The sequence below is a fragment of the Dioscorea cayenensis genome, chromosome 4 (genome assembly GCF_009730915.1).
Source record: "Dioscorea cayenensis subsp. rotundata cultivar TDr96_F1 chromosome 4, TDr96_F1_v2_PseudoChromosome.rev07_lg8_w22 25.fasta, whole genome shotgun sequence".
Taxonomy (NCBI): domain Eukaryota; kingdom Viridiplantae; phylum Streptophyta; class Magnoliopsida; order Dioscoreales; family Dioscoreaceae; genus Dioscorea; species Dioscorea cayenensis.
In genome coordinates this window covers 9,462,894-9,534,982 of record NC_052474.1, presented here as the reverse complement: position 1 = coordinate 9,534,982, position 72,089 = coordinate 9,462,894, and the positions used below count along the sequence as shown (strand labels likewise).

Genomic DNA, 72,089 nt, shown 5'->3' with positions numbered 1-72,089 from the left:
TCACATACGAGCAACCTTGCTCCCGGCCAGTATGACCGACTAATTTTCTCTCAGCTAGACTAGGGCATCGCTCCAGCAAGAATGGGGCACCATTCAGGCTAGAATCAGGCATCACTCCGATCAAACTCGAGCATGACTCAGCCCAGACTAGGGCATCACTTCAGGATATGATCTTGATTTGTAGGTTTAGAAAAGCTTGTGAGATTGTTTGTAAAGAAGCCGAGATTGTCTCTTTGTATACTTTACTGAAGGAAATGATTGTGAGATTGAAATTAAATTTTGTTTTAAATGAATGCTTACGAGATTGTGAGAAGTTAAATTTACTTCATTTGAATGTTTTATTGAAGGAATATGTATGTATGGATTCCTTTCACAGCCTTAAGTTTCAACCTTAGAAATTTTCCAGTGTTTGTATTAATTATTATTTCTATTGTACAACTTAATTTGAATTGTTATTTTTCATTTGTAACTTCATTTGAATTATTATTTCAACTGTGCAATTTTGTCAATCTTAATTTCAATTATTATTTGCAACCTTCACCTAAGAATTTCTCAGTTTATATATTTTTCAAAATAATTGTACCAATTTCAGTTGTGTAGTTGAATGAAGATCAAATCTACAGAATCTTCAAAATCTACAGATTTGTATGTAATGCTGAAACCTGGAGAAAAAATCTTGGGAAAAACTACACAATACAAAATCATATTTGTTTGCAATGCTGAAACCTAGGAAAAAAATCTGCACAATAGAAATCTGCAGAAATTTGGAAGAGCTGCAAAAAAAAAAGTACCCTATTAATGCACAATACTTGAAACAACACTTGTTGAAATCTGCGGCTTCACATTTAATTAGTGACCATGAAGTAAATAAAACTTAAAAGTAGTACACAATATCTTTTTATAAGCCACATAACTGATAATGCTTACAATAGAATTTTGAGACATTAAACAACACATAACAATAACCAAATTTAAGCTGGAAAATTGATACAATTCCCAACTATTCAAATCCCCAGTTTACATTAAACATAAAAATATCACTACTCTATTTTAAAACCTAAGCAATCTCCAGCTTCACACTTGACTAAGGTTGGCATCAAGATCAACTCTGACTCGGGAAGAAGCCATGTTTGCAGGTGGAGATTAAGTTGCTCTTGTGCAGTAGATGACATTCCCCTAAGTTAGCAACATTGACATTGCTAAACCTACTAACGCTGACATTTAGAATTAGCTCCCTGGATGATAATGTCATTGGGTTACATGGACTGAGACTACTGGGTACCTATGATATCAGGAGGTTGAGTTGGTCCATTCCCAGTTGTAGTATTGCCAATTGAAGCATTTTTTGGTGCAGAAACCTTTCTCCTCTACAAAGAAAACATAGTTGAAAATAATTAATTCATCTTTGCAACTCATCGAAAATGCAAAATATATATATATATATATATAAACAATATAGGAAGTAATTTTCTGTATTTTCAAGCCTAGATTTGAAGGTCTATCCCTATTGCCCTGCAATCATTACAAAAATAATTATAATAGCATAAAATTTTCTTGTGGCTAGTTACATTGGAACTGAAACAAAATAATTTTCATTGCATTGGAATAGAAATAAAATAGAAAACCCTTACTTTATCATGGTGCCTTTTGTTGTGGCCTGTTGCATGGCAGATGCTACATTTTACTGTGCTTAAACCCTTTCTTGCCAATTTTTGTTTGCCTTTGCTAGAAGTGTTGGAATTTGAATTTGATTTCTTCAAGGAATTTTCAATTTACTTGAGCTCTTTTCTCCTTGAGGTTGCTTTTCTTCTCCTTTTTTTCTTTCTCCCCATTGGAGGTGGGATCACTCTTGCCATCATTCACCTCTTACCAAAGTTCTTCATTATTGGTGTGGGTTTATGTAATGATCATAGACCCTGAGATATATGGACACTAGGTATGTAGCATGTACAAATTCCTATGGTTGCTAATTATTGCCATATATGGCACTAATTGAATGAGGGCATGGTAAACCAGTTAATTCCCACCTCCTTTATGTGCAAGTACACTTAATCATATCAACAATGAAGGAATCTCCAATCCCTATGATCTGAATCTTGGGTCCCACCTAAAAAATCTGGTGTGTAGCACTGAGCCTCTTCCTTCATTTGGTCAAGCTTTTTTTTGGATCTTTGGGCATAAAATTCCCTTGTACTTCAAGATCTGGTCCTTCTTCTTCTTCTTCTTCACTCCTTATCAATTTGACCTTGATCATCTCAAGCATTGTGATAATTCCCTTATCCCTTGTATCAAGTATATACCTGTTGAAGCACTCATAAATATTGTTCAAGAGGATGTCACACTTGCATGAAGTTCCAAACATTGCCCCTGGTCCAACTTGCATAGGGTCTATCCTCATAATCAAGCCATCTTCTTGTATCTGGGTTCTCTTTCTCTATTTCTCCAAAACAGTAATTAAATCTCTACACATATATTGCCCTTGTAGCATTCCATAAGTAATCTTTTAGGGCTTTCCATTTGAATTTCTCCTTGAAATTTGTGTAGATATGCCTGACGAAGTTTTTGTGTTCAGCATTTGGAAATATCTATTGAACAACCCTTTTCCAAGCCCTGCAGTAACAATGCATAAATTAAATTACAATTACTAATACTATAATATAGTTTAAGGATAGAAAAACTAACATTTTGTCGATTACTCATTATGGTGACATATCTACTGTTCCAAATCTCTAAATCGTCCATCAATTGCTCTATAAACCAAGTCCATGTTTTTCTATTCTCCACCAAAACTACTACATATGCAATTGAAAATATACAGTCATTTAGGTCAATTCCTACTGCTGATAGCAATTTCCCATCATAGAGACCTTTGAGGAAACAACCATCCAATCCTAGAAATGGCCTACAACCTGACCCAAAAGGCATCCTTTAATGGCTTCAGATGGACATAAAATCCTTTGAAATGCCCTTCACCTCTCCACTAAAATGATCTTTGCTCCCTGGATTATTTTGTTTAAATTCATTTGCATACCAGCACAGCTTTGTATATTGCTCAGATGCATCTCCATTGACCCACTTCATTGCCAAGTTTTTGGTTCTCCAAGCTTTCCTAGCAAAAATTGTGAGACCATGGTCATCCTTGACTTATTTAATTAAACCATTGCAACTCCAATTTGGATCAACCCTGTATTTGTCAAGGTATTTACTAGCTAGCTACCCTGTAGTTGTGATCAAAGTTAGAACTTTTAATCTCATTGATGGATTGTCTTTGTTCATGTGAGCTGCATAGATCTTGAAGGAGCATTGCTTGTTATGGCATACACAAATAACCATTTTCTTGTCATTCTATAGGAACCAAATCTGAAGTCTATGCATGATTCCCCAATTTCTACAAGCTTTCTTCAATTGGTCAAAGTCCCTAAACACCATCCCAATTCTTAATCTTGGGCTGTAGAGATCCATCTCTTCATTAAACTCCAGAAACCCACTTTGACCATCATTATCTGATTCTTGCTCTGTTAACAACTCTTCAGAACTGCAATTTTCTAAGTCACTTTCTTCACCACCAACACCAGATTTTTCTTTTACAATGCTAAATTTTGAATAAGAATAGATGTCAATGTCCCAACGTCTTTATTCATCCATGACCTACTCATAATCATCATCACTATATGGGATATCATAGTCGAGATCTATGAACTCCTCTTCTCCAATTATAGGTTCATCAATCAAACCAGTACTCAAATCCTCTTCCATATCATACTTGCTGCTTGCTAACACTTGGGGATAAAATAGCAAAATCATGATTTAGATTATTAAAATCTACAAATCAGCACATTACCAGCATATATGTTTAATGAAACAAGCATTATAGTTTCTCCAAACCTATCTTTCATAACCAAATTTTGTACATAAAACTCTCATTCACAATAAATCATATGATTATTTTTTATGTTTTCCTCAATAGCCACATAAACCTTTCAAAGCAAAAGAAAGGAGATTTTGTTCAATCCAAAACCAACCAATATAAAAAAATTGGAAATCTGGTAAGAGGTACTTCAAGGAAAATCATTCACTATAAATACTGCACCTTAGTTTTGCTTAAGAACTAATAATAATCCTAATCTTTGCTGGGGATGCGACATTGCACAATTATGTCAAATTTCAAATTGCTTACTTGTGTAATTTTTTTTTAAACTTTATAGGATCACATGAAAAATGAGAATTTGCCAAAAATCCACACCGGATTGCATCAAAGATAGATTATTGGATTGAATAGAAGAAAACCATTAAAAAACCCCAATTTTGAAAGTAAGCATGCGTTAAAAAAAGCTACAATTACTTGGGATTCATCATAGTCTAGAGCATAATGGGACCTCTCTTCATCCATGCCCAAAAAAGCATAAATTATCAAATCTAATAACAATTAATTAAGTTCATTGAGAGACTAACCACCAAATTACTTCTCTAAAGAGTTGAGACCTCTCTTCTTTCCAAATCCAACAACTAAAACAAAAAATCAGATAAAAACCAGTAGCTTTACTTGTAATTCCTTTCAGTCCAAATACGAGTAAAATAGCCACATTACCTATTGGATCAAAGCTTCAGCTTTGTTTATGACACACAGTAAGTGGCTATCCTTTTCTGATTCTTCAAAGCTTTATGAGCTACCCATCAAACACTCACAATATGAGCTACCTGTAAGAATGTTGTTCAATTGAGCTACATGCAAGAAAGAACTTTAATACATAACTACACTGTCGATTAACTTAAACAAAACCAAAATAGAAGCATACCGGGGGGTGAGTGGGTGGGATTTTCAGAGGAGTAAATCGTACAACAAGCCTGGCAAGTTTGAACAGTAAATGTGGTTGAGATCGATGGAAGGGAAGAGATGGTCGGGTGGAAAAGCAAGCTCACTGTGTGATACGGGACTGGCTTCGGAGAGAAAATGGGGGTGCTTAGACAAGAAGAGCCCTAGTTTGGACATTGGAGTGACCTTAGGATGCCCTAATCTAGGAACTTGACCCTATGGATTGCCATGTGGGATGACGACGTGGAACGGACATGAGCACTTGCCCAAAAGTTGCCTGAGCTGGACTGCCACGTGGGATAGGGTTATGAATTTAATAAGACCCGCTGGCAGCGACATCATCCCAATCACCGGAAATGGCCTGGAAACAGCCCATTGTGGCCTCCCTATGTGACCATAGTGAACATAAATGGATACAACGTTATAAAAAAAATTGTCGCCATAGCATTATAATGATGAAATTTTTGTGGCCACTAGTGAAATGAACCCAATTAATGATAGAAGTCCAACCAAGCCTTATTTGAGAAACATCCTCTATTCTAATTAATATGCCAACCAGTGATTTCTTCCAACCTTCACCAAATCTCTTGCACTTTGTGACATAAATTGAAAAGCTCTTCAGTATTTCCTGAACATGCTACAGAAAACACATTTTCCATACGGGCCCATATCTAGAGTGTGCAAAAGTTCAAATGTCTTAATCTTTCTATGTAAATCTATCATGGGCTTCCCATGCTACACTCAATCAAAGTCCTTCAATTATTATTGTTGGTATTTTAAGTTAGCAAAGACTATCCACCTTTCCTCTATTCTAATGTGCTAATTAATGATAAAAGTCCAATCAAGCCTTATTTGAGAAACATTCTTTTATTCTAATTAATATGCCAACTAGTGATTTCTTCCAACCTTCACCAAATCTCTTGCACTTTGTGACATAAATTAAAAAGGTCTTCAGTATTTCCTGAACATGCTACAGAAAACACATTTTGCATATGGGCCCATGTTACACCCAGAGCCTGAGACATCGACAAATAGTCGTACACCTACAAGGCCGTGACCAAGTAGCATGCAAGGCCTCAGCAACTGTCTCAACTATAAAAAAACATCTAACAAAAGTACTAATTCACAAAAAAACAAAAATATTTAAAGGAATACAATAACCAGGATTACAACTATGGTCCATGGAAACTAAAAGTGCAAGATTCAAAGTTTTAAACAAATAACAAGTTCTAAGTTCACAACATAAGAGCTATTTACATGCTTACCAACTAGTGTTTGCTCTACTATTTTAAGCTATCCACCACACACTTACTCTTGATTTGAAAAGGATAAAACAACTATTAATGAGCTTGATAGCCCAGTAAGAAACCACTAAAAATAAGAAAATATAGGGATCACAAAAACTCAATAATTTAAAAAACATGCTTAAGTGTGATATTGTACAATAAAATCATAAATAAAACTCAGAAGTCAGAGTATTTCAAACAAACATAATTTTCCAAATGAACGAGTATATATGTCCCCCAAATAACTAATGCTAAAACCAAAACCACAAAATTCATATATTTAAACTCGTGACCCGAGTTAGATTGTCAGAGTTCATTTATTTACCCTCAGTGACCCAAGCCAGATTATCAGAGTTCGTTATTGTCCACAGACGGAATGGTGTGAAACTATAGTTTTTCTTATTAGAGTCAGAGGTTCATGTCGACATGGTTAGTGTTTAACCTCCCGATGAAAAGGGTTATTGCAAAATTAATTTGGGGACTACAAGTTACTATACTAAAATGTGTCGGGGTCCAAAATTTATTGTCAATGCAGATATACTAAAATTTGGTGATTCCTTTTTCTAATAAAATAATCATTATTCTAAACAATAATACCTTAAACAAATCGATAATTAAATCACAATATTTTCATAATCTAACCCGTAAGACAAATAATGAATAAAAATTAAGTAAACATAGTTAACAACCCAAGAATTAATCTGGTAAATGATTAAGTATATAAGAAATCCATACTGAGTTTATAATTAAAAATTTAAATAATAAATCTCAAAACAATTCAGTAATTCACAAGTAATAAATGTTTCTATAATTTCACAATGAAAACAAAATAAGTAAATCATATAATATTTAAATGAACAGTTGCTGACAAAACATGTGATCTTTAATTAAGTAAATTATTAGAAATTAATCGATTAAATAAACGAATAAATACATGAAAATTTATAAATTATGACAATAAAGGCATGCACAACAGTCAAAACTAAAAAAACTATTTAATTAATATATAATTCTTTTAACTGTAAAACCCAAATTATTTAATTAATTATGTAAATCATTGTTGGTAACCAAAAATTTAATATATGCATATATAGGTTTATATGTGGTTTACTTACCTTGATGTTTGCTAAATTTCCAAAATCCAAATCTTATATCAAATCAAACTTGCTAAACACACCCTATATTTGAAAATAAATTTCAAAGACATCAAAATCTCCCCGAAACATAAGCAACAGAATATAAAAGATGCTAATGTAACATGTCTCTAATTAACCTTAAAAGACACTTCCCTAAACCATAAATTCCTACTATGTTGTAAACCCAATTGTTGCCTAGGCAATGCTTAAAAGTCAGAGAAAAGGCAATGAAATATCATACTACTACATGCCCAAGTAGGACACAAACTTGAAACCTAAGCCTATTACAAAGAGATAAAAGAAAAATAAATAAGATATTATAAAGGTCTGTGCAAGCATGAAAAAAACCAAGGATTTTGTTTTTCACAACTTTAAACAACAAGAAACAAATTTGAAAAGGTTCTGCACTTGAGAATATAATGAAATTGTCTTTGTAGTGCATTAGAAATATGTCATCAATGGAAAAATTTGATGTTCCAAGTGGGACACTAACATTAAATGTCAATTAAAGAAATGAATTCTTAACATTTGTAAGACATGGAAAACAAAACTAATACATTCTTGAATGATGGTTTATTTACACATACATACATACATACATACATATATATATTACTAGCAACTCACCTAAAATAGAGGTCAAAGTGGCGGCTTAAAAGAAGAATTATGGAATTATTCACTAACTACATAAAATAAATGACACAAGTCATGATTGTTCTTTCTCATCTCTACTTTTCCAAACTCCAGAACACAAACCCAATTTAACTCTAAGAATATATCAAAGTATACAAATTCCTAAGAAAAGGGGAAAATACCTATCGACTTTTTCAAGGATAAAACCAGATACTCTCCTAACTATTCTTTAAAACCCTAGAACAGATTAAAACAAAAAGAAGAAACCCTAAACATTAAGAAGTCAAAAGAATAAATAATAAAAGATAAACAAATCAAAGAATGGAAAGAGGAACCTACCATAAGTACTCCTAGACGAGCACTTGACAAGGTTGATTCTCTCGTCCTTGGCACACACCCCCAAAGCTGATCAACAAGAGAGAGAGAGGCTATGAAGTTCTCTGCTTTCTATTTTTTTAATTAAAATCACGTAACCACATGAGGTTATAAGGAATGTGGGGGCTCACGATCTTTGGAAAGATAAGGTTGGATTTAAAACTTTAAAAAAAGTTTTTAAAACTCATAAAAATAATTTAAACAAAGGTGGGGTCCACATCCCATATCTAGAGTGTGTAAAAGTTCAAATGTCATAATCCTTCTATGTAATCTGTCATGGGCTTCCCATGCGACACTTAATCAAAGTCCTTCTTGATTGAGTCAGCTTTCTAATTGAAAGCGAGACATGCTTCTAGCAAGAAACCAAGAACTTTGAAAGAAAGAAAAGGAAAAATGGAAAACTTATAAAACTTTACTCAAACTCTTATTTATATTCTAAGTCCTGGATTTATAGCATTCTCCTAATTAATGGATAGCTAGGATCCCTTTTATCTATAGGCTTGCATTGATTGTCAACTAACTCCCAACTAATTACTAACTATCTCGTCTTCCTTATCCAAGTCCACAACAAACTCCATCACTCTCCTAACTAGGGATGACAAAACCTAGGCCAATCCGTGGTTTCCAATCCGGTCAAACCCAAAATGGGCATTTATTCTATTGGAGAGTAGGGCAACGGGGTAGGGTGAGGCTGAGATTTTTTGTGAGGGATGCTAGGCAAGGCGGTTTTGGTTTTAGTTTGCCCCATCCCACCTCGATAAGCATTTATTTATATTTATATGCCATTAATATATATATATATAGGTTTTCTTAATTTGTAAATTAAAATATCCACTTAATTATAATTATTGCATGTTTTTATTACACTTTTGTATTTTAATGATTTAGCTTAAAAATCATTCAATAAAAATAATCATATCTTGTAATTTTAATTTATTGATAAATATTATATATTATAGGGGATTGACAAAAACAAAATTTCTTAATTTCTTTTCAATTTTAGTTGGTTATTTTTACCTATGTAGTCATAATTATACAATGTAAAAAAAATTATAAAAATAATGGTAGGGTGGGATGGGGCATGAAGGAAAACTGTGGTAGCGGTTGTGATATTTACAATACCACTATTTGAGTGGGGCTGCCATAGAGATGGTTCAAGCGCGGCAGTGGTGGTAGAAGCCCGCCCCACCTCCGCCCCACCCATTGCCATCCCTACTCCTAACCACCATAAGAAAATGGTCAGTTTCCACCTTTAATTGATGGAGAATGTGCTGGGTGTGACATTGTCCCCTGCCTAATTTGTTAATTTCGTCATTGCCTCAGTCTTGTAAGCTTCAATCTTGGCTTTACTGTTGCACAGTAGGAGCTCATGCTCCCAACTTGCCTCACTATCTAGCTGTCCTTTCCATCGCATGGAATAATCTGTGTAACTTGGATGCATCTCTCTCATTGGGATGACTCGATGCATGAGTATTTCCTTTACTTGATTCATGCCCAAGTATGGTGGTGACAGAAGTTGGAGCTCAGTTGGATTTCTCTTACTTGGGTCTTTCTTGTCTTCATGATGGGGCTTAAGTAAGTTTACATGAAAGATTGAGTGGGTCTCCAAGTGGAGAGGCAATGTTAAGAATTGTCGCCTCTCAATTGGAAAAGGACCCTTGTAGCTCCTAAATAAACCCTCATGTCATTTGGCAAACTTTCAGGTTTTAAAAGGAAGGTGTTTCACCATGACTAAGTCCCTTTCCTTAAACTCCAGGTACCTCCTCTTCTTAGCGGCCTTTGTTAGATAAGCATGCACCATGTCCTTTTGTTTCCAGTCCTTAGCAAACTTATAAAGCTATTGGGCATGTACCTTTTTATCCAATGTCAAGGGTGTGCAAAGTCAGCAACTGTTGTTACTAGTAATCTCAAATGGACCACCCTGAGCTGATTCAATCTTCTAAAAATTATAGGAGATTAGCAGTATCTAGTAGCTTAGGCTAATCCATTGATTGGCACTTAAATAATTTCTAGGATACAACTCCGGTAAGGCATTCTAATAATATCTAATTAGGTTTGAGCAATAGAGATTAGATGGGCTACACCATCTCCAAATTTGCTTTATATAAATATTTTGGTTCTATATCTATATGAACAACTGCTATTATTATTATTATTATTATTATTATTATTATTATTATTATTATTATTATTATTATTATTTATTTATTTATTTATTTCCTCGATTTATTTACCTCTAGGAAAAGGCTAGTGGAAAAATCGAAAGAATAACCAATGAGGGGCCTAATCAGATCTAAATCTAGGATAAATCGCAGATGAATTGGTAATGGTTCATTTTCTCAATTATTGATTTATCAAATACATGTTTTAGTCAATATCTTACTAACAATTTATTATGAATTATTCCTATATAAATTACACCAAATTCTCAGTTTTAATTTTTAGTATTTATATGTACTAGTGACTGAGTGTGGTTACCAATGTGTTGTGACTGGAAGCTTTTTGAAAATATTTTTATGTAGTTAATCAATGGGGTTATTAGTGGTCTAAGTTAGGTATACACCTTCTCAAGATACACCGAGTTACTGCAGGGCTCGGTGTATTAGCCTATTAGGTATTTGGGTTGGCATTTAGTTTCACATTTGGGAAGGGAGATGTTTAAAACCCAGCTTTCTCCGAAACCCCTACTAATACTCTTTGGGAGAATAGTACCAGGTGTCTTAGCCTTTGGAGATGAGCATGCACATGTGTCATAGTTATCAATTTATAGACATCAGTTTATCAGTTGGTCAGTTTACATCTATCAAATTTAATATTATCAATTACTTTGGTATGACTAGAGGTGTTGAGATTAGTTATATATGAGACTTAATTGATTGATGTGTACCGTGCTTGAAATGGTAGTTACACTGGTTACCAAGATTATTCATTTATATCTTTTTTTAGTACTATTCATCATGTTTTTATTTCAGATTTGCAAAAAAGATTCTTCATATTATTTAAATTTTATTTATATTTGGTGACCACTACCAATCAACTAAAATTTCTTGTTTCAGATGCAAAGACAAAAGCTCCCTAGTTCACCTATAAGATTGTTATAAGTTGAGAGTAGTTGGCTTCGAGTACTAGTCAAGTTGTTTGTTGTCCTAAGTTTGTATTACAGTAGTGTTCCAACAGGCACTGCAAGAGTTAAGATTTTTAGTGACAACTTTTTTTGTGTCACTCGGTTATTTTGCCACAAATATTAGGTTTTTTGTATCAAAAAGATAACAAACACTATTGTTTAACTTAATTGTGATAACTTAGGTTTTTATCACTATTTTAGTGATAATTGTGATAATTTAGTATATGTCACAATTAAATTTTCACTATTAATATATTAACAATGGCAAAATTTCTTTTATGTCCAATGTTTGTTACTAAAAGCATACAAGATTTTATGTCAAAAATATTTTTATGAGAATGATGTGTAATTTTACCATGAAATATTGTCGTCACTATAATTTTTTTATTTATTATGATAAAAGTGTTCTCGATCACTCAACATATATTTTTTATTACAATAATTTTGTCACAAAAACTTCAACCATTTAGTGTCCACTAAATATTGTCACATAACTAACACAATATTTTGGATTAGTTATGACATCTAATTATTTTGTCACTATTACAATTTCAATTGTGACAATTTAGTATCCATCACAATTATACATCTTACTTTTTGTGTAGATAATTTTGAATGCAAAAAAAATTCAAATACATAGTATATATAGTTGTAAAATTATATTGTTAATAAAATATTAAAAACTCTATTTTTTTTCTACCCAATCTCAAAGTTTATTTATAGATTTTTTTCAAGTAATTATAGATAAAATTTAAAAAGTTTTGAAAATTAAAATATAAATGATTTTATCAAACAAAATTATTATTTTTTAATACTTCAAAATAACCTATTGGATATTAAAAATTTTTGTTCTATTAAGCCAAAATATTAGCCTATTAAAACATTTAAAAGCAACTATGCCAAATACTAAATCATCATCATAGTATTGGTGTAGCCCCTGTATGTACAATGCCAAGAAGAATATTCCATATATATATATATATATATTCATCAATCATTTAACAAATAAACAACTATTTTTCACATAAAAAATATCAAAAGTAACCAACAAGAATATTAAAAAAAAGTATAAATATAGGCCTGACTTTCTCAATCTAGTTTTAATATACCAAGTAAATTATGCTTGTACTACAATAATTATGACATTGTGATTTTTTTGTAACTATCAATCATTGTCACAAATATGAAGTTTTATGTGATAAAAAAATTAATTAACACTATTGTTTAAGTTAATTTGTGATGATTATTTTTGTCACTAAAAACTATTATAATTGTAACGATTTAGATATCTCACAATTACATTGTCACTATTAATATTCCTATAGTGTCATAAATAATATTTTCATTTGTTGTGACGAAAGTGTTCTTCGCCATTTGTCATTTTATTTTTTTGTGATCACATTTTTTGTCACAAAAAATTCAACTATGAATATCTATTAAATATTGTCACAAAAAACCCTAAAGTATATTTAACATATTTTAGGATCAAATTCTACATGTGTATGTCTAAATATAAATGTAAACATTTTTTAAAAGAAAAACTATTGAACTTTTAAAAATATTTGTAAAAATATCATATAAAAATCGATATAAAAAAATATTCTCCAAATTCATTGTTTTGCTTGTAATTGTTTACCCAATCCTCAAAATTGATATTTTAAGGGATAGAAAACAAGTTTTTAATTTAGATTATAAACTAGGATTTATAGTATTAGAGAAAGATTTTAAAAATTAAAATTAAATAGATATTTACAAAATCTTAGAAAACAAAATGTAGATAATATAAATTTTTTTAAAATAATAAAATCTAAAAAGATATATATCCTCAATGAATTTAACATATAAAAAGAGTGATACCTTAAGTAATTATGTGTCTATGGAGATCAATGGCAAAGGTTCGGCTTCATTTTGATTTTTAGAATCAAAGCAACTCAACTAGCTCTTGATGTAAAGGTACATGTTATTGATGGCCACAAAATTTGCTTATTTTTCTTTTTTTAAATTCTTTTGCTTAGTTTATGCAATAGATAAGATATAATTATTTTTTTGCTTTATCTTTTTTATCTTCAAAATTAGGTTTATTGATATTTTTTCAATGATGATTGTTTATTAGCGTTTTCTTTTTCGATACTTTGAATCTTAGATTTAGGTACATCATAGGAATATATTATTTAGATTTTGATTATGTGATTTTTCTTTTTTTTAATGATATTTTATCTATTGAAAATCACAAAAGCCAAATGTAACATAGAATTTGTCTCTATTGAGAAGAAATAATGATATAAAAGTTATAATTAAATTAGAATTTTTAAAATTTCAAAATTATTTTATTAAATTCTTTTTTCCCCCCTAAATGTGCAGAATAAGCATCAAGGAAAGGAAATAACATTAAAATCCCAACAACGGAGTCAAATTGTAGTAGAAGTTGAGGCTGAAAAGTTAAAAAAGAAGATTCAAATGCATAAAGGAGTACTTCATCTCTAAATTTAGGATAATTTTAAAATCTTTTTTCTTTTTTTAAAAGAATAATTTTATAATTTTATTTTGGATATTAAAATTTCCAATTTTATATATTCAAAATTTGAATTTTGTATATTTTGATGATATTTAATTATTTATTTTCATATAATATTAAATCCTTTATTTGCTCATGTGACAATATTTTTTCTACTAAAAATTTGTCTTGATAAATGTATCTAAAATATAATTTTATATTTGTCACAAATAATTTATTATATTAGTGACAAAATCAACGTAACATAATTTTTATTTTAGTGACAACATTATTTTTAAATTAATAATTTTCTTTGTGACACTATAAGAACATAACAATATCTCAAAGTAACATTAGTGACGAAGTATTTGGTCACCAATAAAAATATTACTATTAACAAAATCGTTTTGTCACTATTGTATTTAATCCGAGTCAACAATATTGTCACAAAAAATAGATTATTGGGACGGCTTCTTCGTTACAATTTAGCATTTTTCTTATGTCAACAAAATTGACACAACTAAACAAATTATTGTAAGCACTTTATTCGTCACAATTAAAATTTTTTTGTTTCAACAAAATTGACTTAAACAAATAAAGTTATCATAGCCACATCACTTTGTCACAAATATTAAATTTGTTAGTGTCATGAAATTGGTCACAAAAATATGGAGTAATTGTGACTATTTGTCTAAAATGATCACTATTGTATTAGCATCGGAGGTAATTGTGACGGGACTTGACGACTTCTAAAATTTGTTACTATTACTAATTGTTACTAAAATTATTGCTTTTAGTGATAACTTTTGTTATCGCTAAAAATACATTTTGTTCTAGTGAGGTGTGAAGTTGAGTTCTTTCTTTCCACGTATAAATAAGAAAAACGATTATATTATGTGAATCTTTAAGTATGTGTGTGCATGTTAACATTTTGGTTACCAAAGTGTTATTCAATGTAGATATTATTATTTGTGAACAATTAACTAGATGTTCTGAGGTCAACATCTTTGATTGGGTACCACATCCATCATAGGCAAGGATGAATTGCAGGATGAATTGTAATGAGAAATTTCCAAGCAACCATATCTAAAGCCCTTCTCAAAGTCACTCTTCATAAGGGCCCCATTAGCTTTGTTGTTCCTAACTTCAGATGTTGTGAGGTCAACGCCTTTTTTTTATTTTATTTTATTTATTTATTTTTATTTGTTTCCTTGCCCATGCTAACTATATTGACTCCAAAGCGCTTGCCTCTTCTCCTTCTTGGATTATAGGCGTCTCTCTTTGCTTGTGATGGCCCCTCTGGGGCCACTAATGGATCCTCATCCTTCCCCATCACCCAGGAACAAAGGCTGGCATCTCATTGGCAAATATTGTCAGTGCAGGAGCTCCCCCTAGTGCCCTATAAATCCCTCCACATCTCCAAAAAGCACACTTTGACAAAATTAAATTCTCCTTTTTCTCCTTGGTTACTATTGACCAAAGAACTTTGGATCTTGGCATGAGATGGTATGCAATCGTCTCTCTATGTCAAATTTTCTGGGAAAAGCTCTACCCCTTGACCAGGCGAAACTTGCTCTAGTGGACGTTTGGAGGGCCTGGGTGCATTCACGGTTGTCGATCTCCTGAATAGCTTTTATTACATCCACTGTGAATCCCAGAAATGCATAACCATCTTTTCTAGGATGGTCCTTGGTCCTTTACAAGGTATATCCTTCAGCTTTCCTCTTGGAAAGAAAGTTTCCAGCCAACCTTTGAATGCCTCTCAAGTATGGCAGTCTAGCTCTAGATTTATCACCTGCCTATGGAATTATGGGGTTGTGAGATCTAAGAAATGGTGGCCTCTCAGTTTGGTAGTGTGCTCAAAGTTGACAATCATACCATTGATAGATCCTGGGTAAAATTCAGCATCATTTATATTGAGCTAGATCTAAACCAACCCCTTCAATAAGGGACATGGGTAAAGTATAGAGAGCATTGCATTTTTATTCTTGTTTTATATGAAACAAATTCCAATTTACTATTTCAGATGTGGGAGGATGGGTCACGGCGAGGCAAATTGAATCTTCATCGGTAATCACCAGTGCTCTAGCCAGTTTGTGCCCTTTGCTAGAGTGGAAGTAAGGTTGGCGCAACCTGAACTTGGGATATAGGTTGACGCGGTTGATGAGGAGATGGAGAAGATTGTTGTAGACCCAGTTGTATCTCCAAAATGCCTTAACGATAATAAAGAGTTTGAACCTTGGCTGAAACTGTGATCCTGTTGTGATCTGGCTAGAGGACGAGGAGATGGTTGTGGTGGCAACTGATACCCTACCGCCGACGAAATATAGGCAAATGTTGGCCAAGATGCTGACACATGGCTACCTGCATGGTATGCTGCTTCACACGTGACCGGGTCCTCTTGCATGCATGTGGTGCGTGGCGGGCATGCAGGGAGAGGAGGGCATAATTGTCTTTCCCACCCTCTCTCGAATCCTCCAATCACGGGTCTTGAGAGTGACTTTCCAGTTGGACAAAACCCTTCACTGAATGCTTTTCCCTTCTTTCAAAGCATCACTGCCCATACCCTGCTCTAATAACTGCCACAATGTCACTTAGCCTCATTTTTCGCGTGCTTCCAAAAATCTCCTTGTCTCTAGAAAATCGCAAAGCTACTCTTTAGACTTCCCAACGGGTGGCTCTGTGCCTATATCCAAGATAGAGGACCCCGCTGAAAACCCTATCCTCATATTCTCTCTTTGCATTCATGCTCCAAATGAGGATGAGGACGTTGGTGCTCATCACCTAATGGTTGTTGATGAGATTATCAATGCTCTTTCAAAGCCTCAGCCTTTTGATCATACTATGCATGGCTTTCTATTAGATATCTCTAAATCATCGAAGGAGCCAGATGATAGCATGGTCCTTAGCCACTTTTAAAATGAAACCAAACTAGAAGCTATGGAATGGAGGGCCCTAGAAGAGTGGCACACGAAAAAAGAAAGGGAGGTAGTCTCTCATTTCCTAACATTTTCTTTGTTTTCTCTTTCTTCTTATCTGTTCTTCTCTCTTATGGTTATTATGAAATTAAAAATATTTACTTGGAACTGCTAGGACATCTCTAATCCTCCGATGATTACCGATATCCATAACACTATTGCTCGTATGAAGCCATATTTTCTCTGTTTGGTTGAAACCAAAGCCAATATCCCCAGAATCCTTTGTTTATGTGCTAAGTTTATGCACTAGTGGGATTGGGCTACTGTACCCTCTAACGGGCTTTCAAAGGGAATACTCGTCCTCTGGAAGAGATATGTTAGCAAGGTTACCCTAGTGGTGACTTCTCATCTAGCCCTCCATGTCATTATTACTTCACAAGATATGACTTGGATTCTCCCCACAATCTACAAGTCATAGGTGTTTTATGATAAAAAAAATGGCTATGGCTCTCCCTTATCAATATTTCCTCTCTTAACTCTACCTCGCTCCTCACTGGAGATTTCAACGGTATCACCAATAACGAGGAACACAGCGGAGGTTTCTCTCACTATGCATCTAAGTCTTCCTTTTTCTTTGATTTTATTTTTTATGATCGCCTTCTTGATCTTGGGTTTTATAGCTCCAAATTCACTTGGTGTAATGGCCAAACAGGTCATGCTCGCTACTAGGCAAGACTTGGCCATTTTCTGGCCAACTCCAATTGGATTTTAAATTTTAAAATGTTTTCAAATAATCACTTGCTTCGCGACGTTTCATATCACTCTCCCTTATTTCTAATAGCTCATAACTCTACTCCTAATTTCAAAAAGATTTTCCATTTTGATAATTTCTGATTAGGTTATGAAGGTTGTCATAATAGTGTTATCAAAGCTTGGTCTGCTTATTCTATTGCTTCCCACATACACTCTTTCACTCATGCGATTTCTAGTACTATATATTACATTCTCAAGTGGTGGAAATCTAGCTGATGCCATATTGTAGAAGAGATTAATAACTTAGAGAAAGAGATAGCTGAGTTGGAAGATACTAGTTCCTTTGCTGATAATGCCTAGCATAAAACTTGGTTGAAAGCTCTTCATAATAGACATAATGCCCTTATGTACCTAAATGCTATTTACTAGAATCAAAGGGCCCATGCCCAATGGCTGAATAAAGGTGACCGGAACATGAGTTACTTCCACAATTTAGTTAAAATCTAGCATCATAAAAACAAAGGTCAGTAGCATCAAAGATGTTTTGTGTAACACCTTCCTTACTCAACCTGAGATTAAAAATTGCTTTTCTAATTTCTATGAAATCTTTGGTCCTCTTCTTCCTCCCATTCCTTAGAGTCTTTGTTTTATGCTATGCCTGATAATCTTTGTTGTTCTCTGTGAGGAGGATAGAGATGATTTTATTAGGCCTATCTCCAAGTAGGAAGTCCATCAAACACTCTTATCCATGCCTTGTGGCAAGAGCCCTTACCTGGATGGTTTGAATGTTGAATTTTACATTTTCTACTAGAATCTTTTTGGTGATCATCTTTTTAATGCTATTGTTCATTTTTTTTTAAACCGCTTCAATTTCTCTTTCTTGGGGTCAAACCTATGTTGTTCTAATTCCAAAAAAGAAAATCCTATTTATGTAACCAATTTTCATCTGATTTCCTTCTGCAATGTTTGCTGCAAAGTTATCACAAAAATTCTTGCTAATCACCTCAATTCTATGATTCATAAACTTGTTGGTACGAAACAAAATGGGTTTATTCTTTAGGTCATGGAACTTTTGATACTATTATTGTAGTCCAGGAAATAGCCAATAGTTTGGAATTGATTTCCCTGCCCCAAGGATGATTTTAAAAATTGATATAGAAAAGGTTTTGATATTGCAGAATGGCTAGCTATTCTTGCCACTCTCGGAGAATGGATTTTTCGTGCGATTTTGATTAATTGGATTCATTCATGTCTATCCTCTGCCTCTTTCTCTATCATCCTTAATGGTCATCAAACTTCCTGGATTAGCAATAGTAGAGGGGTAAGATAGGGAGACCCAATCTCTCCCCTTCTCTTCTTCCTAATCCCCCAAAATCTCTTTGTAATTCTCAACAAAGCCCTCACCCTCAACTTAGTCCTTGTCTTAAATACCAACTTGTATAGAAACTTTAACCAGCTGATGTTTCGCTGATGACCTTATTTTAATCACCATTGTCTCCATAAGAAATGCTAGGAATTTTTACTTTGACTTAGCCTTTACTAAAATCTCACTGGCCAAAAACCTGATCTTAGAAAATTAGAGTTCTTCCTCCCTTCCTGGTGCAACCGCACAATAGCCAAGTCCATCTCCAAGATCCTAGTTATCTTATAGGGTAGTTTTCGCTTTACTTAATTATCTCAGAGCTCCTATCTCTCCTAAAAGAATGCCAGTCAATCACTTCAATTCCATTACTAATAAAGTTAGAACAACCATTCAATCTTGGAATCACTCCTCTATCTCCACTGCTGCCAAGCTATTTTCCTAAATATTATAATTTTTGCTATTCCCAATTACCTTCCCTCTGTCATGCACCTTCGCATTTCTACTTTGGATGACATTTCCAAACTTGCTCGTAACTTTCTCTAGGGGAAATTGCCAATTGTAGTAGCTTCCTTTCAATTGGGTGGACTATTACTACTCTTAACAGAGCTGAGGGCTGGTTGGGAATTCGGGACCTTAGACAATGGTTTCCATTCAAGTTAGTGGACTGTTAAGGAATTTGGGACCTCAAACATGTGAAGCATTCTATTATGGCCAAAAATATTTTTGTTGTTATTAATTCGGAGAGCAAGATCTGGGTGGATATTTTTAAAACCAAATACAAGGGTTGGCACCCTTGTGACATCCCTACTCTTCCTCAGCTCTTCCTGGTATGACAAATCAATTTCAAACTCTGCCTCCTTACTTAAAGCTAATTTCAAAAATTTTATCTCGTAATTCCTTTGTTTTGGATTTGTGGAGAGACCATTGCATTTTAGATCTTTCGATTATTCATAAGCCTACTTTCTTGAACATGAGTCTCCCTTTGGATAATGTCTCCTTTGTTGACATACTTGATAATAACTCTTTCAATACCAATATCCCTTGAAAATATTTTTGGAAACGATCTTAATTGGGATTGGGTTAGAAAAATCAAAATTGATTCCTTGACTGATAAATTCTGGGTTTGGGGACCCCAGAATATCCACACTTCTATTGCTTCTTCTATCTATACTTTTCTGAAGTGTGACTATGCAAATCAAACTCTTTTGATGGGCTGGCACTCCATCTGAAATCTCATTGTTATGCCTCGCATTAAAACTTTTGTTTGGAAGCTAGCCCATGGTAAACTTGTCACCGACGTCTGTCTCTATATCCTTAATAGTGGTTCTTATGCCTAGTGTACTTTTTGGTCCTTAACTGATGAGACGGTAGATAATGTAATCTAAAGTTGCGCCAAGTTTTATCATCAATGGCATACCTTGCTTGTTAATCTTAGTTTGTACCCTGACACATTGGAAATTGGCTAACTTCCAAACACAACTCCTGGTTAGGTGATCCCTAGGTGAAAACCATAATTGCCACTATGGCTTGGCTTATTTGGAAGGAAAGTTGCAACAAGATTTTTAAAAATTGGAATCCTAAACTCAACACTGTCTTTTCTCAGTTTTGGTCTCGTTGCACTGATTACTTCAAATTCTATGGGAAAAATTATATCAAGTTTTCTAAACCTTCTTCTCCTTGAATTCCATTACTATCTTCTCGGATGCCTCTTGGTTTGAGGCCACGAATGAAGTAGGTTTAGTTATTTCTAATCCTGGTGTTATTTTCCTTGCAGGAAGCTTAGGAACCACAATGAATTCACCCATCCAAGCAAAATATTGCTAATGTTAATCTAGCCTTGCAGACCTATGTCACCTATGGATGGAGCCCAGACAAGATTAGTTGCGATTGCCCGGGAGTTGCCTAGATGTTAAAGAACTTCACTCCATGCATTGCTTGGAACATAAATTAAGAATTCCTAAAGATGCAGAACAATCTAAAGATCTTCCCCAACACCAGTATTATAACCATAGCAAGAGAAGATAATAACATTGCTAATGCTTTGGCGGATCATGGAAGACAACATCCTTGCCTCTCCCTTTTCTTCCAAGGAATGAATTGCCCCAATTGGCTTGAAGACCTCTTTCTTAGAGGTACATTTCTTTCTGTCTGGTTTTCTTCTTTTTACTTTTTTAGCTCTTTTGTTCAAAAAAAAAAAATGATCTCTCCCAATGCTATAATGTTGTTAATAGTTTTCACCATTGTCTATTTTTGTTTAATGCACTTTCTAATTCTAAGTGACCAAAGCTCTAAGATAATTATAAGATGCCAACTTTCCTAATGTCCCTTAATTTCTCCTAATTTTGTTATGACTAAACCATATAATCATTTTTTATAGTATTTCTCTGTTTTGTTTTTCTTTTAATGAATGTGTATTTTACTAAAGAATTAATAAAAGAGAACAAACTACATACATTTAAAGGAGACAAAGTACTAACAAAAAAGACTATTTTACTCCAAGTAGTTGCATAAAGGCAGAAATAAAAAAGAAGAGACAACAAATAAGAAAACATCAAAATAAAATGGAGTGGCAGGAAAGAATGGTCATACGAGGAATTATTCTACTCAATATTTAAGGAAAACACATCTTGCTCATTGCATAAATACAGAAATTTTACATATTCAAGAAATCCTTCTTAGCAGTCCAAATCAACTTAATAACAAACTTAAGAAAGCACTCCTCGCTCAAAAGTACATATTTAAACATCTCCAATTATTTATAACCTTTACGAAAAAAGGTTCCTCCAATTAAGACCAAACCAGAAAACAGAGAGATGAGCAATTCAAGGAATGACAATCTTCATGAGCAGTTCACTCCAAGTGTCAATCGGACCGGGCACACACCAATGGATGCAGTCGTTCTCAACATTCTTCTTACCACCATCAAATGGATGGTAATTCCTGTAGGCACCTGGATGCCCATCAGGCCTCAACAGTGAAAGATGATAAGTATCAAGAAGCTCGATTCTCACCCCATTCTTTTCTCCAGTGGCTGCAGCCTTCTCAAACTCCTCAACCTCAACGCTCCTCATTAAAAGGTCTGCAGGATCCCCATTGATTTCCCCTTCTTTAAATGGCTCAGTCCTGTTGCAAATTCTTGAGCCAGGGAACTCTCCATCCTCAAAGTGATTTGGTGACCATGTCCTAAGGACAACAAAGGGCTTGTGCTCAGACGTGGTGATGAATTTGAAAGTCAACTCGAGTGCCTTCCTATAAGACACATCAGTCTCTATCTTGTTGAGATCCAAGTCAGGGCAGTAATGGCAGCCAATGACTTTGTTGTTCTCATATATGACTGCTCTTCTGTAGAACCAGTGGCTACCAGACATAAGCATATAGTCATACTTGTCATAATTCTTGGTCCATTGGCTATCCAGCACATCAAGATAAAGTTCCAAGTCTGGCAGATTTTTTTCAAGCTTATAAGTAACAAGAAATGGCGACCAGATATCATAGATTGTAAAGTTGTACTCTTTGTAGTAAAATATGCCGGAGTTGGTTCTGTCGTGATATATCTCGTCAGCCTTGGCTACCTGGATTAGACAAGTATGTATTTAAATATGCTTGTTTTAATCTTAGTTCTAGCCTGATTTTCTGGAGATTGTATTATTACCACAGATAATAGACAGAGCAATGAACGAGCATGGTTACGGAAGACAGAATCGCCAATCAGTGCAAATGATTTATTGCGCATTGCGTTCAGAAATTTGAGTGGATCGAAAGGAGGTAAGTCACAGCCATTTGGTTGCCATTTCCAGTGAAGAAAACCTCTATCAGGCCTCCCATTCTTCAAACAATTTGTATAACTTGCCATGTAATCACAGGTTTCGTCTGTGTACGATGGTCCTTCAGCTTTTGGAATCCACTTCCCAACAGAAAGATCGCATACTTCTGCATCAGTTCAAATATAAGAAATATGGTAGTTAAAAGTTTCAATTATTCTTTATCTAACAAAAAAAAAAAGTTTCAATTATTTCTGGAAAGAAATTACCTTCCTTCAAATATTGCTGCTCTATGACTCCCAAATCCTTTCATTAAAGGCCAGATATGAACCATTTCTTGTTCGTTCACTGTTAAAGAGTTAAAGAGGCAAAAACAAATAATAATAGAACTCATATTAAACATCAGAAAAATCAATTCGAGAACAAGCATGGAGAAGCTAAGATGATGATACCTGTTTCAATCTCCCTTATCCATGAACTGAAGTTGCTGACAAAGAGATAGCAAGCTGCGACAGACAAAAGAACAACACAGATGAACCTGAAGAACATCAGGCTAATGTTCTTCCTCTTCTCATGAGCTAGCAATGGCTCAGAGGCCACAACCTCTGTATTATTCGCCATTGGTGTCCCTCTGCACTCAAAGCAAAAGAGAGCAATGTGTAAGAAGCAACAATGTTTCTCAAAGTGAAATTTTTATGCCCATGCAAAATTATCACTGTGCTGACAACTATTATTAATTTTCCATGGTTATTGTATTATTTGGATTTATTTGCTACAAAAGCAAGTATTGGTAAATGTCATATGACGACGAGTTATACATTATTGCCATTGATCGGATCTGGTGGTTGTGTTTTGCTCTATATGAAGAGCCACCAGAAGTGTGGCAATTATAGCTACCTGCCAAAAACATCAAGAGATATACCACAAGTTTGCTGGGAGGAGCAGATATTTTCAACGTTTCTCTACCACATAGTTTTCACAAAGATTGAAGAATAATGATAAACCACCCATGCAACAGATCATTGCTGATTTTTTGTTGTCTCCCTCCAAACTCAAAGGTTGAGGATTTGAATCCTTTCCATTCCTTGTCCATGGTTAAATAAAAAACTAATTGTAGAATTGTTGCAGTTAATTAGGTTATTATACAAGAGGGGGTCAAATACCCTAAATAGTCCTTGTATTTTTATAAATGTGCCCACTTAGTCCTTTACTTTAATTAGGACTTTGTCGGTCTCTTTCTTTTTTAATTTAGGGAAATTTAGTCATGTGGCTGACGTCCATTCAATTTGCCATCCAAAACTACTGTCGTGGCTCGGATTAAAGTATTAAATATTAATAAAAAATTATTTTTTTGGGAATATTATATTTTATGTAAATCGGACTCAGGTCCAAATTGGATTCAGATCTAATACCTAAAACAAGGGCGAGGGTGTTCCTTGGCCCTCATTCCATTCCGTCTTCACCATTGCCCCTTCCTTCCTCACAGTCCCACTTTCGGCCAGGGATGGCAAAACCTGAGAGTTGCATGATCCATGATTTTTCGACCCGATCCGCACTGAATGAGGGTGGTTTTTTTCATTGGAGAGCGGCGCACTAGGTGGGGCGGGACGATTTTGGTTTTTTTCATTGGTTGTTTGTACCTTTACTTTCATAATTATACAATGTAAAAGGAAAAAAAATTGGCATGGTGGGCCAGGGCAGGGCTTGAAGAAAAACCTCGGTAGCGGTTGTGGTAATATGAATACCACTTTTTGAGCGGGCGGAGCTAGGGCGGGGCATGGAGATGGTTCAGGTGGGGATGGTGGTGGTAAAGGCCTATCCCGCCTCCTACCCCGCCCTATAAGCTATCCCTACTTCTATCCGCCTGATTCCAAGTTGCCTCCCATCGAACACAGCCTATAGCCGAGACACCACTACAACACCGCCTCTCGCTGAGACACTTGTTTCAGTACCACCTATGTCCAAAACACCCACTTTAGCTACTTGACGCTAAGCGGCAGCCACTACCCAAGCCACAAACACTACCAGCTAGCCGAGCCATGAACACCACCCACCATCGTCACGCTACTAACACTACCATCAATGAGCCCAGCTGAACTACTCAATTGTATTTTTTTTATCAGGCGTCAGTTGTAGTTTATATCATGAATGTTTGTATCAACTGCGATTTGAATCATGGAATTTGTGTCAGTTGCAATTTATAATAATAATAATAATAATAATGCAATATTTCAGTGATTTTCATGGAATGAGAATGTTGTGACTAAAAATTTAACCCTTCAAGACACAACATTTTCTTTTACGATCTATCAGGCTGATTTTAGTCAATTGAATTGTGTAATCAATCTTAATAGAAAATTCATACCTGGAGTTATAGCTTAACCATTTGCAGCATATGTAATACCAAAAAAAGCATAGTAATAGGGAAAAATGTATAATCAACTTGTAATTTTCATCCAAACAATGAGATTGTATACATTGTTGTTTGATACTATCATTTTTGCATTTTGCATTATGGTGCTTAGAATGGAAAATTGATATATTTGCATCTAAACTATGAGATTTTTCATCCAAATTAATTTTCATTCAAACTATTATCAAAATTCCATAGAAACAACCTTCTATTCTTAACTTTCCACATATTAAAAGAACAAAATTGCCCCTGAGATTGTGACCTAAAGACATACAATGAAATTAAAGCCTATAACCATAAGAAATCTAAAACAAGATATATAATAACCAACTGCAATAAAAAAAAGATCCCAAATTGTTGTTTCGAAGCTACAATGTTAAGCATTCTTCTTTGTTGCAGTTGTCGTTGTACGTTTGCTATGTAGAAAATTCTAGAAACCTCTAATGCTATAGTTGTAGGTTGGCTTACTTCCTCATTCTGCTTTCACTTTACAGCAACCCTTGCAGTTTTTTTCTTTTCAGGTCATCAAAAACACCAAATAACCTATATTAATAGCCCAAGAGGTCAACAACTATGAAAATAAATGAGAACAAATATTTCAAGGTTTGCAGCAGTAACAAATGAAGAAGACTGAGGGATATTCCTTTCCAATAATGAGTCCTCCACTGTTAGCACCCTACATCATATAAGAATATAGTTTGTAGAAGAATATTATTTTATTAAGCTTTGAAAGTAGCACATTTCATCAAAATCTTGCAAAGAATATTATTTTATCATCATGGTGACATTGTTTCAACCATTTATTACTCTCAAAATTTTAAATGAACCATGGCTTACAGCAGGTGGATTTCTTCTCCCTTTAGTTGCAACATATGTCTCCTTCTGTTGCCTTGTTGTATTTTCCATGTTGTTTTCCTTTGGTGTTTGTGTAGCAACAACTTTTCTTTGGTGGCTTCTCTACCCAAATGAATTAGTACTAGCAAGACATGTTACTAATGCAGCCTCTACCTGAGGATTATGAGGTGCAACCTACATCAACATATAAGTTTAAATAACGGCCAAGAAATTAACATAAGGAAGAAGAATTTGTAACCACAAAAGCATAAGAGAGCTTACAAATATGTTAGATATTGTTGGACGTGTGCTATTGTTGTGACCTTCAATATGTCAACAACTACACTTTGAAGGCCTTGCTTTTTCTGGACAACTTTGTTTGGCTCTTACTTTTAGCTTACAAAGGCTCTCTCTTCCTTTTCTTAGCTAACCTGCTAGGCATTCTCTTTACCAAAGTTGTTGGCCAAAATGCCCTACCCTTTATTGGATTGATAAATAATCGCTAGGCCTTTGAATTGTGTCTTTACTCAACCGATGAGCCACATAATTAACTAGATCATTCCCTTGAAAAGCAATAGCAACAATTGCATGGTGTCAAGGGATACCTATCTTATCACACTTTCCACATGAGCATGTTTGTTATGATAAGATTACATCATAAGCCTCCCTTAAAAAAAGCATTATATTATCCTAATAAACCTCATGTTTGGAACCCCCATTCCACTCAACTTTCCACTTTGCACTTCTCTGCCTTTCCTTTTTCAATCTTGGTAGCAATATTGGGTCTAAAATTCCCTCTCCAATTACTAGAATAATACATATTCACTGCAATTTTAATTATCACATATTGTCTTAATATCTTCACTCATTAAAATCACAGGCTTATTCCTAACTTTCAAGACTATTCCATTGAAAGTTTCAAACATGTTGTTATCTATTACTTAACATTTCAAAATGTTAGAGGAAAAAGCCTAAAACTAACCTTGAAATAGACCAGTTCTCCAATAACTCCTGCACATCCATGTTCCCTCCTTTCGTTTTACTCATTTGGTCTAAATGTTTTATTATCTCAGGGTGGCTTGTTGACCTTGCAATGTTCATAAATTGAAGTTGCAGATCCTTCTCATGATGCTTTTTGCCCCATATTGCAAAGACATGCCTTTAACACATTCTATGCTTGATAAAAGTCAGAAGACAGTTACTGTAAGATTAGACCTTGCAATGAAGACATTGAGAAACTTAAAATGCAGTGGGTTGAAGAATAAATTTTTACTACATTGTTTTTACATATCTTTTGCATATCACTAACTAGAGACCATCCCAAGCCTTCTCACATGCACAGATTTGTCTTCAAGTGGTCAATAAACCATGACCATGTCTCATTTTCTTCTGTACCACTGCCCATGCTATAGGGAACATTTGAATGCTCCCATATCTTCCTACAACCATATGCAGCTGGCCCTTGAGTAATCCTTAAAGAAAACATCAATCTAAGCCAATGATCCTCCTATGACCAACTAGAAACCCTTCTCTAACAACATCAAGGCAAATTTAAATCTTTAAGAACATAGTTGCTTCATTTGGGTTAGCCCTTTCAGCCATAACGGTAACATTGCTCCCAAGATTTGTTGCCTTCAACTCAAGAGCATAGTTGTTTAGCACCTTGAAATCTTCATTAACCTACTCCTCAATTTTTTTGTTTGCACTAATCTCTTGGTATTTTGCAGATTTTATTGGTGATGACGATACCTAATTGTGCCTTAACCATTACCCTTAATTGCCTAGTCCTAATAAAAATCATGGCACTTATTAGCTCTTCAAATTTTTTTGACAATTAGAGGAGTTGTCACCCATTTGTTTTTAATAGCCCTTAGAAGGAGCTGTCATCCTTCACTAACATCCACCGGCACTTCCTCATCATCTTTGTTTGAGTCACTATCATTTTCACTCTCATTATCATCCTCATTGCTACTCTCTTTACTACTCTGATTATCCTGCATCACATCCAACTTTATAGTATTTTGTTGTCTGATATCCAACTTTCTGACCTTGTTAGAATTAGACAGTAACTCTTTCTGCAAATCTTGTCTTGTTTACCACCTAAAGATTCCACAAAAATATCACGGTCCCAAATTTAGTTAACTGATTAACTACTCTTAAAATCTCTCCATCATCACATAATTTTTGTAATGCTCCCTCATCATCCTTATAAAACATATCCACAGCTTTCTCAATGTTATAAACTAAATCCTTGATATCTCCCGATCAATCCCAATAATATATTTGTTTGGGTCAATAGCAAATTCATCAACCTTACCATTGATATATCTAAATCCTCCTCTCACCAATGACCCTCCATGATGATATTTAATAGTGTACTCCTCAAAAGTGGTTGTAGAATACTGCACAACAAAGAAATATAAACTAAGGTCTAGAAAATAAATTGAATTCAACTACTGGTTGAATATAGTAATACATCAATTTAATAGTGTACTCCATAAACATAGCTATACAATATTGTATAAGCAAACGATGTTAAAACTAAAGACTAGAAAAGAAATTAAGTGCAAACTCATTTATATTCAGCTGTCCTTTCTTCATTAAAATCGCAAAACATCAAGGTAGATGCATACTTAAAAGAGCATAAATCCAACACAAAACATCAATATAAAATCATATTTATAATTAAAAGAAGCATACACACAATGCTGCAGACAATGGGTCATGGTAGAAGCATTACTCTAATATTAATCTAGTCAGATGGCATCATTGAAACCAAATTTAACACCACAATAACAGAAACATTAATCTAATAATTGGCCATTCTCATTGCCAGCCTAAATTGAAACTAAGACATCAATGAAATTAAATTCATACTTAAAAATAAGCATAAACAAGTTAAGGCAGAAAATTATTTAAGATTAATCTATTCACAAGGCATCATTGAAAGCAAATTCATACCATAAGGGCAAAAACTTTAATCTAATCAATCTCAGTCATTCTTATTGCCAGCCTCTAATGAAACCAAGACATGAATCAAATCAAATCCAAACTTAAAGATCATGCATATAATGCTAAATAAATGGGGCAAATTCAAACAAAAATTTTCAAGACATAGTGGAAATCAAATTAAAACCTACCGCGTAATGTTCATGGCTCAACAATGGTGGACCCTGCTTGGTGCTAGTGTTCGCGGTTCAGCGATGCTTGGCCTTGCTTGCTAGTAGTGCTCGTGGCTTGGCTCGATGATGGTAGTGTTCGCGACTTGATAATGGTGGGCACTGTTCACGGCTTGGCTTGTTGGTAGTGTTCACGGCTCAGAGATGGTAGTGTTCACGACTTGCCAATAGGGGTGGACATGGGTCGAGGCTCGGGTCCGGGTCTGCAGTAGACTCAAAAAAAATATAACCCATATATTCGGTTTGGGTCAGGGCCATGTTCGGGCCAAATTATTTTGATCCAAACCCGACCCATTTGATTGTCATTAGGCCCAGGCCCAGCCCAACCCGACCCAAAAAATAAATAATTTTTTTATGAAATAATTGAAATAACTAAATAAAACTACTACTACAACCCCTAAAAATTTTTTTCAAACATTTAAAAATACAATACAAGTATTATAAATGGTTCAAATAAATTCTATATAAATAAGTAGTAATATTATCAACAAATATTATATATATAATTATATATATTATAAATAATATATGATATATATATATATATATATATTATTTATTTATTCGAGTGTCGGGTCGGGCCTCGGGTCAAAATTCATCCGACCCAAACCCACTGAAATTCAATCGAGCTAAAACATTTGAGCCCAACCCGCTAGGGCCAACTTTCTAAACCCGAGCCTCATATTTTTAAGTGGGTTCGGGCCAAACTTTCATAGGTCACCCGGCCCATGTCCACCCCTACTTGCCAATGGTGGGTAGTGTTCATGGCTTGGCTTGCCACTAGTGTTTGCTAGTTGGGTTGTGATCTCTGTTTTGCTATATGCCATGTTATAAAGGTGTCTCGCCAGTAGGCAATATAGCACCAGTGTCTCGATCGGAGGCGACTTGGAATCGGCTGCAAGGAGTGGAACTATGAGGAGGGAAAGGCCAATGATGAAGATTGGAATGGAAGGAGGGTCAAAGAATGCCCTAGCCCTTGTTTTAGGTATTGGATCTGGGACCAATTTGGACCTGAGTACGATTTAGATAAAATATAATATTCTCTACAAAAAATGATTTTTTATTAATATTTAATACTTTAATCATGACACATCTGCATTTTTGGATGGCAAATTGAATGGACATTAGCACCAAGATAAAAAATTTGCCTAAATTAAAAAATAAAAGGATTGACAAAGTCCAAATTAAAATAAAGGGACTAAATGGGCACATTTGTAAAAAACATGGACTATTTAGGGTATTTGGCCTACAATAGGAGAAATCTTCACTATCTAAATATTTTAAGAAAATGGCCACTAAATAATATAATTATAAAAAATAATAAACAAATTAAAAGAATAAATTTTTTTTTTTTACAAATGAGACAAGCATTGTTCTACAATGGGGTGTTAAAAGACAGAAAGGTACAGTAATACACCAGCTACGGTGGCTTAGGAACCCCCTAGTGATATTAGTAAATAAATAGTACTGCTACAATATTTATACAATACTCTACAGTGTTTTGACAGTACTATAATAGTATTGTCGGCCTAGGGATTCGACCTTAAATTTATCGATTCATCATTCTCATAATATTCTACTATACCAAGTAGTGGTTGTTAAAAATAACTTAGTACAGTGTTTCTTTTTATTTTTTATTTTTAATTAAACACAATTTGCTTTGAATCCTTGACTTTTAATTGTAGAGATGGTTTAAAAAGGAACCATATCACATGATATTGTAACATATCCAACCTAGCTACATCTCAACTCAAAGTGGCTCAATCATGATGACTTAAACACACAAAAAGATTGTTTAATAATGGTTAAATTTAAATATCCATGAGGTGTAGGAAGCCAGCACAATATTAATTGAGTATACGTGGGCAACACTGTGGTAGAAAACATTGCAATTATATATGGGCAGACAAGTTTGAACAAGAAAACTGTCTACTTTGACTTTTTTAACTTGTTTTTTTTTTTTTACTTTACTTTCATGGCTTGACTCACAATCCAAACACTATATATATATATATATAAAAGGAAAACATCATTTAGGGACGTCCCTAAATTTTAAATCTAGGGATGTTTTTAAATCTAAGCCGTTGGATCATCATCCGATGGCTACTATGGACATCCCTAAATGATGGGTTCTCATATATATATATATATATTAATCTGTTAATTATATCAATTTAATTATTTTGAACCCTAATATTTTATCAACTCATAAAAATACGGCATTTAACAAATTTAACTATCCACTACCATATTTGGTAAAAGGTAAGGAATATTTGCATATTTAAAAACAAAATAAACAATATATATTATACAAAACCTAGCAGATAGGTGATGCCTAGATACAATTATATATAATATTTGTTGATTTTTCAAAAATAGATAAACCAAGAATTATCCCAAACATAAGTACAAAAAATATTCTTATATATAAATATGTAAAATAATATCCAAATATATAAATAACACAATAATGTTTTTCTAGTATCCAACAAGTTCTTCTCTTCACGAGACACTTCACTTTCTTGAAATTTCTATCGAAATGAATTAATTTTGTATGTTCTGTGATTCTAATTTATACCGTAGAGATTTCGAGCAAGCGGTGATCAACATGAAATTGACTTTGAAATGAAAACAAAATGGAAAGTGGAATTTTGCGCTGAGTCAAATTCATAGATGTACATTTTGAGTTGGCAATGAATAATTGAGACATTATAGATAAAAATAAAATTATTTAATATCTTTTTTTTTTTAATAATAGACGACAAGTGTTCTTTTTTATATGAATATAAACAGTACCGAATTGTACTGGAGCCCAGATGTACAGTGTATGTATAGTATGAGAATAATATAAAAATATTTGGTGAACAATATATAAACAGTACGGTGAACAGTACTATCGGGGAGAAATTTGAACACATGACCTTTCTTTATATTTTGGTGTCATACTATTGGTCTATCCAATAATTGACATCATCTAATATCTTTAATGTCACGAGTTTCTGTAATAAACATTAGTGAGATGTAGAAAAGTTACTATACAGTTTTCATAGAGTTACATAATAAATAACACAGCAGTAATGAGGCTGTGTAAATCATAATAAAATAATGTCTTGTGATATTTTGTAAAGAATTTTCTTTGGGTTGTTTGGAGTCCAAGTACACGGTCAAAATACTGCTGTGTTCAGCTTTTATTTAACCTTGGTTTCTCCAACTATAAAAGGCCTAGTTGCAATTTTTGACCAACTTTTACGAATGTTTCAATGTTCATTTTTGGAGGAGCTCAAGAGTCAATAGTGGTGAGTATCAAGTCCAACAAAATTAATCCTGTTCAATTAACATAAATAAATTATGTATAATAGTAAAAAGGGTCAAACCAGCAGGGATTTCTAAAGCTTATTTATTTATAAAATTAACAAATGAGGGAAGGGGGGATGAAATTGAAATTTAAATAAGACAAAACAAGGAAAAAATTAAGGAAATTTAGTAATAATGCATATTCTACCCAAGGTATATTTTCAATTTTGATTCATTAATTGATCGTTGATATAATGATAAACTATTTTATTCTTTAATAAATATTAGTTATGGTTATTAACCAGCTCTAACAATCTATCTCTCCTTATCTAGATAATCAAAACAAGCTCTTTGATTGTTTCCTTTGTTAGTAAACTACACAAAACAAGCTATTAGAATTTAATTTGTTTATAGCATTAATTTATTTATTAGTAAACTACACTAAACAAGCTATTATTAATTTGATTATTTTCTTTATAAAGAATAAAATAGTCTATCTCCAAAACAGCTAAGTAAAATTGCATATCCACAAATTTGTCTTCCCCTTTTGTGGCATAATACATGCCAAAGCTGTAGATTCCACCAACAAACTATGGATAAAAAAAAAATGCTATTCTCCCCTTTCCTAATGGAACAGATGTTTTGCACATGCATGGAGCCAACAAGATCTATGTGAAGTAACATAAGAATTAGAGTTATGAGTGTATGGTGTAATACATGATTCTAAATCAGGAAATCTACTTACTCTTTCTTTTATTTAAGCCGATTAGAAGCCAACTTAAATCATTTGTGGAGAGCTATTTGTGCACACCTTGTTTCCCATTGGATAATTTTCATGAGACCTAGAAGTAGAGGATTGTGCTCACTGCTTTCTCCTATGCCATTTGCCTTTCTTCCTGGACTCTTTGTTCTCACTGACTGGCTTGAATTGGAAACCACTCGTTGATTGAGTGGTCCTTCTACCTTGCGGCAACTCTGAAGCCTGCTTGATAATCTAGAGAGGATATGCACTTCCAAATTATGTTGCAAGTGAATTTGTAGCATGAGTTGTAATATTTTCTCCTTCAGTTAGTGGTGTTGCAATATGGTTTATAACATCTTTTCCTTCAATAGATAGTGTTTCAACATGATTTGATGGAGTTGATGCATAAATAGTATCATCTATGAAATTTTCTCAACTATGTGAGGTACATTTTGAATTACAACAATTGCAATAGCTAAGCATCATGAGCATTATAGTCACGCCCAGAACCCAGCTTGCCGAGCCCAGCACACTGACAAATGATTGCATACCCACAAGACTAAGACCAAGTAAGCATGCAAGGCCTCAGAACCTATCTCAAAATAGCAGATACATCTAATAAAAGTACCAATTTAAAGCAAAACTACAACATTTGGACACCAAACAAAATGAAATTAACAAGGTTCACTAAAACAATAGAAAAAAAACAATGCTAGTGTTTAGGTCTACTAGAAGACAAAACAATATTAACTTGAAAGAAAGCTAGATATGCTTCACTCAACACCACCGCTAAGCTATTCACCAACAGACCCTACGCTTGATCTGAAAAATGATGAAAACACATTTATGAGCTTAAAAGCCCAGTAAGCAACCACTAAAAATATTGGGATTACAACAATTCTAAAAAAAAAAAACTCAGAATATTAAAACAAAAACTAAGAAAGGTATACTTAGTAATATTTATACACAAGCACTTATCACCCATGCACTTGCAGGTGTCACACCAGTTCGTCACTAAAAGCATATAAGATTTGGTGTCAAAAATTTCATGATGAGAATGATGTGCAATTGTGACAAGGCATATTGTCGTCACTATAATTCTCCAATTGTTGTAGTGAAAGTGTTTTCTAACGCTCAACATCTATTTTTTATTAAGATAATTTTGTCACAAAAAATTCAACCATTTAGTGTATACTAATATTGTCACAAAAAATAAAATTTTCAACCATGTTATTGGGTTTTTTTTTATAAAAAAAATTTAATTTTCACTAAAATTTGGATTATTTGTGATATCTAATTATTTTTTCACTATTACAATTTTAATTGTGACCATTTACTAGCTATCGCAATTATGGATATTACCTTTTGTGTCAATAATTTTTGGATACATTAAACATGTAGCATCTAGTGAATGTCATCATAAAAATATGAATGAACATTTATAGTCTTTTATAAATTAGTATATGTGGCTGAAAAAAAAATTATATTCTTAATAAAATATTAAAAAGTCTATTTTGCCTACCCAATCTCAAGTTTTATGTATAGATTTTTTTAAAAAAATATATTAGGTTTTTTAAGTAATTACAGATAAAATGTAAAGTTTTTTTAAAATTATAATTTACCCAATACTTAAAATATATATTATAAGGCTTAGAAAATAGGTCTTTAATTTAGATCCTACCTAGGATTTATAGTATTAGAGAAAAATTTTAAAAGAATTAAACTTAAAACAATATATATTTACTGAATCTCACAAAACAAAATTTGGAAAATGTAATTTAAAAAAAAATAAAATTTAAAAAGATATATATCGGTGGCAACGGTTTGGCTTTATTTGATTTGGAAAAACAAACTGGCTCAACTAGCTCAAGCTATAGAGATGTATATATCATTGATTGTGTTGTTTTACTTTATCTTTTTCAACTGCAAAGTTAAGTTCATTGGATGGTGCAATAATGGTTGTTTGTTAGTGTTTTCTTTTTTGGCACTTTGAACCTTTCATAGTAGGATTATGTTGTTTAGATTTTGATTGTGTTGTTTTCCTTCTTTTTTTTATATGAATGTTTATCTATTTAAAATAACAAAAGTTAAGTGCAACATGAAATTTGTTTCTTTACAATTGAGAGAAAATTATGGCATGAAAATTGTTATCAAATTAGAATTTTTTGACAATTTTAAAATTATTTTATTAAATTCCTAATTTTTTTTCTAAATATGCAAAATAAGTATCAAGAAGAGGGAATAACATTTAAGTCTAAAAATAATAATAAATTCTAATGGAAGTTAAGGCCGAAAAGCAAAAAGGAAGATTCAAATGCATAGAGAAAACTTCATCTCCAAAATGAAATAACTTTATATTTATCACAAATAAGTTTATTCATGGCAACACTTATTGACAAAATTAGTGTAACATAACACTATCTCTAAACAACATTAGTGACGAAATATTGGTCACCAATAAAAATTTTACTTTTGACAAAAAAACTTTTGTTACAATGGTGGCACAATAAAATGAACTATTGTGACAACTTTATTCGTCTCTATTTTGTATTCTTTGTGCTAACAAAATTATCACAAATAGTAAATTTTTTGTCACTATAGTTTTATGATGAATAATAATGTTTTTAGTGACAACAATTTAGCGACAAAATTTTGAATATTTGTGACCACATAGTTTTATTATGAATATTGAAGTTTTTAGTAACAATAATTTGGCCACAATTTTTTTTGTGTAATTGTGGCCATTTTTTTTAAATGGTCGGCGACTTCAAAATTGAGCACTATTAATAATAGTGACAATATTATTGCTTTTAGTAACATTTGTTATTACAAAAAGTATAATTTCTTGTAGTGGCGATGTTGACGAAATAATAATGCCCTAAATTTCTAAATTTGTCTACCGAGGTAAAATAAATAAATTATGCTATTTCTGACTCTGGCCACCAAGTTAAAATGAATGGGTTCTGATATTTCTAACTTGGGTGCTACCGAGATAAAATTAATAACCATAGTAAATTGGAGACACCTAAATGTTAGAAAACTAATTTGCTTTAATTATGTATTTTACTAAATGTTTATGGATGCCAGAATTTGATTTTTGATGTTTTTAACTTAATATTCAATTATGCTATATTCATTGCACATATATGTACCCTAGAACAAGCTTTTGCAAAGTGATGTTGTTTTAAATCTCTCAACTTTGTTGATTAGTATTTTGTTTTTAGTAGATTACTTATTGGGCCTTCTGTAGCTCCTCAAGTTGGTGTTACCTCTTATAAGTTAAGAGTAAAGTTTTGTAAGGGGTAGCCTAGCTAGGTCATCGAGTAGCACATGTTCCTTTTTGGTTGTGGATATCTTTAGCACTTATTGTTGTAATTCTTCATGTACTAAACCCTCACTTTATATCCAAATCTTAAACTCCTAGCTAGCAAGACTTTATGGTTTTTCTATCAGTATGTTCTATATATATTGTGTTTTCTGCTCTATTTAGGTTGTGAGGGCTTGCTTGTTGCTATGTAGCCATTTGTCTACATTCCAAGCTCACCGCACCGGATTTGGAGCATGACATCTATTGCTTTCCTTTTGTGATTTTGTTATAATTAGGACCATATAGTTTGTTTTATTAGAGTGCCTCATTAATCATTGCTATTGTGATCCTTATTGAGGTTTTATAATGAATATGATTTATAGATTTTTATGGAAAATAAATAACATATAATCAACATGGTCATTGTTTAACCCACACTAGGCCTAATTAATTGGAGACTAAACGTATTTATGTTAAAATAACTTTGTTATTTGAAAACTAAACAGAATATCATAATATCAGATAGATTTTCAGACTGGTCAGGATTTGCAGAATAATTCATCTAGAAAATATACAAACAAACGCATGATCCCATTTCTTTATTGTAAAAAAAAATAATTCAGTTATATTCAAAATAATTTACATAAATAATAGTTCAAAGATTAACAAATATGACCAAAATGTGGGAATTAAAGTTTCAATGAAAGAAAAGTAATTCAAAATTTTAATAAAGTATATAATAACAGAAACCGAATCAAAGCCCAACAAACATTTTAATATTATATAAGCAAACTTTTAAAGAATCTAAATAAATTCAAAATTGTTGACAATAAGAAATTATATATATATACACACACACATATTTATATATTGTGTTACTTACCTGATTAATGTGAGAACCTCCAATCCTTAATCCAAATCAAGGCTTTTGGCATGTCCTATATTTGGGAAGAAAATCCCTATTAATTTCAGTAATAATATCTACTTTACAATATTCTTGAAAACGTATGTAAAAAGAAAAGGATTTGAAGAGACAGATAATGCTACAAAGGTTAAGGGGCTAATAAGCAATGGTATTATAAAATGAGATTTTCAGAAGGATGCAAATGCAAAAAGTTAAAGGTATTATTGCACACTCCCCAAATATTGATTCTTGTGAAGGGTACAATAACAATTACCCACTCTAAAGGTCTTATGAATAATTCCATCATGACCATTGAGGATTAAATCACTCATAACTTTACATAAACTTTTTCCAAATCATAAAATTCAAGATTCTAAAAGAGCAAAACATCTAAGACTATAACATATCCAAAATTCACATTGTTTAGAGTGCTAGTCAATTTATAACATTTATTTGAATCTACAGCTATTACTATAGACTTGTAATTCAGACGTATCCCTTTCAAACATATAAATCTCTCAATCTGCAACTTCTAAAAGTAATGATATTTTACTGACAATTAAATATCTTAATAAGAAACAACTTTTCTATTTTTCATATTGCCCGATTCAATCTCCATGACCATCAAACATACCCATCAATCTTCATGTTCTGTACAAACATCCCATCCGAGATAATTTATTAATAGAATTATATCTCATAAACTACAGAGTGTATAAAATCTAAAATTCTACAGGTGCTTATCCAACGTCAAACTCTACAAATTTTTATTTTACCTTCCTCCAAATTTTGCCTCTATAACCCCTAAAAGTGTAGAGGGGTTTTTGTTATTACCAAAAACAAAGTCTGAAACCTATCAAATGGAATCAACAAATAATTCCTCTCTCTATAAGGCAATTTTACAACCACCATAATCATAGTTTTGATGGAATAGACAGAGATAAGAGGTTGCGAGTTATAATATCAAGATTCAAATTAAACATAAATAAGCATACTAACAAAATGAACTAGAAAAAGAACATGATTCAAAGCTATAGCATGGCCCACAAAAGATCAAAATGGCATCATTCAGAGATACAAAATTACATGAAATAGAACTTACCTAAAAACTCTGCATAAACGTAACACGAGATGGGAATCTCTTGATCTCACCACCCAACTTTGCAAAGGTTGTAATGAGAAGAGTCAAGATGAAGGTTTCGTCCTTGATTGCCTACAAGCGATAAGGACTCAAGTGTATGTGCCATTCGTGTAATAAAGTGCTAAAGAGCGGGATGTTGGTCCATAAGCAAGAAAGAGATTACTAGTACTTACCCTAAATCGAAAGTTAGCCTAACCAAAAGTAGTGATGTGTGTGAACAAAAGAACTAGAAAACAAAAACAAGAAATATGAAACAAGGAGTAAAGAAATCAGGAGAAAAAACGATGTCCAGGCATAGCATCCTTCTATGGTTTTGTTAAGTGTAGGACAAAAGTTGTCTAAACATACAATCCTATTTGAATTGAGAAATATTCTAAATTAAACTAAACCCCTATTTCAAGGGTGAGAAGTAACTAAATCGGTAGAGTGTTGATATCAGTCACCATACAATCGCATTATGCTCTATGAGATCTCAATGCGAGTTTAACAAAAATTTCTTAATTAGGTAATCCTTCTTGCAAAGAGATTACCCCTAATTTGAATACATAATAGAGATGTGATTTCTCCTAAAATCTATTCTACATAATTGCAAAAAGTGCAGAAATATATATTCATTAACTCACTAGAGAGGATTGAGGGAGAAGAATTCTCCAAAGTACCCGATTGCTAGGCTTACTTATGATTTCCTCTAATAGTTGTATGTTTATGCTAGGTGGGTATTTCTACTCATCACAAAACACATTGAGTATGATAACTAGGGTTTTTGCCATGATAGCAATTAAGCAATACAAACAAGCAATTAGATTCAAATAACATAGATTGCAATTAAAAAACAAATAAATCCCAAAGATCTACAACCAATGTCAAAAAAGATAAAACCCTAGAGTTCAACTATGCCCAAACATCTACAAAATTAGCCCTCCATTAAAGGATGGCAAGCATTCAAATCATAAGACACGAAGAGAATGTACATAAACATGAAAACCCCATCTCAATCATATCGAAGGTTGATCATCAGAAAACTCCCAATAACCTTTCACAAACGCCGCCAAAGTGAGCTTGACGGCTACGATCTTCCTCCTTTTGATGATGGATTCAAATCTCCTTTAAAAGTTGACTCTAAAGCCTTGGAGATTCGCTTCTTTTGATTCCTAGCCTTGCCTCTAAGAAAAGAATTAAAGATTGCCCTAAAAATCCTCATAAGATTTATTTATATTGTGCCACTTACGGGCTACATACGAGCGTAAGCCCATGGTTGTAAGGAGTTGGAGATGATATATAGGTCATGAGCCTTACGGGAACACTTATGGCCGTAGTCCCATCCGTAAGATTTTCTATCTTGTATTACAGTCCAGCTTACAGTCGTAAACGTTGGGCTATAAGCCTCTTTGTGTTGCCCTTGTGACAGCCCTTACTGGCGTAAACTTTGCTCATAAACTCCTTTGGATGATTCTTACGGGCCTCCTTACCAGTGTATGTCCTGCCCGTAAGGTCCTCTGGTTTAGCTTTATACTCTTTCTTACCGGCATAAACATGCCCTGAAGGTTCTCTAGAATAGGCTTATGGTCATAAGTTAAGTTGTATGCTGGTTGTAAGCCATCCTATTTGCTTTATTCTTATCCAATTGATACCGAGTAAGTTCCGTCTTCTCCGTTTAGTGTCTAGAATGCTTCATTGACTCTCTCTCATTTGTAAATGTTGCCTAAAGCCTGAGAATATAAAATACACTATATTTAGCATTGAATTTCATAATATACTTCTAATACATGCCTAATGAGTGTATAAAATGATATAAAATAATATGACATTGTACACTTATCAACAAGTTTAAGATAAGCTAACATAGAAGGAAGTTAGCGGCGATCATGGTCTCGAGGTGCGGATGAGGTAAAACCGATAGGGTTTTGTTGATATGATCTAACATAAAAAGACAAGTTTAAACAAATAGGGGAAAGATAAACATAAGTATTTCAAATTTGAATTTTATGTTTAAATGTAGCGGCTAGGACTTAATCAAGAAGTGGGATCCACATTCATATTTCTAATAAAAAAAGAAAAAATCTATACGCAGAGTTGAAAGTGTCACCATTGTAATATATAGCCGAGAGATTAATTAAGGCATTTGACTTTTCATGCAAGAAGCAAAGAATTCAGCTCCTCCTAATGCATATATATTTGAAGCTTAATAATAAAATTAAATGTGGATGGGATGGCTTGCGCTCATTATCCCAAAAGAAACAAAGAAAGAAAAGGTTGAGAGTTGAAGATAGTTGAGATGTGGTTGAAAATTTTGCACATTATCACAAGAAGAAGCAAGGTCGAAAAATCTGCTCCTCTCCTCATAAATGTGGGAGCCTCTTCTTGAGTTTGGACATTTCCTACAATTTGCTACAGGCTAAATCTTCAATACATTTTGTCTTTTATCTTGAAGAAAGCACCGCCACTAGGTTTTATCAGCAGCATTAGACAAAGCACTTGTCATTAAGTAAAATGATTGACGAAATAACCATATGGGAGTGCAATCAAATCAATACAGGAACACATTGAAAACCAAGTTAGAGGGGAAGCAGTATCAGGCTGTTCTCTTATGCTTTCTTTGAGTGTGCATAGATTGCAATGGCAGATGAGGATGTCGTAGGGGACCGTGAACCACTGCTTACACAGGAGGGTTTGAGGAGTAGATTTAGCTTGGTATTCCTCAAGTTCATTGGTGTCTTCTTATTGGCCAGTGCAGTTTTCTACCTCCTCATCGACAACTTAGATGCAGGTCCAGAGACCGAAAATGATAAAATATTTGATTCTCATAGCATTGTTTCATTCTGACATGATGAATTACATTCATTTTTCCACATCTTTTTGCCATTTTCAGACTCCCTGTCATCGGAGGAACAAGATGCATTAAGTATCAGGCCTTTGATGAAGGAATCAAGTGTTCAAGAACACCTGTTAGATAAAGGTATGTAGCAAATCCATAGTCTTTTCTTCCTGAAAACAAAAGGAATTGTGGGAGCCAACCGCCACGCGATAGCTTTTGGTGTGTCATCTCTCTCCAAAGTGTCAACTTAAAAAATTGAGAATTTGAATTTAGTTTTTCTAGAAAGTTCATTTAAATTTTCTGAGTACATTTTGAAAGTAATATTTTATAATTTAATTTGCAATTATATGTCAAAAAAATTATATATTTAGTTTTTATTAAAAATATTGTAATTATCTTTAGAAAAACACAATTTTTCATGAAATTTGACTTTAGAAACAGAATTCAATGCCATTTTCAAATTTTAAAATCAAAACAGTAATCAGTTTATAAATTAGAAATGAAATTAATTATTTTTTAAATTTAGAAACTAAAATCTAGCCCTTCTACAAATCAAAAACAAATTTTTAGAAATGGGTGCGAATTTATTTTTGAATCAGAAGCAAGCCCGTTGAAAACCTCCCTTTGTTTTTCTGTCATTTAATTGAGAAATAAATTTTCATATATTTTCTTATCAATAGGTTCATTATTTCTAAATTCATTAATTGATTTTTTTTATTACAGTGCAATTCTGTGGTTATACGGAATGTATCTTTTTTCTAAATTTCAATTTCTAACTCGGCTTATTCTTGCAAAAGTATGTGATCTTTCCATTGGAGAGTGGGTACCAAATTCCGCAGGACCTGCATACACAAATAAAACATGCAATCGAATACCACAACATAATAACTGCCTGAAGAATGGGAGACCTGATAGAGATTACCTTTACTGGAGATGGAAACCAAGATTCTGTGACCTACCTCCCTTTGATCCGGTGACATTTATGCATGCAATGGGCAATAAATCATGGGCATTCATTGGCGATTCCATTTACCAAAACCATGTGCACTCCTTACTCTGCCAACTCTCTCAGGTAATATATATAATATATTCCAATTTCCACATTCCACACTACTCTAATTTCTGAACCATGGCATTTATTAGATACTTTAAACTTCTATAGACTCAGCGATCTTGTAATGTTAAATGATAAACCATTCCATATTCTCTTTTCTAATTTTCTTGATAGTACTAAACAATGGATTATGATCAACTTTTTTATCGCAGGTAGAAGCACCTCATGTTATCTATCAAGACCCATCCTTCAACATAATATGGCACTTTCCATCTTACAACATCAAAATCTATGAGATTTGGTCTCCCCTTCTGATACAATATGAGACTATCCATAACGATGTGGATTTTTCAAGAATCATGATACGCCTTCATCTGGACATCCTGGATAGCAGCTGGACCAGATTTTATAACCTGTATGACTATGTGGTGATTAGTGGCAGCAGGTGGTTTGACAAGCCAAGCATTATATATGAGAAAAACAAAGCCATTGGCTGCCATTACTGTCATGATTTGAAACTCAAAGAATATGGGGCTGCTAAGGCTTATGCAAAGGCACTTCAATTGAGTCTCAACTTCATTGCTACATCTGAGCACAAGCCGTTTGTTATTGTTAGGACATGGTCACCAATGCACTATGAAGATGGAGAGTTGCCTAATGAAAGAGTATGCAATAGGACTTGGCCATTTAGAGAAGGGGAAATAAGTGGTGCTCCTGCAGACCTTAAAAAGAGGGAAGTCGAGGTTGAGGAGTATGAGAAGGCTGCACCCATTGGAGCAAGGAATGGGGTGAGAATCGAGCTTTTTGATTTTTACCATCTTTTCCTCTTGCGACCTGATGGGCATCCAGGTCCGTACGGTACTTACCATCCATTTGATGGTGATAATAAGAAGAATGTTGAAAATGACTGCAATCATTGGTGCTTGCCAGGTCCTATTGACACTGTGAATGACATGCTAATGAAGATGGTCATGAATGGAGATGCTCATGACCCCGATTCTGCTATCCTCTAGAATGCTGGACCTTTCCAATTATTATATTTTCAGTTTCTAGATAAGTGGTGTTTATGTTCAAGATTCTACTTCCGTTCACTTTCAGTCTTTATACTCATTTTTGTCCTCGTATATTTGAAGGACAACTCCAACAATTTATAATGCTCCATATTTGTTTTTTATTTTTTATTTGGACTGACTGCTAAAGGAGCTACTAAACTGAAATTTATTAGAAAAAAAAATAACAAAAGTGTTAGTTCTAATGTGTGTATTACGGCTTAGAATTTACTAATTTTTTATGTAAATAATTACATAACCACACACAAACTTAAAAAACCACACACCAAAAATTAATATTCCAATTCCGCACCATTCAATTTACAGACCCACCCTACTATATCCATAGCCAGCTAGTGGGTTCCCCGTGTCTCTGAGATGTGTAATGAACCACGTGTTCCATTACCTCTAAAAATTGATGTGACATTGTAGGTTGTATCATTGGATGCCTTTGGCACCCCTACATTATATATATATATATACACGGGCCACACCACATAAAGAAAATCTGAAATTATTAGATACCCTTTTTGTTCGTATTGTCTCAATTATTAATGCCCAGCTCAGAATGTTCATGTCTCTGTTTCAATCAGCTGAAACTTTCACGTTTCCTTTTTGTTTTACTTCAAACTTACTTTCATTTTTGTGTGTCCTTGCTTGAAATCTCAACTTACTTTCATTTATTAGATTTCAAGCAAGGACACAGAGATTTCAAGCAAGGACACAAAACCCAGTGTAGCTGAGATGGTGATCCTGGCCCCCAAAGTTGGAAGTAGATAGCATGAGAGTGGTCCCAGCGATCATTGCCACGAAGCCTCTTAAAGGTAGAAAGAAACTCAAGAGTTAATTCTCGATACACTGGCTCAAAGATGGTGAGGACCTGACGCCAGGCTCCAACATTCAGTAATTGCTCTACACCTCCCTATAGCCCAGACATGTACAACGCTTCCCAATCAATAGTGCGTAGGGTTCCAAATTCATATTGAGAAAGCTGAGAATAGCGTTCTTGATGAACTTGCTATATGTGGATAGCTTGCCTCAGGCAGTGTCTTGACCTAGATGGTGTGTTCGAGTTTGGCATAATCTATAAAAGAAGATGAATACAATCAGTTCGAGGATGCAGAGAAAACGGATGGAGCATGGTCGTGCAAGGAGTGCGCTGACCGTGCTCGACCCAGAAAGAGGAATGTGCATTCTAGAGAATTCAGTCAAAACAGGCCCAAGGAACATGATTGTGCTCAAGGTGGCAGTCGTTCTCATGAAGCTCTCACTCTTCATGCAAGAATCCCAAAGAAAATCAAAGTGAAACAACAAAAACCGGCCATAAAAAGGGACATAACAAACCTCGGATCAAGAAGGTAAATAGCAGAATCCGTAAAGATAAAGAAGTAGAGAGTTGATGAGTTCGGAGGCTTAGAGGTAGAGGGGGAAGAGTAGTAGCACCTAAAGCTAGGGAAGACTGGGAGAATTGGCGAGAATTTAAAGATGGAGAGGAAAAGGTGAAGGGTCTGGGCAGGAAGGTGAAAGGTCAGGAACGGAGAGAAGTAGCGCGACCGGAGCAGTGTGATTTCTGAGAAAAAATGGGTGGAAGACGAGCGGGTGATTGCGACTGAGCATGCACAGAGCACGTGCGTGCCACAGGCATCAAGATTAGGGTATGTGAACCGTGGAGAAGCATGATTGTGCTCAAGGCGTGTCCCTTCCCCTGATTATCTCAGGAGAATTCCCCAAAGTCTCAAGGGGTAAGACACAATCTTGTAAAGCGCACGATGACCATGCTAACCCTCCTAGCATACCCGTGCTCACCCTGTTCTTGACCTAGGATGCTAAAAAAACTAGAACAGTGAAAATCTGCAGGGCAAGCAGGAGTGTGCTCTACTTGTGCTTTGCTTGAAAAATTCCCAAATCAAAGGTTTTCCTACTCGTAAACTAGGGGTTTGAACACATGAGAATGAGCAAAATCAATCTAACTCAATGAAAGAAAGCAAAGACACACTGAAAAACTCAAGTTAAGGCAAATCACAACAAAAGAAAATGACAAAAATAAAAACAAAAAGAACAACGGTTAATACAAGGTAACATGACAAAACAAATCACGATGACTTGGGTTGCCTCCCAAGAAGCCCTTGTTTAATGTCACTAGCTTGACGTACCTGTTTAACCGGGGGGTTCATGTAGCAACACTGCACCACAATTTGTAGAGTGAGGAACTCCCTCTCTAATTTCATAATGCTTCAACCGATGACCGCTGACCTTAAACTTTCCTTTAGTGGGATGGAAGATTTCGATAGCACCATGAGGAAATGTCTGTGTGACCGTGTAGGGACTTAACCAACAAGATTTGAGTTTTCCAGAAAAAAGCTTCAATCTTGAGTTGAAGAGGAGAACTTGTTCTCCAATTTGAAATTGTTTCTCTTTCCTGAGATGGTCATCATGCATCCTTCTCATTTTCTCTTTGTATAAGAGTGTATTCTCATATGCATTCAATCTGTACTTCTCCAATTCATTTAACTGGTACTTCCGCTTTTTCTGTGCTTCCTTCATATCTAGATTCAACAATTTAACTGCCCAATATGCTTGATGCTCAAGCTCGACCGGTAGATGACACACTTTTCCATAAACCAAATGATATGGTGTATGCCCTGTGGAAGTTTTATATACTATTTTGTAAGCCCAAAGAGCATCATCCAATCATTCTAACCAATCACGCCGGTTATGGTGAACTGCCTTTTCATGAATTCTCTTTAGTTCACGGTTTGTAACTTCAACCTGACCACTTGTTAGAGAGTGATAAGTAATGGAAACACGATGGGTTACCCCATATTTCTTCATTACTTTTTCAAACTGAGTGTTGAAAACGTGAGTGCCCCTGTTACTAATGATTGCTTCGGGAGTGCCAAACCGAGAGAACAACTTTTTCAAGAATTTAACTGCCACCCTTGCATCATTTGTGGGAAGAGCTTGTGCTTCAACCCATTTAGACACATAATCAACTGCCACTAACACGTATCTGTTTCCGTTTTAATTTGAAAAAGGTCCCATAAAATCAATTCCCCAAACATCAAAAACATCACATTGTTGGATAGGAGTCTATCTCATTTCATCTAACTTGGATAGGTTCCCACTTCGTTGACATTGATCACAAGTTTCAACAAACCTTCAAGAATCCCCAAAGAGTGGTGGCCAGAAGAAACCAGCTTCTAATACTTTCTTGGCAATATGATTCGCACTAAAATAACCACCAATTGTTTTAGAATAACAATGCTCCAAAATTTTTCACCCTTCAGCATGTGAAACACAATGTCTCACCACCAGATCAGCGCAAAGCTTATACAAGAAAGGATCCTCCCAAAAGTAGTGCTTAACATCAGATAAAAAATTCTTTCGCTGCTGGTAAGAGAAATTCAAGGAGATTACCTGCCCCGCCATATAATTTGCCAGATAGGCAAACCAGGGCATTCACTATCTTGGTTGAACCACTTCTGTACCCAATAAAGATGTTCTTCCGGAAAAGGCATCATTAATCCTTTGGGGTTTTCTACTATTTTCTTTAGTGTGCACCATACGTGACAAGTGATCAGCACGACATTTTTTGATCCCTCCTTGTCCTGAATTTCAAGATTGAACTCTTGTAGGAAAAGGACCCACCTTATTAATCATGGCTTTGCATCAATTTTTTTGGGGGGACCCGATTGCTTCGTGATCAATGTACACGATGACTTTAGATAAAATCAAGTAAGATATGAATTTATCAAAAGCATAGACGATCGCCAATAGTTTTTTTCTATGGTGGTGTAATTCCCTTTAGCCGGAGTTAAAGTTTTACTCGCATAATAGATTGGGTGGAATTGTTTATTATATCTTTGTCCCAACACTGCTCCAACTTCCCAATCACTTGCATCGCACATGAGTTCAAAAGGGAGATCACATGTGGGGCCTTTGATAGACCCCTTGCGTGTGTGTATTGTAAGTGTACGAGTCATCGAAGTAATAAAATACCCCGGTGAGAGTGTAGTCGAATCCATAGGGAATAGTTGCTCGAAACACAAGTGTTGTTATTTAACTATAGTGAAAACCAAGTTATGATGTTGATTCAAAATATTAGTGCCAATAAAAGTGAAGAGAAAAGAGAACAAGCAAGAGTAAGAAAAAGAAGTAATCGATGGTAGAATGGGGTACTCGGACAATGCTCACCAAAGGACCATTATTTCAAGTGCAAGACTAATATTATATCTCCTAATTGAAGTTTAATAAGTTGTGGCAATCCAAAGACACATAGTCCCAAATCTAAGGTCAACTATGACTAGCCCTCTACACTATGCCCCGCTGAAAGGAATACTCTCAACACCTCACACTGTGTCGGACTGCTTGAAGATCTAGGGATTCCAAGTGATAAACCCTATTCCCTAATATAGATCTAACCCTTTGGTCCAGGCAAAAGATCCCTAGTCACAATTAAGCCCCAACACTGAGGATTACTTCAACACTTCATTCTATCGCTTGCACAACTAAGCCCCAGTGGAGTTTTTCTCTTAGCACTTCACTCTATCATGACCGCAAAGAATTTTTGGAATGTGGAGGTAGGATAAATCAAGTTAGAAGGGAAAGGGGATATTCCGCTATCTCTCGACTCATCCTCTCAGCCCTCTTCAATCTCGCTAAGTCTAACCCCAATGAAGTTGTCACCCCTTTATAGGGTTACCTAGATAGATTCTCAATCCTAGTGTCACCCTAAGGGAAAATCAAATCAAGAAGCACACAAGATTGAAACTCAATTAGAACATCAATTAAAGGAAACATAATAAGAGTCACTGAAATAAAATCATCCTATGGTTTACAAGTCCAAGCACCCACTAGTGGTTTAGCTCTCTATGGAGCAATACAAAATCAAAATTGAACTCGAAAGTAAGTGCAAGCAATCCATAAACAAATCCCCTTGTTGTCCGTATCGATAGTCTTAAGGAGTCACCTCATCTTTTCCAAAGGCTTTCCTTGTCAAACCTAGGGCTCACATCACCGAATCAATGCCGACGAAAGCTCCCCCAATAGTTCTCCTCCAAAGGAACTTGATGTCAAACGCTGTAGAACCACTTTTCCTAAAACCCAGTGAAAGCCTCTACAAACCCTAGCCATACTCACCCCAAAAGATAGGCAAAAGATAAGAAGAAGATCCCCCAAATAAAACTCTCAAAGCGGTATTTATAGGGCTGAAATCGAGCATCCACACAGTCGTGTGGATTTCCAGGTTACATTTTTCTGCGCATTGTGAACAGTAATTGCTACATTGATTTTGCTACAGTATTTTCTACATTACTTTGCCAAAACACTGCTGAATTCACTTTATTCATCAAGGCCACATGTTGGGCACATATCCATATGGTAGATCATGTCGCATCTTCCATTAAACCACATTGATGAAGCTCTTGAAAATGTTACACAAGTTAGAACACATGAGTGTGACTGCCTTTGTGCTCCTCCAATTTGTATATTCACTTGACCATTTTGGAGGTTGGTACACTCCCACATATCTATGATCACAACTTATGCCTTGACCCTTGTTCGATACAAGAATTTCATCAACAATCGAGTCCACGAACTACTTTTGCTTTTTTTCTTCCAAACTTGTCTCCACAACCCTAAATTCACAAAAGAATACAAATACACATGAATAAGCTATAAAATCTGATAAAAGCAATGATTAATATAAGAAAAGTATACTTCATATTACTTATACACAAGCACTTATCAGGCTTTCACAATCGATGCTTGGACTAACTTTCACTTTAATGTCTGGAAAGCCATGAGACAATCCTGATCGAATTCAAAGGATGTGTCCTTTTCTAGTAACCTCATCATGGGCTTAGAAATTTTTGAGAAGTCTTAAATAAATCTTCTATGGAAACCGACATGCACTAGGAAACTTCGAACATCTTTTGTAGAAGTGGGTGGAGGAAGTTTCTCAATTGTGTCTAGCTTAGCCTTGCCAATTTCAATCCCATTACCGGAAATTTTGTGGCCCAGCACAATCCCTTCAATTACCATGAAATGACACTTCTCCCAGTTTAGAACTAAAATTTTCTCTTCACACCTCAAAAGAACTTTTTCAAATTTTCCAAGCACACATCAAATGAGTCCCCAAAAACTGAGAAGTCATCCATGAACACTTCCATAAAATCTTCAATAAACTTGTCAAAGATTGACATCATGCACCTTTGGAAAGTTGTTGTGGCATTACAATTCACCGGTAGAGCATTCAAAAGAATCCGACTCAGTACTCAGCCCCTCTTCTGGTCAGGACACGTTGCAACATCTCCATCGACCTCAATGTCTCAAGAGTCATAAATACAATGCCGCCAACTATCCTCTTCCTATTGGTCCCTTCCAGAATACCTAGGCGTCTTACCAGACTCATGATGTAGGGGCCAACAAAAAGAGTGCCAATGCGGGGGTCAATCCCTTGATAAGAGATGGAGACTATGACCTCGTAACCCAAATGTAGTTGAAACCCATCTACCATGCTCAGCAGAAAGTTAAAGTCACAGCGACTGATGACTCCAGTATTATCACCGATCCTGTCAAAGTGTGGATGAAGACGAAATGGATATACTAGAGCACAGGGGTGCGGAGGGTGGTGGCCTTGTCCAACGAGGGTGATCAGCACGAGCAATGCATAATCGTCTCCAAGCATCCTTAAGCGATTCCCCAGTCGGGCGAGAGATCAATCTGCTTCCTAGCGCTCCTGGTGCACCTGAGTATGGAAAGTAGGCACATAGTCAGCAGCTAGGAGTAGGTGACTCAGTTCTGGTCCTCTTGGAGATAATCTGCTTCCTAGGCATGAACTGCAAAGTACAATACACTCAATCAGTACAAAGAGGCCAAGGAAACAGGGGGAACATGATTGTCCAAGTTGCACTCAAACCGTGCTCAATTCGAGGTGCATGATCGTGCATCGGCGACCATCTTCCCCGATGAACCCTCACTCATCTCACATGAAAACTCAATGATTTTGAAGAAAATAACACCCATGAGGGGTTGGAAACAAGAATTAAATCAAGATGATGGACAATGGAAACCCCATATCAAAACAACAAAATCAAATGGCGGCTTACTAAGATCGACGGAGAATGAGTAAAAAACAGTTAGGTTTTGAAATGAAAAGGTGGAGGCCGAACGGTCACTACTGAGCACGTGCTTGCCATAGACATCAGGGTTAGGGTATATGAATCGGGGGTAAGCACGATCATGCTCAGGGTGCGTCCCTCCCCCTGATTATCTTAGGAGAATTCCCCAAAGTCTCAAGAGGTAAGACACAATTGTGTAAAGCGCGCCATGTCCATGCTATCCCTCCTGGCATGCTCGTGCTAGCCTCGAGTTGGACCTGGAAAACATCAAAAATTGGAACCAGGTAAAAATTAGTAAGACAAGTAGGGGTGTGCTCTGCCTGTGCTTGGCCTGAAAAATTCCCAGGTTAAGTGTTTTCATTCTCTAAATCAAGCGATACAAATACACGAGACAAACAAGATAGAACAAACTCACCGAAGGAGTTCAGAGATACACCGAAAAACCCAAGTTAAAACACCCCACATCAATATAAGATGACAAAGAGAAAAATGACTAAGACAATATAACACAAAAAAAATACAAAACACAATGACTTTGGTTGCCTCCCAAGAAGCACTTGTTTAACGTCACTAGCTTGACGTACATGTTCTGTGCTCAAGGAGGTTTGTGAAATCGAGACCTCTCAGAACCACCTGAAAAAAAACTGCAAGAATAGGTCAATAAATAATTAATTAGATTTATCTCACCAAAAATCCCCAAATTAGAATAGTTGGAAAGTGTCTGGAAAAGGTGGTGAGATGGGCGTTTTTTTCTCTTTGGTGGTCACCTTTCTCCACTATTTATTTGCACGGAAGAGTTTTGTCTTTGGAGGTTCCGGTGGTGCAAAAACTTTGACGGACGCCAACTCTAGACAATAAGATTCTTCCATCACTTCTTCCCCGCTTCATCATCAAAAGGATCATCTTCTAATAGCTCGTAGAGCTAATCTTTTAAGAAGGTATCCTCGCACGAATTCAAAAACAACTCCATCAATAACATCTACATAATAACAAGTGTCATCAAAATCCATAGTATGCCTCATAGATTACCCGGAGTTTGAAAACAACTTCCTCTTCTCCAACTCGGAGTGTTATTTGACCATCCTTAACATCAATGAGAGCTAGATGTACACTTGTAATGCCCAAAATTTGACTACTCAAGAGTGGCTTTCACTCTTCTAAGGCGATAGCTCTTTCTACCATCTTTTTAAACACAAAAGTTTAAAATTGATTTGTAGGGCATCCCAATTAAGGAATCTGACTTCTAATACATTTTTTTTTATCTAAAAGAGAACTCAGAAAACTAAGCTTCATCCTAAGCGAAAAGGTTATCATCCTAGAATAGGTGGCTCCACAATTAGGGCAAAAGTGATGAGGTCTTAGCTCTTTAAAGTAAAAGATAGTCTACATTTTTGGTCCGATTAAGTCACTAACACACATGTTCCCCTAAGTTTAAGAATTTCCAACAAAGTAATCATAGATCATCATTAGCAAAGCACTCAACCATAAAAGCAAGCATGCAACCCTCCCCCCACACTTGAATGCTACATTGTCCTTAATGTAGAATTATATGTCATGTATATAATAATTTGAGAACAACACAATAAAACGGAATTGAAATAACTTTCTTGAACAAGGAGCGTGATGATGCCACTCACAACGTGTGTGATATCCAACTCCAAGCAACCACACAATCCCTTGAGATGGGTGGAGAGACATAAGTGAAACCCAGGGAAATCAAAATAACATATAATAAACTAAAGATAACAAAACATCAAATATGTAAAAGCAAAGCAAAAGTAGGCAAACCAAAATGTAGCAGGGGACTCCCCTTGCTAACTGACTACAAAAGATGGAAATAATAATAGAAGAATAGAAACAGGAGAAAGGACTTGTGTTGTGGCAGTCAGAAAGGTGCGCTCTCGGGCTGAGAATCATCGCTAGAAGAAGTAGTGCTGCCCTAAGAATCCAAATCATATGTATTAACTCCAATATAACGCGTGGGTCACACAGGAGAAGCCGGCTTAGGAGATAGCCACACACCTTTATGCTCAGCAATACGTGCCACGCTCCTCTGCACCCAAATGAATGTTGCTAAGGAACAGGTAGCCTAGTCTGGGTGACTAGAGGAGGTGCGGGGTGGCTAACGTGATCTCTGATGTGTAGTGATAGTGTGCGGTGAAGAGGAAGGAACAACTTCACTAGCAGGAGGAATATCAACAGCATCAGCCGAGGACAGATCATATTCTCCTGTAAGGGAGCGTCAAATACAAGCATGTAAAAGTGGTCTTTCCTAATCTTCAGGAGTAACAAAGATCTGCAAGCATCTGGACATCCCATCAAGGAAACAATAATACTTGTGCCCTGACAGATGTTCCAGAATTTGATCAATGAATGGCGGAGGAAAATGGTCCATGCGAGTAGCATCATTCAACTTCCTGTAATCTATGGATACATGCCATCTGGTTACTTTACGAGTGGGGATCAATTCATTTTGCTCATTTGTAATCACTGTTATTCCCCCTTCTTCGGTACAACCTAGACTGGTTTCACCTAAGGGCTGTCAGAAATTAGGTAAATTATTCCAAAATCTAGAAGTTTCTTCACCTCCTTCTTTACCACCTATATCATGTTAAGATTCAATCTTCATTGTGGTTGAACCTTGGGCCGAATGTTATCTTCCATTAAAATTTTATATGTGCAAAAAGATGGATTAATCCCCTTGATATCTGAAATACTCCATGCTATGGCCTTTTTATGTATCAGTAGCATCTCTACAAATTTCTCCTTCTGACCTGCATCAAGTTTGGATGAAATAATAATAGGCATTTGAGGTTTCCATCCAAGAATGGATATTCCAAATGTGAAGGTAGCTCCTTGAGCTCCAATGTCAGATGGCTAGAAGGTATTAGGCCTGTACTTGTGTCAGTCATATCCTCAGTTTCTATATCGATGATTGCAGATGAAGTTTTCTCTTCAATTATTGCAATGTGGTCGATCCATCCTCCATGAACTTACAATCATAATTCCTCCTTTTTGTGTATGCTTGGTAAGATCCCCCGAAACGGATAATGTCTAGCTCACACTAAACTCTTGTTCTTGGTCATTAGGGAAGTACCTGTCTCAGTGCTCATGAACTGATTCCACTGAGATGTTTGCTCACAGAAGTTTGAAATAAGCTCTGCCAACCTTTGCACATCATTAGGGTAGCTGGTATCCTCATTGTTGTCATTGAGAGTGAACGGGTGACATCTCAATATACCTAATAGTTCCTCCATAATGACAAGTAAAAAAAAAAAATGAATCAGTGAAGGCTCAAGTAAGTAAAATTATTAAAACCAAAAAATAAAGTCAAAATAATGAATGGAATTAAAAGGAAACAAATATTCACAAATATGAACAATATTAACAAACTAAATAACCTGAATCCTAATTTTCCTAAAAGTTGCCAGTCCCTGACAACGGCACCAAAAACTTGATGCACTCTTCGCAAGTATACGGGTCATCCAGAAGTAATACAGTGGTACCCCGTGAGGGGTAGGGTTGTCAAACCACAGGATTGGACTTAAATTACTCACTCTTCTTCCGATGTCTAGTTAAGCAAGAATTGGATTGGTTTTAAGAAAAGAAACAATTAAACATGGGTGAGAATAGGTGGAGATAAAGGATGGATTAGGAACAAAGTTTTCAACAATAAGAGAGCAATGCTCAAGGATGATCCCTATGAGCTATAGCATGCCGACTTGCTTCTAAAGCCTACCAGGTACTTTTTAAAGTTCAAGTGTGTGCTCACAAGCAATGTTGCATCTATAGTCCTCAAGTACACCAAGTTTTGCCAAGATAACTATGCATTTCAAACACATCAAGTTTTGCAATCACACAAGCAATCATAACTATTGTAATCCATACATCAAGTTTCAACAAGACAAATGTGCACAATCCAACATATCAAGTTATGCAACACAAGATTAAACACATAAATCTAAAAGAATGTCATAGACATTAAAAACAAGTAGTGCAAAGCATACAGAGTATCATAGTTCACATCCCAAGGCACCATGGATGGGTACAACCAAGAAGAGAAAGATAAAGAGCTAGAGGAAGAAGACATGACTTCCTCCTTTTCAAAATGATCTTCATTATTGAGCTCTGATATGCTAACCCCACTTCTCTAGTGCCTCCAACTAGTCCTTGATCCCCTTAGAAGATGTGGTAAAGCTTGATCTTCGCTCTCATCAAAGTCCTCCCGGTGGAGAGAAGAATCCCCGAACAAAGATGCAGAGTGAAACCCTAGAATATGGAGTTAAAAAGGATAGTTTTGGGCTCGACATGGGCTAAACACGGTCTTGCTTCGATCGTGCTTCTTCGGTTGGGCTTTTGAGTGAATCGGCTGAGTGCTCACCTGGATTTTCTAGTGGGATGGAGCATGATCATGCATGGACCGTGTTTTATTTGAGTATGATTGTGCTAGGAGCAAAGTGAAGCGTGCTTCCCCTATTATGCAAAAAATGCCCCAGACCTGAATTATTCAGTGGGAGGAACACGCTCATGCCCTGACTATGTTCAGCCCGAGAGCATCCTCCTGCTTGAGTTTTTCACTGGGCACTCCTCTAGGCAGAAATAATCAGTGGGACAGAGCAAGATCGTGCTCTGCCCATGTTCAGCTTGAGCACTTAGTAAATATCTTCGTTCTTCACTCGTTTCATCCCCAAATTCACTCCAAATTGCTTCAAACCCCAAAATCCTGCACATGGAACAATTATACCAAGTATAGCACCAAATATACACAAAATTATGATAAAGAATGAGTAAAATAATGAATTGAGGGTAAATAAATATGATATGAAATGCATTCATCACTTAACGCATGCATAGACATAACAAGGCATGGGTGCTCTATTGAGTATGAATCTCTTCCTCACAACATCAACACAATAATCAACAAGAAACCATGCAATGAATCACAATTACTAGAGAAGAATATATTGCCACTAAAAATCAATACTCTCAAGAAAAGCTTAGGTATAATGGCATACAATTTCCCTCAAATTAGGGTTCTATGGATAAAGAATGGAGATTGAAAGAATATAAAATTCACAAGCAAGTGTAAAGAATCCTAAAACTAACTCCCTCCAATAGTTCTCCGATAGTTGAGGTTAAGAAGATCCCAAGGATGTCAAGATGGTGCCAAATCTCTTTGCACACCCTCTTTCGATCAATACGTGTTAAATCCCTCTTGAGAAATCCATCGGCATCTGTTGAAATAAGATTCATTCTCATCTCTAGCCATATTGGTCTCTAGAAATCTGGCTAGTTTCCAACCAAAATCAGCAAAAGAATCACCCTTATTAAAATTTAATTTCCTTGGGTGACAAGTTGCATCCTGGCACGGTCTAGTCCTGGACATTATCTATTATGACCACGGCCATTGTGAGGGTTATTGTGCCTCTTGTGATATCTTCCTTAGTCTTGGGCACTGGCACGGTTAGACCGCAGCTGCGGTGATGTTAAGAAAGTTGCGTTTTGGACTGATTTGCCTCGGATCGCCTCAATATTTTCTTTTTAGGCCTTGAAATGCATTTAAAGCCCATGGTGATCAAAAGAATGCAATTTCATATGAGTTTGGTACTAAACATATAGGATTTCATGCTATATGCTTGATCGCATTAAGAAGCTAACCTCTAGATAGAATCATTATTTTATTTTTGCAGTTGTCATAGCTATCTTAATCAATTCCTCTGCTTTATCTATCACCCTTTATTACTTTTCTGTTTACCCAATTCCAAACTCTATCTTGGATCACATTACTAAAATTATGAGGAAATTCTTTTAGTCTAAGGGTAGTGATCGAAATGGCATTTGCTTAGTATTATGGAATGATCTTACCATTAATAAGTCTGAGGGGGTTTGTCTTTTAGAAATCTTAATTTCCCTAAAATCTCTTTTATGACCAAGCATATTTTGAGCTACCTAAATTTTGTCAATTTTATTTGGGTCGACATTGTTTGGCATAAATAAAACCAGTTGAACTTCTTAAAGGATTCTACTCCAGTTGCTTGCACTTGGTTTTTTCTTGGTGTCTACCAAACTGCCTTGTGCATTAAGCACTTGATGTGGGTGAAATCTCTTAATCCTAATTCTACTTCTTTTATGTGGGATCCTTGGTATTGTGATATTCCTATTGTTCTTAAGCCCATCTATATAAATATGAACTTGGTTCTTGACATCATTAGATTTGCAGATTTCACGGCAGACTCTCATTGGGACCTTGTCAAACTGCATAACATTTTTAGAGATCATATGAACCATCATTTCCTCCACAATGTGTCAGTGGATGTCAATGGTCCAAACACTTGGGTCTGGCTCCCAAACTCCAAAGTGAATAGGACCTCCTTTGCTTTGTATCACCACTTGAATTCCAGGGTCATTCAAGATGATTCATGGGAAGGATAGAAATATCTTTAGAGATTGAATGCGGCCCCTCGTGTGAAACATTTCACTTGGTTGCTTATTCGGGAAAAATTAAAAAAATAAGGAATATCTCTTCTATTTAAATTTGGGTCCTTAGGATATGTACACTATGCGTGGACTAGAAAAGGAAACTATTGATCATCTTTTTACTACTTGTCATAAAGCTAAAATCTTTTGGTCAATTATTAGCAATATTTTGAAAAGAAGCATTCTTTTCCTTCTTGGAATTTTGAATGGATCTTGGCTTTCTTCCTATCAACCTTGCACCTTTGTGTTTTTGAAGTCCATCATTGTGGGTTGGTGTTTGGTTTTTTTAGAAATCAAGATTTATTTTGATCTTTAATGGTGAAGCTCAAAATATTGCCTTTGATTGCTGAAAAAAACAGTCACCCACATTAGGGAGTTCTCCTCCTCTCCTCTCACTTGTTATGGAAAATGCTTTTTTCCTTAACAATTTCTCTTTTGCAGATGGTCCATTCTTATTCTATGCCAGAATTTGTAAGGAAAATTGTCACGCCCCAAATCCGGCTCGCTAGACCCGGTGAGCTGACAAACGTTTGTCCTATTCAGATATTCACGACCAATATGTACTGGATTCTCTTTTGGATAGGCCCTGAAAGGAGAAGAGCACACTTACAAGACCAAAGACCCAGTAGGCGTGCAAGGCCTCAAAATCCGAGGAAGAGGGTTCTTATCTCATCAATAGCAGTGAATCAACCAAACCAGTGACGACAAGATCCTTCTCTTTTCCTCATCACCGACACCACCCGCTGTTATTTATAATTTTAATCCTAGCCATTGATATTACTTAACTAAATCCTAGCCGTTGATTGTATTTTAAGTTCAAAACCCTATACATCTCTTCAACTCCTTGCGATTTAGATCACTGTTAGGAAAATGAGAAAGACATAGTCTCCTCCTTCTCTCTCTATTTGCGGGTGGTGTCAGCGACGAGGAAAAGAGAAGAATCTCACCGTCACGGGTTTGGTTGATTCACTGCTATTGATGAGGTAAGAACTCTCTTCCTCGGGTTTTGAGGCCTTGCATGCCTACTGGGTCTTGGTCATGTAGGTGTGCGGCCATTTGTCAGGGCACCGGGTCTAGCGAGCCGGGTTTGGGGTGTGACAAAAATACTAATAAAGGAGGATTGGGCTTTCTGATCATGAACCATAATTCTTCAACTCTTCAGGAGGAAAGTTGTCCACTCCCAGATTCAACTACCACATCAATTGAAGCTGAAGCTCTATCTTTAGCCTTGGAGGTTATCAAGGATAATGACTCTACTATAAAACATATCTTTACTTCTAGCAAGGATCTTCAGGATACAATCACTTTTGGCTACAATCATCAACATTGGAGAGTTGACCCCTGGGATTAGATGATCAACAAACATCTTAACAGTTATTGGTTATACAAAGATCCATTTTATTCCCTCGAGATTGGAACATAGCTACTCTCATATTGGCCTTGCATGGCTTGCGCTTCATTGCATAACTCTTTTTCACCAAGGCAAGGATCTCCTTTACTGGCTCATGAAGGCCTTCAAGTTTAATAGTTTCTCTATGTAACTCTCTGTTTCCGTTTCTTTGTCTTTTTGTTTACTTCCTATGTCTTTTTCTTTGTTATATTGTTTTTCTTTGTAATCATGAGACTTCTTTTCTTTTTCAATAAATTTTAGCCGGTTGGCTCTTTCCATAAAAACTTTGATGTTCTATGTGTGCCAATAGAGTCACCTAGATCTTAATGCTCAGTTGTTTCTCTGAGCAAGGGCATGGAAAATTTCTTTGCCTTATGTCACTCTACCATTCCATCACTATAAATTTTTTGACAAGTGATGGGATCCCTTTTCTCGAGAAGCTTTTGGAAGAGTACCCACTGTATGGCTTTTGCTTGGTTGGTGATGGATTACAAGGTTTTTAATTTAGATACTTTGTAAAGTGCAACTAGGGCAATGAAACTCCTTTACTTCCCATGTGATAAGATTGAGTTAATCATCTTATGTTCCTATATCTTATGGTGATCAAGATTTAGGATCATTTGTTTTTTTTTTCTAGGGTGCCCTCTATACTTTACTTGATGCAAGATCTGTATGGCATTCCACTCACCCTATGCTAAGGGACGGGCCACTATTGATGGATCTAGACCTTACCGAGCATTTTTTTATAAAATTTGTGACTACTTGAATAAAAGATATTTAAAAAAAATTGTCCTTTTCAAACTGATTCTTAACTTTAATTTCTTTACATTATCTTAGTTCAATAAAGCCCGAGACTATAAATGCCAAAGTTTGGACAGTGTTTTTAAAACCGGACCGGATCGGCCGGTCGGATCGGAAAAACCTGGAACCGGCCCATAGCCCGGTCCGGTTTTAGAATTAATGTTGACCAAATTTTGAACCGTCAAACCCAGCCAAACCTGGTGAACCGGCCGGTCGAACCAAAACCGGATGGAACCCGGTTTTTAATTTTTTTTAATTTTTTTTTTTTTAATTTTTTTGTTGTTTTTGTAAGAAATGACTTAGGGCATGTAATTTGCTCTTTTTTTTTCTCGATTTCATAACGCTCTTTTGAGTCTTGATTTGTCGAAAAATATTGTTTGGATTCTTGAACTTTGGAGTTTGGAGGAATGAGAAAAATAAACAAAAAAAGAAACTCAGTAAATTGTTTAAGAGGTATAGATTATTTAGGGACTTATTTTTATTTTTATACTTTTTATTTTTAATGGTAATGATGATCAAATATGAGAATTAAATTAACCATACTTAGTTCTAGTTTTGTTTTGAATTTTTTTGTTCATGTCTTGTCTCATCCTCATATAATTAGTAATTTAATTAGTTTGGTAAGAAAAGCCTTGTCGTCATTATAGAAGTATCAACAAGTCCATTGCTAGTGGAGGGTCTTAAGCACAACTTATTCCAACATGTGTTTCCCACTGGTGATTGCATTGTACTGGGACCATGTGCTATGTTTTTTTTTGTCTTATTGATCATTGTTATGGGACCATGTGCTAATTGCATTATGATCCTCCATATATTTTTTAAATAAATTTGATTTATCAGTTTTTGTTGAATAATAATAATAATAATAATAATAATAATAATAATAATAATAATAATAATAATAAATAAATAAATAAATAAATAAAATAAAATAAATAAATAAATTTGAATTCCTTTAGTTTGGCACATCAAACACAAAGAAAAGCATACTACAATGGGTAGGGTAAATTTTTTGATAGTGTACCAAACTATGACCCGTTTTCATTTTGGGGTCTAGACTTTAATTTAAATAAAAATAATTATCCAATTTTAATGTTGTTCCACTGTATGGTCAGCGAAGAGATTTTTGGCTCTATTTTTGATGATATAATATTATAAATTTCTATCAACATTTGAAATGAAATTACCAATTGGGCAGACAGATGTTTCATGCATATGTTGACTGAGAATTTTTAGCATTTATATCATCCAAAAATAAATCAGAATCTCTCAAGTAACCACCATGTAAAGAATTAAAGTTGGGTAATTATTTTGATTCAAATTGAAGTTCGGATCACATAATAAAAAATGATCATAGTTTGGTACTCTGCCAAAAAATTAACACACAATGGGTCATAAAAGAAAACCCTCTTATCCATTAATTTAATCAACCTATGGTAAACTTAAAAAGTTTTTAATTCCTCCACCATGTTTCACATTTATATAATGTGCCATACCATCTTTCAATTCTTGTCTATATTATCTATAGCGACGACGTCTTCTACGCATGCCCTCAGATTTCAAATCTACGCAAGTTGATTATCAACCGTCAGATCATTAACCACCCGTCTAGATCATTCAGATGCATAGCTTTTACAGTGCTTATGAATAGTTGCACATTGAATAAGTTGGACGCACAATGTTTTAATATAAACCGTCAATGATGATCGTACAATAACTGAATCAATCTCAGCCATTCAAACCCATTCCTACTAGACTCTACAGCTGCAAATTAAAAACTTAAACTACACCCAAAGCACAACAGAACAACTTATATGGACCGGGTACCATGCTCGGCACTATTCATGCACCGATATGTGCCATCTCTCTCATCCTTACTCTCACTCATACTTTTTCAAATCTAGGGACGTCTCTGTGAACGTACCCAGATGATCTTTGCTCTTATATATATATATATATATATATATATCATATATATACATATCCATATATAGTATATATTCTCAGACCACTAGATAGCATAGTCGAGGGACTTGGCCAAGCCTAGGGACCAAGGACGATGGGTTCGACCGGATCGAACCGGGTCAATAATAAAATATTAAAAAATATATTATAATAAATTAATAATAATAAAAAATAATATAACCTATTTTTTAATAAATAAAAAACACAATTAGTTAAAATATCATATTTAAAATTTTAATTTTATATACTTTCCTTGTTTTTTTAAATATCCATATACAATTAATTTAATATTTAAAATTTTAGTTTTACATATTATTATTAAATTTTTAAAAATATAAAATATTAAAAAATATATAATATAAAAAAAAGAAAAAGCAGAAGCACGTGAACCCTCAACTCTATCTCACCCTTAGCATTCCCCTCCGGACTAAAAAATTAAATAAATAAATAAAAATAAAGATGAACTCTCTCTGTCTCTCCTTCGGTGTTGTCTCATTTCTTCCTCATTCTCTCACTGCCCGCCAGTGGTTCTGTTTCACTTCTCCTCTGTTTTTCACCTTCAATCTTCTCATTCTCTCTTTTCTTTGAAAAAAAAAATATTTTGCTTAACCAGTTAGATCCGCTCAAGTTATCCGATCCTTGGGTAAACAAGTCGGGTCATCAGATTTTTGTCTAGGTTATTTCAAAGGCAGGTCAAAGGGTGTAACTGGACCGGTCTCATGACCGGTTCCCAGTTTGACAACATTGTAGCAAATGTCACCTTGAGTAGTGGAAGTCACATTGTATAGTACTGTACTGATATATTATATATTGTATAAACATCTGTATCGGTATTGTTCATCAAATGTTCATTGGGTACCCTTGTGGGAGGAGTGTATTCTCCATCTTTCCAGTAGTTGCAAAGGTAAGGGGGATTTACTATTGTGAGGTTATGATCCATGATATATCATCTTGGGGGTACATGGCAAGCCCTAATTGCCGCGTGTTACCCAACCCACATAGTAAATCTTTTAGGGGGTTCTTAAATCACCATAGCTAGTACATCATTGTACTTGACTGTCTGTTTGACACCCCTTGTGGGAAGTCGTTTATCGCCAATCTATACATGTAAAGTAATTCGTAAGACCTCCACAAGAAAAGAATCAATCTCAGAGCAAACAACTTCTATACATTTCTGCGTAAATTACAAAAGATTAGTACTCATTGTGGTCCAGCTTAAATCCTGGATACTACTTTAGGAGCTCTTCCCAATTGCTAGACTTTGATCCGGATGTAGGCTTGTGCACAAACTAAAAGCAGAATTCTAAAAAATAAGCACACAATGAATTATAATTATCATTATAATGTCCACATTTCTTTAAAAAAAAAAAAAGGGGGAAAAAGCAATATGCAGAATGAAAGATCCTCAAGATGTGGTTGAAAATTGGCTCATTAATCCAACAAGAAGCAAGGTCAGAAAAGTTCTGTCCTCTCCGCAAAGGTGTGGTAGACCTCTTGTGGGGTTTCGACATTTGTTGCAATTGGCTGCAGGCATAAAGTTTCAATTTATTTTGTCTTTCTTTTTCTAGAGCAAAGCATCAAGTGTATACCTGGATTAGGAATTAAAAGTTCAGTCCGTACACTATAGCTCAGTACTGCAGGATTCAAGTTGTAAACTCTAACTCACAAACAATGTTTTCAGAATCGGACCAGGAAGTGAACCGGCTAAGCAAGCGGGTCATGAGTCAATCGGTTGGACCGGATGGCCCGGTTTGGTCGATCCGGATGAGGTAATATATATATATATATATATATTCCAAAAAAATTCTAAACTCATATATTATTCCATGTCCAATTAAATCTAATGACATAAAAAACTACATCATATATAAGATTCTCCTCACTAGCCCTTAAAAAATTTAATGAAAAATTATAAATAAATTTTTTTATGTGGACTGAAATACAGTGAAAAAGAAGAAAAAGTTGAAAAACAAAATGGAAAAAAGAATTGCTTGAATACCAGAGAGAGAGAGAGAGAGAGAGAGAGAGAGAGAGAGAGAGAGAAGGGGCTCTGATGGTGACTTAGATAGAATGGAATCAAGGGAAATCTTTGAGTTGGAGAGAGCAAGCATCTTTTGGATAGCAAAGAGAGAGGTAGGTGAATTGAAGCCCGTGAATTGTTATAGTTTAAGCAAAACTTTAGAACCGAGTTCAACTCTGGTTTCTAGTCAAACCGGGAGGTTCGCCAGGGTTTGATCAGGTTTGACCGGGTTGACTCTTGGTCAACTAGTTCTATAGAACCGGGCTGGATTGCCGGCCGGTTCCCTGATTCTGTCTGTCCGACCAACCGGTCTGGTCCGGTTATGAAAACAATACTCACAAATGAAGAGTCCATTACCTTCACTAAATCCAGCAAAGAGTTAAACTCATAACTTTTTAAATATTCCATACCAACAATTTTTTTGCGGGTGGGGTGACTGTACAAATCACTTGTCATTATGTATAAACATGATTAATGAAATAGCCATATATATTCCGGTGCTATAAAATCATCAATACAACAACTCATTGAAAACCCAGTTTGAGGGGGGTTAGCATCAAGCTTGTTCTCTGTGCTTTGTTTGTTGAGCACAGATGGCAATGAAAGACGTGGATGTGGCAGGGGACCTTGAACCACTGCTTTCACAAGAGGGTTTGAGGAGGAGTAGCATTAGCATGGTGTTCTTCAAGTTCATTGGTGCTGTCCTATTAGCCAGTGCCGCTTGCTACCTCTTCATTGGCTACTTCAACGCATGGACACCAGAGACCGAAAACCGTATCTTTTTTGTTTCCCATAGCATTGCTTCATTCTGCCATGATGAATTTCATTCCTTTTTTTTTCACATATATGTCTATGGATATTTCAGACTCCTTGTTATTGGAGGAACAAGAGCGATTGAATATAAGGCCTTTGATGAAGGAATCAAGTGTTAGAGAACAGCACTTAAAGAAAGGTAGGTACTGATCTCTGTACCTGAGTGCTTTCTCTCTGAAAAAAAAGAATTGTGTGAGTTACATGTCCTGATTTTTGCACTGTGTTTCATAAACAATTTAGTTCTGTTTATAGTTTAGTCTTTCTCTAATTTTTTTTTTTTTGTGATTTTGTTTGTAACTATTTTTAAAAAGTATTTATAATTTAAATAAATAATTATATATATATATACTTCTTTTACACACTATTTTATTGTAAATATTTATTTATAGTTGATTGTTTTAATTTGTTCTTCAGTTGTTTTGTGCTTCTTTTAATGTACTCTTGGTTGTTTCATCTAATATAATTGAGATTTATCTTTTTTTAAAAAAAAACTTTAAACTAAAACTTTTTTTATGATTTCACTTTTTTTATTTTTTTCTTCATGAAATTAGAAATATAAACTGAATGTAATTGGATTGGTAACTTTTAAATTAAAAATGACTTTTTTTTATGAAGAAATTTAACTTTCAAAAGAATGTTTTTTTTTTTTTTTAATAAAGTGGATAAACCAGCAATTTGATTAAAAAGAAGAGAACAAAGAAAGTACAACAGAGAGGAAAAAACGAACAATAAAAGACTGAAAATAAATAACAGAGAACAAAGGAGTACAACAAGAATGTGTTATTTTATTTAAATTTTTAAACATAAATTTAAAATAAAATAACAATTGGGAAATAGAAATTAATTAATTCTTTTGAAAAAAAATGTAGACTTCAATACGGTTTTGGTAAGAACGTTGCATTACAAAAAGTGTTTCCATCATTACTAAATTTCATAATTAATTAGGCATATTTTTGTGGTGTATATTGCAGAAGCATGTGATCTTTCTATTGGGGAATGGATACCAAATCCTGCAGAACCCAGCATACACAGATAAAACCTGTGGTGGAATACCACGGTATAATAACTGTCTTAAGAATGGGAGGCCTGATAGAGGTTTTCTTTACTGGAGATGGAAACCAAGATTCTGTGACCTGCCTCCCTTTGATCCGGTGACATTTCTGGATGCAATGCGTCATAAATCATGGGCATTCATTGGCGATTCCATTTACCAAAACCATGTGCACTCCTTACTCTGCCAACTCTCTCAGGTAATATATATTCTAATCTCCACATTCCATACTACTCTAATTTCTGAGACTCAGCATTTATTAGATACTTAACTTCTATAGACTTAGATCTTGTAATGTTCAATATTAAACTATTTCACATTCTCTTTTCTTGATAGTACTAAACAATGGATTATGAACTTCTTTAATCCCGCAGGTAGAAGAACATCACGTTATATATCATGACCCATCCTTCCACATAATAACATTCTACTTTCCATCTCACAACTTCACAATCTATGAGATTTGGTCTCCACTTCTGGTACACTATGAAACTATCGATGACCCAGGGGTTTCCTCTAAAAAGTATATGAACCTTCATCTTGACATTCTGGATAGCACGTGGACCAGATTCTATAACCAATATGACTATATGGTGCTCTCGGGCAGCCCTTGGTTCTATAATCCAAGCATTATATTTGAGAAAAACGAAGTCATTGGCTGCCATTACTGCCCTGGATTGGGACTCAAAGAATATGGGGCTGCTAAGGCTTATGCGAAGGCACTTCAATTGAGTCTCAACTTCATTGCTACATCTGAACACAAGCCCATTGTCATTGTTAGGACATGGCCACCAAGCCACTATGAAGCTGGAGAGTCACCTACTGAAAGAGTTTGCAATAGGACAAGGCCATTTAGAGAAGGGGAAATAAGTGGTGCTCCGGCAGACCTTAAAATGAGGGAAGTTGAGGTTGAGGAGTATGAGAAGGCTGCACCCATTGGAGCAAGGAATGGGGTGAGAATCGAGCTTCTTGATACTTACCATCTTTTCCTCTTGCGACCTGATGGGCATCCAGGTCCTTACGGTACTTATTATCCATTTGATGGTGGTAAGCAGCAGAATGATAAAAATGACTGCATTCATTGGTGCTTGCCAGGTCCTATTGACACTCTGAATGACATGCTAATGAAGATGGTCATGAATGGAAATGCTCATGACTCTGCTTCTGCTATGCTCTAGAATGCAGGACCTTTCCAAATATTTGATTTTCAATTTCTAGATAAGTGGTAATTCAAGGTTCTTCTTCCGTTCACTTTCAGTCTTAGTACTCATTTTTGTCCACGTATATGTGATGCACAACTCCAACAACTCACAATGCTCCATTTTGGTTTTTTCCAATGTTTTTGAAGAGCTGCTGAGCTGAAATTTGTTTGAAAAAAAAACAGAAAATTACAAAGAAATTAAAATAAAACAACAAAGGGTGAAAAAGAGAAAAGCAACAATCAACCAACTGAAAGTAAAGCTAATTAGCTAAGGCCAGTGATAGCCATAGTTGAAGAGTCTTCATTAGCCATCTTGGAAGATCCCTATCCTGGTAGGATAGAAACAAAGATAAACAATGTAAAGTAACACCATGACTAGCAAGCCTAAAGGCAATTCTTATCAAATCTCTAGTAATGAGATGAACTTTTGGAGCTCCAATAGTATTGACCAAATGTCCTAAAAGACTAAGCCATTGGGTAGCTCTGATGTGTTCTCCGCAAGGGCACGGGTCGCACACAAGTAATAAAGTGGTACCCCGTGAGGGGTAGGGTTGTCGAACCTCAAGGACTGGACTTAAAGTACTAATCTATCTTTTGATATTCAGTCAAACAAAAGGTGATAAAAGATTTAATTAAGAACTAATAGTGAAAGAGTGAATGATGGTAGAAATCGAGGGATTAGGATTGTGTTTTCAACTACAAGAAAGCAATGCCCGGGGACGATTCCTATGAGTTATAGTATGTTGACTTGATTATAACAATTACCAGGTACATTCCACAATTCAAGTGTGTGCCCTTAAAGCGATGTTGCATTCATGCTTCTCAAACACACTAGTTATGCCAAGATAACTAAATTACCAAGGCAGCTGTGCAATTTAAGCCATCAAGATAAGCAAACACAAGATTAAAACACAAGACATTCAAGGAGCTCCATAATCATTAATAATCAAGTAGTCAAAGCATACAAAGCCACATAGTTCAACATTCCGGGGCACCGTGGACGGTTAGCCCCTCATGGATAGGTACAACAAGAAAGACATAAATGAAGAGCAAGAGAAAGAAGACATGACTCCCTTCTACTCAAGATGATCTTCCATGTAGAGATCTCTATATGCTCAACCCCACTCCTCTTGATCCCCTTAGAGTGTGTGGTGAAGCCTGATCTTCGCCCTCTTCAGTGTCCTCCGGTGGATAGTTGAGTCCCTGAACAAAGATGAGAGCAAAACATTAAAAACTGGGGTTAAAAGGGTTGTCTTGAAGCTCGACACGGTCTAAAAATGATTGTGCTTAAACCGTGTTTCCATGGACCGCTTCTGAGTGAATCGGTTAAGTGTTCTCCTGAGATTTTTAGTGGAAGGAAGCCGGTCATGCTTGGTGCGTGTTTCCATGAACATGATCATGCCGTTAAGAAAAATAGCCATTCCAGCCCGAAAGATTCAGGGGGAGGGACATGATCGTGCTTCAACTGTGTTCACCATGGTGTCACTCCCCTATAGGCTTCTTCACTTTATCCACAGCAGGCTGGGAGATTTAGGGGGACAGAGCATGACTGTGCTTTGCTCGTGTTGAGGTTGAGCACTTAATATTTGTTCAAATTTCTATCATTTCGATGACCTGATTCACTCCTAGTTAAATCAAGCTCCTCAATTCCTACATCATTAACAAATATAGCCAGAATAACACCAAATCTTTATAAAGAAGTGCTGAAAGACAAGCAAAAGCATGAATTGAGGGCTAAGAAAATATGATATGAATTGCACTCATCAAGCTCTCCAATTGTGATGAGGATTATGTTTATGGAACTGGGTACCTTCCTCTTTACTATAAACATATAGTAGATGAATAGTACCATATGTATGAATAGTGTCAAATGAATAGCATTATATGTACAAATATTATCCTACTATAAATATAAATAATCCAGGAAATATTATAATTCAATATTGAATATAAAATCTAAAAAGCAAAAATAAAGAAAGGAATGAACACACCAGAATTTTTACAAGGTTTGACAATTTGTCTACTCCTCGGGTATCGCGGCAGGACATTTGTGCATTAACTCTAAAGCTTACAAATTTTGGTAATTTTTCAATTACCTACAAATGGAAACTCCCAACTTAAAAAGCTCAACCAATATTGAAGAAGAGTTTGAGAATGGGATGATTCAAACCAATGCCTTAAGCATCTATTTGTTGGCTTACATCCTTCACCAAAGCCTCCATCTTCCAATGTGGGACTAAACCATAAGCCTTTGTGAATTTTCATATTCACCCACAAATGAGCCAAAATTATCACAAATTACTACTGCTGATTGCAGAATGGAGGTTAGCCCTAGCTATAAAAATGTGCTGAATTCGGAAGTTATGATTAATGACAATATGTAGAGCTGCAATGAAGGTGTTTTTGTTTCAGCTTCTAATTAAAATTCAATAGGGATGTGGCAACTTCTGCACAAAGGATAGTATAGTTAGCATTAGAAACATAAAAACCTGCGCCACCTTCAGAAGTGGTGTTATTCCAGGATGCCAATGAAAACAAGAATAAACTTCTTGCATGTGAAAAATTAGTTAACAAAAGATTCTTGCCACAGAGGAAGTTAGAAGTGGAGGTATATTATTTGCCATGAGCAAAGACTCTTTTGGTAATGGGATTTGGATTTGGAGGTTTATCCTTGAATAAAGAGTTGCATCTTGCATTCCAAATGAACCAGATAGTTGCAACAATGACAGCATTAACAAAGCTATAATTAGAGTTGTAAATGGGATCTAACAACAAACTATCGAGAAGGCTACTAGGAAAGCATATATCTTCGCCAATTAAGTTACCAACCAATGACCATATAAGTTGAGATCTTGAGCAGTAAGAGATAGTATGCTTTATAGTTTCAAATTCAAAAGCACAGAAACACTAGGAGTTTAGGGGGCCTAAATTAAAGAAATAAAGGTAGTCATAAGACTTGATTTTTCTTTGAAGAAGTAACTGACAACCCCCTTTTTGCGTGTGAACTGCAAGTGCACGGGTTTATCGATATAACAATACCGTGGTGAGTGGGTAGTAGTATTAATAGAGAATAGTGATCAGAAACACAAAGATTGCTATTTAACTAGAATGAAAATGAATCGATAGTGGTGTGAACAAAATCAATGAAAATAGAAATAAGGAAAGAAGAACGAGGCATAAATAAAAGATAGGAGAGGCAATCGATAGAAATTGGGGCACCCTAGACATTGCTCACTGACAACGCCCCTTGCGTGTGACCCGCAAGTGCACGGGCTTGTCGAACTAATAAATCCAAGGTGAATGAGTATCGTATCCACAGGGAGTAGAGAATAAAAATACCAAGATTACTATCTAACTAAGTGAAGACGAAATAATGATTTTGTTGATAAAATGTAATGAAAGCAAGAATAAAAGAAACAAGAAAGAGAGAAGCACAAATAGATGAGAGGTAAGGCAATCGATAAAAGTAGGGTACTCGGATATTGTTCCACCTAGGATAGTTGTTTCAAGTGTAAAATAAACTATTATATCTCCTAATTGACGCTTAATGAGTCACGAAAAATCCTTAAACACATGGTCCCAAACCTAAGGTCAACTGTGACTAACTCTACACTATATCTCGACGGAGAAATCGATCAATCTCAACACCTCACACTGTGTAGAATTGCAAGACACTCTAGGGATTCCAAGTGATAAACCCTATTCCAATGTATAGATCTAACCCTTTGGTCCAGGCGAAAGACCCATAGTCGCAATTAAGCCCTAGGTGCTAAAGTCACTTCAACGCTTCACTCCATTGCCTGTGCAACTAAGCCAGCCGAGGTCATCCCTTAACCCATTCACTCTACTATGACCGTAAAGAACTCTTTGGAACGTGGAGGTAGGATAAATAACATCGGAGGGGAAAGGGGACGCTCCGCTACCTCTCGACTCACCCTCTCAACCCTCTCCAATCTTGCAATGTCTAACCCTCATGGTGTGTCACTCACTCACAAAGGTTACCAATGTAGACTCTCAACCCATAGTGTCACTCTAAGGGAGAAATCATTCAACAAGCATTCAAGATCGAAACTCAATTAAAGGCATCAATTAAGGAAAATATAATAGAAGATTAATGAAACAAATACATCCTAGAGTTCATAAATCCAAGTACCCACTAGGGTTTTAGCTTTCCATAGAACTAGTTACAATCAACAATGAAATCAAATGTAAAAACAAGTAATCCATAGAAAAACCACCTCGGTATTTGTGTCGATGGTCTTGTGGAGTAGCCTCGTCTTCTCTAAAGGTCCCCTTGTCCGGCCTAGGGTATATCTCACCGGATCTATGCCGATGAAAGCTTCCCCAATAACCTTCTTGCAAGTGGAGCGTGGTGTTGAAGCCGAAGAACCTCTCCAAAGCCTTACCAAAACCCCTCGAAACCCTAGCAGCAAACCTCTCAAAAGTTAGAGAAAAGAGGGAAAAGAAGATTCTGAAATCGGGGCTGAATCGCAGCTTTTAAAGGGCTGGAATCGGGTATCCACACGGGCCCGTGCATGTTCCACACGCCCCTGTGAAATTTCCACATGGGCGTGTGCATTCTCTGGAAATCTAATTTTCGGCCGATTGTAAACAGTAACCTACTACAGTGATTTACTACAGTGCTGGCCAAAAATACTCCCGAAACCACACTTTTCATCGGGGTAACATAAACGACCACACGTTTATGCCGTAGATCGTGTCGCTTCTATAATCAAAGACCTCATTGGTGAAGATCTTGCTATCAATGCACAAGTTAGGATACGCAAATGTGACTGCCTTCGTGCCCCTCCAACTCATTGTAATGACTTGAATACATGGAGGTTGGCACACATTAACGTATATTAGAGCCCCACTTATGTCTTCGTGTTTGTTCCTTCCAAGATTCCACCAAATCGCGCATTCACGATCTACTTTTGGCTTCTTGTCTTAATACTTAGCTTCACAACCCTATATGTGCAAAAGAACACAAATACACATGTATTAGCGGTTAACCATTATAAAAGTTATGCTCATCATAAGGAAAGATTACTTCACATTCTTAACACACAAAACACTTATCAAACTCCCCCCACACTTAAGATTTTACTTGTCCCCAAGAAAAAATAAAACATTGAAGCGTAGAAGAAGGAAAAATTGAAAATGCTTTGCCTTAGGTTCACCAAAGCATGCAAGGAGAGCATTCTAAAAGTAAGGGAAATTTCAACACTAAATACAAAAAATCAATGCTCTAGCTAAAACTTGAATAAAAAAGGTTAACAACCCCGAGATCGTGTAAGTGTGTTTGAACTCACTCAAGTAAACCCAAAGTATACTCCTCAATATTCCAAGTGTAAGGGAATTATTTAACTACAAAACATAACAAAACAAAAGGATGGTAGTAGCTTCACATATCCTCTAAGGTAGCCATTTCCGAAGCGGCCGCTAAGGTGGCTTTCACACTTTCGGGGTGGTAGCTCTTTCTACCGGGGTGGTAGCTTTCACTCATCCTATGAGAGTAGCTTCATACTTTATAGGTGGTAGCTCTTTCCACCCTCAATGCACAACTAAACAATCTATTTTTTTTTAGCAAAATAACACAAGAAACAAAGCTAATTAGTATCTTAAATATCGAACTTGAGTTTCCAAAAGAGTTTCATGAGTGAGTGGTGCACAAATATTCATCGGGCAAAAATTCCTAGAAATTCAAGTAAAAACTAGATCATGAGAATATTCAATGTTAAAATTTTTCCTAAACTCAAGAATATAAGCATTGCAACTAAGGTGAACCGCCATTGGCTACGTGAGCATGTATGTCAATCAAAACTTATGTAAAAGTCCCCCACACTTAAGATGTACATTGTC

At 35.3% G+C, this 72,089-nt stretch overlaps 4 protein-coding genes across 4 annotated transcripts; 2 read left to right on the top strand and 2 right to left on the bottom strand.

Annotated features, from left to right (window-relative positions):
• Window positions 1-21,505: 21,505 nt before the first annotated feature.
• On the bottom strand, window positions 21,506-23,455 carry LOC120259459 (protein trichome birefringence-like 26). The gene is made up of 4 exons (XM_039267067.1): window positions 23,109-23,455; window positions 22,926-23,004; window positions 22,548-22,825; window positions 21,506-22,467 (listed from the first exon to the last, which is right to left on the bottom strand). Exons 3-4 carry the CDS (start codon window positions 22,746-22,748, stop codon window positions 21,718-21,720), a joined length of 951 nt encoding a protein of 316 aa, XP_039123001.1. The 5' UTR covers window positions 22,749-22,825; window positions 22,926-23,004; window positions 23,109-23,455; the 3' UTR covers window positions 21,506-21,717.
• Window positions 23,456-40,885: 17,430 nt separating this feature from the next.
• Window positions 40,886-43,513, top strand: LOC120257914 (protein trichome birefringence-like 26). The gene is made up of 4 exons (XM_039265213.1): window positions 40,886-41,237; window positions 41,340-41,426; window positions 42,083-42,357; window positions 42,552-43,513. Exons 1-4 carry the CDS (start codon window positions 41,087-41,089, stop codon window positions 43,350-43,352), a joined length of 1,314 nt encoding a protein of 437 aa, XP_039121147.1. The 5' UTR covers window positions 40,886-41,086; the 3' UTR covers window positions 43,353-43,513.
• Window positions 43,514-45,545: 2,032 nt separating this feature from the next.
• On the bottom strand, window positions 45,546-45,932 carry LOC120258675. Its single transcript, XM_039266124.1, has one exon. It carries the CDS (start codon window positions 45,930-45,932, stop codon window positions 45,546-45,548), a length of 387 nt encoding a protein of 128 aa, XP_039122058.1.
• A 17,743-nt stretch (window positions 45,933-63,675) lies between these two features.
• Window positions 63,676-66,345, top strand: LOC120257868 (protein trichome birefringence-like 26). Its single transcript, XM_039265153.1, has 4 exons — window positions 63,676-63,936; window positions 64,028-64,114; window positions 64,947-65,225; window positions 65,401-66,345. The coding sequence occupies exons 3-4, from the start codon at window positions 65,145-65,147 to the stop codon at window positions 66,202-66,204; spliced, it is 885 nt and encodes a 294-aa protein (XP_039121087.1). The 5' UTR covers window positions 63,676-63,936; window positions 64,028-64,114; window positions 64,947-65,144; the 3' UTR covers window positions 66,205-66,345.
• Window positions 66,346-72,089: the final 5,744 nt, after the last annotated feature.

Excerpts from the sequence above, each read along its gene's own strand:
- LOC120259459 (XM_039267067.1), bottom strand. The coding sequence starts at position 22,748 with ATGGCAAGTTATACAAATTGTTTGAAGAATGGGAGGCCTGATAGAGGT. Across the intron at positions 22,468-22,547 it reads TGCTCTGTCTATTATCTGTG|GTAGCCAAGGCTGACGAGAT; the intron begins GTAATAATACAA and ends TGTCTAATCCAG.
- LOC120257914 (XM_039265213.1), top strand. The coding sequence starts at position 41,087 with ATGGCAGATGAGGATGTCGTAGGGGACCGTGAACCACTGCTTACACAG. Across the intron at positions 41,427-42,082 it reads AGAACACCTGTTAGATAAAG|TATGTGATCTTTCCATTGGA; the intron begins GTATGTAGCAAA and ends TTCTTGCAAAAG. Across the intron at positions 42,358-42,551 it reads TACTCTGCCAACTCTCTCAG|GTAGAAGCACCTCATGTTAT; the intron begins GTAATATATATA and ends TTTTTATCGCAG.
- LOC120258675 (XM_039266124.1), bottom strand. The coding sequence starts at position 45,932 with ATGAAGGAAGCACAGAAAAAGCGGAAGTACCAGTTAAATGAATTGGAG.
- LOC120257868 (XM_039265153.1), top strand. The coding sequence starts at position 65,145 with ATGCGTCATAAATCATGGGCATTCATTGGCGATTCCATTTACCAAAAC. Across the intron at positions 65,226-65,400 it reads TACTCTGCCAACTCTCTCAG|GTAGAAGAACATCACGTTAT; the intron begins GTAATATATATT and ends TTAATCCCGCAG.